At 33.6% G+C, this 72,089-nt stretch overlaps 3 protein-coding genes across 10 annotated transcripts; 1 reads left to right on the top strand and 2 right to left on the bottom strand.

Moving 5' to 3' along the window:
• Positions 1-7,283: 7,283 nt before the first annotated feature.
• Positions 7,284-8,968, bottom strand: LOC108484533 (uncharacterized). 2 transcript variants are annotated; one of them, XM_017788353.2, is made up of 2 exons: positions 8,714-8,968; positions 7,284-7,845 (listed from the first exon to the last, which is right to left on the bottom strand). In XM_017788353.2, the coding sequence occupies exon 2, from the start codon at positions 7,802-7,804 to the stop codon at positions 7,520-7,522; it is 285 nt and encodes a 94-aa protein (XP_017643842.1). In that variant the 5' UTR covers positions 7,805-7,845; positions 8,714-8,968; the 3' UTR covers positions 7,284-7,519. The 2 variants fall into 2 exon arrangements, with proteins under 2 accessions (XP_017643842.1, XP_017643841.1); XM_017788352.2 differs by having other exon boundaries at positions 8,718-8,966.
• A 5,120-nt stretch (positions 8,969-14,088) lies between these two features.
• On the top strand, positions 14,089-17,692 carry LOC108486630 (uncharacterized). Of its 5 annotated transcripts, none has more exons than XM_017790780.2 (7): positions 14,089-14,272; positions 14,438-14,621; positions 15,268-15,507; positions 15,684-15,795; positions 15,877-16,051; positions 16,686-16,926; positions 17,154-17,692. In XM_017790780.2, the coding sequence occupies exons 2-7, from the start codon at positions 14,438-14,440 to the stop codon at positions 17,441-17,443; spliced, it is 1,242 nt and encodes a 413-aa protein (XP_017646269.1). In that variant the 5' UTR covers positions 14,089-14,272; the 3' UTR covers positions 17,444-17,692. The 5 variants fall into 5 exon arrangements, with proteins under 5 accessions (XP_017646269.1, XP_017646270.1, XP_052885705.1 ...); XM_017790781.2 differs by having other exon boundaries at positions 14,403-14,621; XM_053029745.1 differs by having other exon boundaries at positions 14,396-14,621.
• Positions 17,693-34,789: 17,097 nt separating this feature from the next.
• On the bottom strand, positions 34,790-38,703 carry LOC108484229 (ubiquitin receptor RAD23b-like). 3 transcript variants are annotated; one of them, XM_017787941.2, is made up of 12 exons: positions 38,358-38,703; positions 38,083-38,244; positions 37,476-37,514; positions 37,290-37,366; positions 37,148-37,192; positions 36,060-36,237; positions 35,829-35,963; positions 35,650-35,715; positions 35,482-35,529; positions 35,296-35,405; positions 35,148-35,226; positions 34,790-35,068 (listed from the first exon to the last, which is right to left on the bottom strand). In XM_017787941.2, exons 1-12 carry the CDS (start codon positions 38,421-38,423, stop codon positions 34,952-34,954), a joined length of 1,122 nt encoding a protein of 373 aa, XP_017643430.1. In that variant the 5' UTR covers positions 38,424-38,703; the 3' UTR covers positions 34,790-34,951. The 3 variants fall into 3 exon arrangements, with proteins under 3 accessions (XP_017643430.1, XP_052886122.1, XP_017643432.1); XM_053030162.1 differs by lacking the exons at positions 38,083-38,244; positions 38,358-38,703 and adding an exon at positions 37,888-37,940; XM_017787943.2 differs by lacking the exons at positions 38,083-38,244; positions 38,358-38,703 and adding an exon at positions 37,626-37,713.
• Positions 38,704-72,089: the final 33,386 nt, after the last annotated feature.

Genomic DNA, 72,089 nt, shown 5'->3' with positions numbered 1-72,089 from the left:
ACTATAGCTGGGCTATGGCATCATTATATGAATATGTGTAAGACCATAGTTGAACTATGGCATCGAGAAAACGAAGTACTCAATTCCGTAAGACGTTCACTAATTTGACAAAGTTTGGTAAGTGTTACATGGAACTATGTGATATAAAGAAGTACGAGTTGATATGACATAAGTATAGAACTTGGTCGATGAATGAATTCATTTGTGATTATATAATTGTTCATCTTGAGTGTACTGTCCATATGTATTGATATTTCAAATGATTTAATGAATAAAGTTCCGACATAGAATAAACTAAACACGAGACAAATAATTATGAAATTGAACTCAAAATTCATGAAAATGACGGTTATTGATATATGGATACATGAGACATTGATATATGAATATGGAATATGTTTGATAAATGTGTTCATTCATAATTATGGAATTATGTATCTCATGTGTACTATTTGAATAAAGATGATATTTCAAATACTTTGGTTATTTAAGCTCAAATATGAAATAGTATGAAATCAAGATAAGTTGTTATGAAAATATATTTAAATTACAAAGATATGACTAATATATATTAATTGATTAGTCAATGTTGGCTTATGTGTAACACCCCCTACCCGTATTCCGAGCCTAGAATAGGGTACGAGGCATTACCAAACTTAATATGATCAATCATGTAAAAAAATCAGCCATAAAATTTTTTCTAAATTAAAAACTTTCATACATATGTTTAACGTCCCTTATATGGGCCTACGAGCCCAAAACATACATTCAGGGTGGTTCGGGACCAAACCGTAAACATATGAAACTTTTGCAACACTTAGAAAATTTTCACACTTTGGAGAGTCACACGCTTGTGTTTTCAACCCATGTAACTCTCTGTTTATAACTTCATCACCCTTGTCAGTCGTACACTTCATATAAATAACAAGAAACGTGTATGGGCTTAATTCTCATTCAATTTCTCATATATATATATACACAATTTCACGTTATGTAATCATAGAACATATATCAGCCATATCTCTGTAATCTAAATATATTTTCATAACAACTTATCTTGATTTCAGACTATTTCATATTTAAGCTTAAATAACCAAAGTATTTGAAATATCATCTTTATGCAAATAGTACACATGCGGTATATAATTCTATAATTATGAATAACACATTTATCAAACATTTTCCATATTCATATATCAATGTCTCATGTCTCCATAAATCAATAACCGTCATTTTCATGAATTCCGAGTTCAATTTCATAATTATTTGTCTCATGTTCAATTTATTCCATATCGGAATTTTATTCATTAAAATATTTGAATTATCAATACATATGGACAGTACATTCAATATGAACAATTATATAATCACAAATGAATTTATTTATCAACCAAGTTCTATACTCGTATCTTATCAATTCGTACTTCCTTGTATCACATAATTCCATGTACCAAACTTTGTCAAATTAGTGAACGTCTTACGGAATTGAGTACTTCGTTTTCTCGATGCCATAGTTCAACTATGGTCTTACACATCTTCACATAATGATGCCATAGCCCAGCTATGGTCTTACACATATTCATATATCGATGCCATAGCCTAGCTATGGTCTTACACGAATCACATATCTCACTGATGCCATATCCCAGATATGGTCTTATACAGTAGCATATATCACACCGATGCCATATCCCAGATATGGTCTTATACAAAAATCACTTGTCACTTGTCACTTGTAGCCCAAGCTACCACTATTCACTGATCAGGTAGCCAGAGCTACCATTTTTCACTGATCAGGTAGCCGTAACTACCACTTTTCACTGATCAGGTAGCAGAAGCTACCACTTTTCACTGATTAGGTAGCTGAAGCTACCACTTTTCACTTGTCATTTGTCATTGATCAGATAAGTGTAGCCGAAGCTATCACTTATCACTTTCACTTTTCCTTGATCAAATAAGTGCAGCCGAAGCTATCACTTATCACTTGTTGCCATAGTCCAACCACGGTCTTTTCCTTCAATTCATCTTGTCACTGAACTGAAATGCTCAATTTGATCATTTATTCAATTTTTATGCTTTTACATTATTCACGATTTTATCATCAATACATATGAAATAACACATCATGAAATTCATAAAATTCATAAAATTAACAAATAATCACTAAAACTTAGCCATATAAACTCACAAGTTCAATTTTGGTATTATAACGATAATCATAATTTCATAATAAATATACCAAATAAAACATTATATCATTTCTAATCCAACACTTATCGATTATAATCGGGCATGTGATCAATTTATACACGAGTCATTCATATATTTTTGGATATTTTCCTCCTCCTCCTCTCCATCCACATCCTTAGTATAAACAACACACTTGTAGGTAACATTATCCATAATTTTCACTATCTACTTATGTGAATATTCAAGCTGTCCATCTGTGTCATAGTCACTAAATTATTTTTATCTTGAGCTTCAGAACTCCAAATTAAGATCCATAAATTTTCCCAGAAACTAGACTCATATATCTTCTTACCATAAAAATTTCATAATTTTTGGTTAGGCCAATTAATACAGTTTATTCATTGAAGTCTCCCCTATTCTGCTGTCTAACAGTTCCGACCCTTATTCACTAAAAATTAATTATCTTCTCGTACATGAGGAATGATGTCCTCGTTTGTTTCTCTTGAAAATATACTCATTCAGGATTCTAAACACATAAATTTAAGCCTCTAATTATTTTTATTCAATTTTTGATGATTTTCCAAATTCAGAACAGGGGAACCGGAAATTATTCTGACCTTGTCTCACAAAAGTTATTGTATCTCATGATTTATAATTCCATTGCTTACATAATTCTTTTATAAGAAACTAGATTCAATAAGCTTTAATTTCATATTTTATTCATCCTCTAATTCGATTTCTAAAATTTTTGGTGATTTTTAAAATTTAAACTACTGCTGCTGCCCAAAACAGTTTTAGTGCAAAATGTTGATTTCCATTTTACCTCAAATTTCACAATTCATACAATTCACTCCTTTCTCAATTAACCCCTAAATTAAGATAATTTTCTCAATTAATACTTTTTCTAGACATTATAAGTTATTTCATTTCCACATAAAACTCTAACTTCAAACTCTTTTACAATTAGGTCCCAAACATTCACTTTCTATTCAATTCTTTCAATAAAATCAGAATATAAACAATTTAAAGCTCTAATTCCATGCCAAATCATCATATACTGCCAGCACTCATCCATAACAACTTCAAAAATTAGACATGGAATCAAAAACTAATGAAATAGTAAGTTGGACCCAATTGTAAAAGTCCAAAAACATAAAAATTTCAAGGAGAAAGCAAGAATTAAACTTACATGAAGCTAGAGTATGAAAACCAGCTTGAACCCTCCTCCATGGCTGTTTTTCACCTGATGAATATGAAGAGAAATGAAGAGAATTCTAGATATTCCAATTTAGTCCCATTTTTATTTAGCCAATTTTGTCAATTTTTCAATTTTGCCCTTATTTCACCCATTTCCTGATTTTTCTCAGCTATTGCTGCCCAAAATATCTCTTTTGGGCTTATTTGCACTTTAGGTCCTTACTCATTTGACAATTGAGCTATTTAATCCTTTTAGCAACTTTTACACCCTTTTCAATTTAGTCCTTTTTATTTAATTAACCACCTAAACGTCAAAATTTTCTGACTAAATTTTATTACTACCTCACCGACACTCCATAAATATTTCTAAAAATATTTATGGCTCGATTTATGAAGTTGAGGTCTCGATACCTCATTCTCGACCCAATTTACCTAATTAATTCTTTTAAATCACCAAATTCACTAATTCAAAAATGCTTTTATATTCACATTTGACTCATAGGTATTAATTTATTAAATTTTCAACTCACCCGTCGGATTTAGTGATCTCAAATCTCTATTCCCGATACTACTGAAAACTAGACTGTTACATTATGAATGATATAATTGTAACTAGCCATTGGTATAGCTTGTATTTAGTAAGTTTGAGATTCAAATTATTATGATTTTATCATGATTGATATGGCTACGAAATGAACAAACGATGATAATTATAAGGCTTGGTTGAATACCTTAAATTGATTCATAAATGTATTAAAATGTTGGTGAAGATAAATGATTAAATGGGTGAGAAATATGGCTTGGAAAATAGCCTAAGTGTTAGCCACACGGGCTGAGACACGGTCGTGTGTCTCAACCGTGTGAGGGACACGGCTTAGAGACACAGGCATGTGGCCCAGCCGTGTGGTTCGAATTGCATGCTAACGTCATAAACAGAAAGTCACACGTTCTGAGGACACGGGCGTGTCCCTATGTCCACACAGGCGTGTGACCCTGTTTCTTGGGAAAATTTTCTAAGTTTTCCCGAATCTTCTCAGAGCTCTCAGTTTAGTCCCAAATTAATCCTGATGTATGTTTTGGGCTTCGCAGACCCAATTAAGGGACGATATGCATGTGTTGAAAAGTTTGAATTAAAAGAAATTTTTTGGCCCGGTTTTTACATGTATGTGTATGTTTAGGTTCAGTAATGCCTCGTACCTTGTCCCAGCATCGGATACGGGTAAGGGGTGTTACAAGTTAAATGATGGAAATCATATAGGCTTATTATTAATTGATTTGAATTTGTATAATTGGTAAAATATGCATATATGTGATAAGAGTAGGTGAAATTGAATAATTGGACATATGGAGTGTTATAAAATGTATTAAACTTGGTTTTGGCTTGATTGGAATGATTGGAATTGGCTTGTGAATATGTTAAAGCATTGAAGTAGGTGGAAGACAAATGGGTGAGAAAAGTGGCATTAGAAATGGCCTATTTTCGTCCACACGGGCAAAGACATGAGCGTGTATCTCAGATGTGTGTGACACATGGCCTAGCACACGGGCATGTGACCTGGCTGTGTGACCCTGCACCTATTTAATGCAAGCCAGTATGCTCACACAGCCTAATATACAGGCGTGTGACCCAAGTCAGAGAGTTAAACTGGTATGGACACGGGCTAGGACACGGTCGTGTGTCCCTATTTCAAATACCTACACGGCCTGAGACCGGACGTGCCTCTTGATCGTGTAAACCACACGACTTGGCCACAAGGGCATGTGTCCCCTACACCTAGGAAAAATTTTAACATTTTGCGAAAATTGTCTGAATACCAAATTTAATCCCGACTTATTTCCAATGCATATTTTGGGCCTCGATGGCTCTTATAAGGGATATTTATGATTGATTATGATTAGTTTCTTATATGAATTAGAAATCGTATGAAATGTCTATATTTGATTAGTAAATTATGGTAATACTCCATAACCTTGTTCCGGCGACGAATATGGGTTAGGGGTGTTATAGGCTGATCTACAAAAATCAAATTAGCTCTGATACCACTTATTAGGGATCGACCTGATTAAGTAATGAACAAGTAAAAATAGAGAAAAAAATTGAGAAATTGAACACAGAAATTTAACATGAAAAAACCCCTCCAAAGAGGATAAAAATCACAAGCAAAATAATTTTACTATAATGGCAAAAGAACAAAGAGTATAAAAGATAGAGATAAAAATTAAACCCCAAAAAACCCAAAAACAAAGAACCCTCAAAATATAAACACAAAATTTTCTTAAAGTGTTACGAGTTTTAATCTTTATGGGTGTATTTTTTTTAAGGTTGTAAAAGAACCTATTTATAAGTTAAATTCATAGGTCAAATAATAATAAAATAATCTAGACTAATCAAATTTTGATTGAAATAAATAAACGAGTTTAAATAGAAGATTATTTATCAAATTTGATTGAAATAGAAGTCATACTTAACACTTGAATAATTTAAATTTGAAATGATATGAATCTAACATAAATTAAATTACATATCATTCGATTTAGTCTTAACTCAAAATGATTTAAATATATATATATATATATATATTCAACCCTCTCTATAACACCTCATTGGTTTGTGAAAATTGTGCTTGTTATAGAGAAATGGTTGTTATACACCTATAACAACTTGTTATAAAGAGATGGTTATTATAAATTTACTATAAAATTCATATCGTGAATTTTCATCAAATGAAGAAAGTGAAAATTATGTTTAAAAAAAGGAAAGTGGAAATTAAAATACATACGAGGTGCATACATTATTACTTTTATTTTACATTATGAAATTCATAAATCTAACAAGTTCAATTAATCCGTCTAAGTTATCAAATTAAATTAATTAATTAATCATGAATTATTAAATTCAAGTAATCAATTTACAAATTTGATGAAATTCATACTATAAAATGTAATTAGAAATTTTATTGAATTAATATCTTTAATTCCATTCATTAAAAATTAATTCATTTAATAAAATATAACTAATAGATTTTTCATATGAAATTTAAACATTTTATGAAATAATATTTTAATTAACATCTTTTTATTTAATAAATTACAATTAATGATTTTACTTGTATGAAATAACTATAATTTTATTTTAAATTTCTACAAATATACTATTATAAGAGAAAAATTATTATAAAATTTAAAATAAAACATAAAATTTCAATTCAATTAAATACTTTACCATTATAACGATAAGGTATATAGAAGGGCTCACCCGCATGAATGGTCAAGGAGATTCACTATAGCAATCAGTTGAATTCTCTGACTGGCTGATTTTAGCCTCCTTAATCCTTCTCATGAAAGACAAACCACTCCACTCATGAATTTGACAAATATTCTATGGTTATCCAAACTTTTCATTTTGTTTAAAATTTTTCGTGTATCAATTACTAGACCCATAATGTTGATAAAAATATTTATATAATAAACTTATAAAACAAATATTAAAATTATATGCAACTTTAATTGAAATAGTAGCAACACCAATTATTCTTATGTATATGTAAATTTTTTAAAAATATCAGAAATTAAAAAAAAACATTAATATCCTAAGAATAATGTTTATTCCTTTATAATAAACAAGTAAATAGATAAATCAGATTCGAAATTCATCCGAATTTGTGCCAAGTGAAACAAAATTATCCTTTTATACGCTTTGATTCAGTGTTAAAGCAAAACCAAATTGCCAGTATTGCAACTTAAAACATTGTAATACAAGAAATTTGAAAATAGGTAAGTGTTAACATATTAAATATCACAGCTTCAAAATGGTTTGCATCTCAGAGATGATAATGCATTGAAGACAAAAGCTGTTGCATCATACCAACTTCAGAAGTTAAAATACAATGGCAACATGGACAAAATTAGCTTCTTCATAACATTAATTCATTACAAATAAGGTTTGCAGAACAATTTCCACTGCACATATTAAACCCTTTATATAAACACCCACAAGCATACCAACACTAGCTAATCTACTATAAATGAATTGTGTTTATTTTTCTTTCTCAAGTTTAAAAACCCTCAAATTGCCTAAAAAAATGATAAATAGAATGTCAAAAGCAACCAGTGATTTTTCCATAAAAACATGCTAAAATAATTTGAGTTTTCCGTGGGATAGAGTCGACCTTGCGTGCTGCAGTTTACACGTTGCTCTCTGTGTTCCTTCCAAGCCAGAACATGTGTCTGTAGCTCCTAGAGTAACAGCAAAGTAAAGGTAGATAGTACATAAGAATGCTAAGAGTCCCAAAGCTGTTAAGAGGAATCTATGCCTCTGAACAAGTGTTGACCAGCTCCCCAACTCATCTTTTGGGAATTGTTTCCTCATTGATCCTGATCTCCGATGGGGAGAAGATACAATGGCATCAAGGACCATAATTTAGAATTTAGATACTAATAGTCCTTAGCCGATGTGACCTGAAATCATGTAGCCAATTCGATACATCACTACATGTAAGAGAGAATAACCCAGACTCAAAAACAAAGAAAGTTTTAAATCACAATACGTCAAAATTATCTAATTTCTCAAGGGAATAACCCATGTAAATCCCTGCTTTAATGCAGCAGCCCGGGCCTCACTCAAAATGCTTTTTTACGACAGCCTCATTTCAAATGCAATAAACTATTGGAAAGAATACACAAAAGACTGAATCGAACACATCTAGTTAAACACATATGCGAATATCTAAATGATTGAACAACCCTAACAGGAAAATCTTATATATATATATATATCAGTATCAGCTAGAAGCAGGGTGCAAATTTCCCTTATCAACAGCACTACAAACTTTTGTAAAATATTTTTCTACAGATTCCGTCCGAGCTTGAAGGCCAATAACGCTTTAAACCATAATTGCCAAACAAATACATATAGCAACTCATGAATTAGCTTCATCAATGTTCAATTGTTATATCACAAAGCATAAATCCTTTATTTCCCTTTCACCTGAAAGCTATTTATACTTTAACTATTTGAGACAGATTTTTAACCTAAAATGTTATTGTTTCAGCTAGATCATGATAGATCTTTTTCTAGTCCTTAATCGCGCTCATGAAAACATGCTATCAACTCAGATCTTCAAAAACCCAAAAACAGAAAAGCCAGAATAACATGTTAAATCTACATTTAAAAAAAAAACAAATCTTATCAGAAACAATTAACAAGCTGGATAATCAATACATATTTCTATCAAACAAACATAAAATTCAAAACCCATATCTATCCTAGAAAATTAAACAAAACCCAGATCTGCAATAAATCAAATAGTTTAAAAAGGAAACATACTTACAGTAGAGAAAACCAAGGTTAGATGAAAGGGAAGCAAATAAAGGGCGTACGTCTTGATGTTTTCTCTTTATAATCCCTCGTCTTCCCTTCTTTGTGTCACGACTCAAGGAAAGATATTAAAGAAACAAAATTCAAAAGAAAAGGCAAATCAAGGAAATAAAATGGTGTTTTTTATTGGGTGAGGAAGGAAGCGTCGAAGGTATTTTGAACTAATGTCTTCTCTATTGGGCCAATATTGACGTTTGGAGACGTTCAAAGGTCGTTTAGTGATAGGTTTAATTTATATTTTAGTCCTTAAATTCTATTTTTTTCACTTTGATCCTTATTTCTTTTCCACTTTAGTCCCTAACCATATTAAAAGTTCACTGGTTGAATCTTTTGAACATTACAAAAAATTGGTTAAGATATCTGGCTAATTATAAATTACAACGCGTCAAATAATGACATTATTATTTGAAAAAAGTATTTTTTTTAAAATAAAAAGGTTACAAAAAATTATATAAGAAAAACTAAAAGATATTATAATATTATAAAAACTTGTTAAAATTTGTAAAAATTATAATAAAAAAATTTGCAAGAGAAAGATAACATTGATGGGCAACACAAAATTTATCAGAAGTTTGGTTGTGATGGTGAGAGTTGTATCAGTGGAAGTATGGAACATGATGTGAAATTTGGCATGTATGAATGAATTGCTTTTATTTAAAAACTTTAAATTTATTGCATTTTGGTTTATTTTTGAAAATACGTTAGTTTGTTATGAATATCACTTAACTGTTTGATACTATACTCTGTCATAGAATCAATAAAATAGAAATAGAAATAACAAAAGTAGAGAGAGATTTGAACACGGTTATCAATTTGTTTACGTAATTCGAAAATAATTTTACTTTACATATCCTTACTTAGTGGATGGTCTCTTATTCCTCAATTGATCCAACCACCTATTAGTGTAAGCCTAAACTACCTTTCTACAAGATGTATTTGCAAGCCTAATAGCTAGTCCCAACTAGTTACAACCACTTACCCAAATATCACTTACAAAAGTTTAAATTGACTCACAAATAACGCCTAAAGTAGAGTGCGGAAATAAACAAAGAGAATAAATAACCAAAATAACAGTTTTCAACTCTCTATCCTATTAATAGGCATCCTAAGCAACTGCAATAAGTACCAAGTAACCTAGATAAACTTGACTTCTTATATATTTCATATTCAATCAGCGAAGTCCTAAGTCAATAAGAAAAGCCCTCCTTGAAATAAGCCATCAATGACGTCTATGAGAAGAGAAAAATTCTCTCTCAAATCCCAAGTCAGATTCAACTTTTTTTTTTCATAAATCCAATTTATTCACGTAATGCTCCTGTTGATAATTTTGTTTCTGAGAACAAGAATAAAGCTTTCCATAAGGCCCATGTCAAAAAAGTCATCACATAAAAATGCCTAGGTTGTCTTCTAACGTAGCTGTCCAAGTCCATGACTGATTAGGTTACTAAACAAACATTGTTGAACAAACTTGGTCCTAAAAACATCTCTCTTAAGCTTTTTGACAAAACTTAAGCAAATGATTCTACTTTACTCCCTATATCTGCATGAACTCCCCCCAAAAAGTAAAACAATAGCCAATAATTAATCAAGGCATAGTGCAACATCTTATACCTAACCCGATCGTCGAGTTCGGGTACCGAGTGTCACAATTAAACTGGATTACTTAACAAAATATCTAACCTAATTTATTTACGCACTTAGACTTTGTCAAATTACACATGCATTACTACTACTTGATCTTACTCAATTATAGAGACCATATAAATTTTTAGAATTTAAATTCTACTATAACTCATATCATACGAGCATTAAATTCTTACAAACTTCTTACCTTACTAAATTCTTACAAATTTTAAATTAAGACTTTAATGTAGAAGTGTGTGGGGCCTCTAAGGATGCCCTTCTATACGTATGATACAGTTACCAATCCCTTTGCACGAATCTGGTAGAGTCTGTCTTAGTCCCCTCCCACAACGACTCCTTAAATTTTGATCCTACAACTAGTGTAGTACAATCGTAAGTTTAGATGAACTTAACGAGATTCTGTACAACAATAAACAAAAGGTACTAAATCTTCCAAAATAAGAATAAACATAGAATTTAAAACCCCTTAAGCATCTTAGGAAGTTTTGTCATTTTACTAGCGTAACTAGTGCCTTGAAGTCTCCGAGCTAATCATTTAGCGAGCTAAACCCCTGGTTTAGACATAGATGTGCTCTTTCACATGACAATTTCTTCTAGGATTTATCTTTGTACAACATTTTTACAAACATTCATATCACCTTTCCCGACTTGACTTTATAAAGTTAGTCATATACACTAATTAATCAGACTATCGACTTCTACTAGTGGGCTTGCAATTTTCGCCACCTAAATGGCGGATCCTTGCCCTGATCTATTCATTCCACACTGATCTCAACATATGATTACCTTATTTCCCTGACAACTATCTCTCTTTGACTTAGCCCTTACATAGATCCTTCCTTAAGGAAGACCCAATTCCAACATCTTCAATTGTAGTCTCAAATATAACATTTGGCTGATTAAAAAAACCACCCCATCCCTTGCAGCCTTGTACTACGCAAGGTAGTTCTATATGATCTTCAAACTGAAAATAGATATGCTTATTAAGTTCGTTGGTTGGCTCCTCTACAACAACGATTAGAAAGTGTGTTGGCTCCTCCACACCTTCACCTAGTTCTGGTTTAAGCTCATCCTTAATATCTAACTAGAAATAGAAATGCTCATTTAGATATGAAATCAATGGCACCTAAAAGATTAATCCATCTCTGTTTACAAAAGTCTTTAACAAGAAAGAAGAAATAAAATAACAGAAAATAAAATTTATTCTAAAAAGAAAGGGAAAGCCTAATTTAAAAAATAAGAAGAAAAGAAAAGAAACCTAATCTAAAAATATGAAAAGTAAAAAAAATGTTCAGCATAAAAAAAAATCGACTCCCAAAAGCTTATAAAGTAGTATTTATAGTTCAAAATGCACTCACTTAAAGTCTAACTTAAGTCTTGTTGGATTGAAAAATACCCTTTAGAATTTTGGCCTCGTTAGAGTCAGTGTCATGACACCCATATACTGGTGTCGGGACATCAGCAACAGGTTACTCTAGGATGTTTTTGGGCTTCAATGTCACAACAATAGCTCGTTGGTATCGTGACATCATCTTTAAACAACTTGACTTCTTTATTTACAAGGGTTGTGGCTAGTGTTGCGACCTTACCAGGTCACAGTTGCGACCTTAGGGGCTGGTGTCACGACACCAACACCTTGATGTCGGGATTTCAAAGACAGTCTATTCAGATGTGCAATTTGGTGAAGTCCAAATTATTGGTTGATAGCAAAGGCATTGGTGTCATCATATCAGCATCTTGGTGTCACAACTTTGGCTTTAGTTTAGGCTCTTCTCCTTATTTTTTGTATTAACCAAGTGCCTAAAACAAACTTAAAGATTAAGTTTCTAATGGCATAAACTTGTCATTTTATTCCAAAAAGCATAAAACATAATAAAACTAAAGTTAAACATAAAATTTAATAGTCACAAGAAAGTAATGAAATATTGTATAAAATACTCAATAATAAGCCTTTTAAGTGTTCAAAGAGCTTAATTTGACGTATATAAATATGGAAGATCAACTATAGGTACCCTTCTTTCCTGATCTGGTGCAATTAGTATTAGATCTTTTCTTTCTCCTTCTAATATCTATCTTTTTTTTTCTAAATTCTTCTTTTATCAATTTTCTTATTTTCTTCATTGTTGCAATTATAAAAAAAAAAAATCTCTTTGTTGCAAATTGCTCCAAATTACAAGCCATTGATGATTGTTAAACACCCCTCTTAAGAAGAATTAGTAACGACAATTGCAATATACGTGTTTGGATCCTGATTTGATGGTGCACAATAGTCGTAGTCGTTGCAATTGCCATAACCACCATTACATTGCCCTCAATGATGTCCTCTATTCCATTGCTAAAACCAGTTTCAAGTTGATTTAGTTGTTGCTAATTCTTTTAATGCTTTTGTTTTGCGTTTTACCATCATCTTAGTGGCAGTGCGAATGATGGTAGTGGCAGTGGGGAAGGGAAAGAGAAAGGTAAATTTTGAAGATCAAATTGAGATCATTTGTAAATTGGGTTAATTTTTTTAAATTATGACTAAATTGATATAATATGTAAAAGTTGAGGCCTAAATTTGTTATTATACTGCTTTTTTAATTGTCACATCACTCTCCCGTAAAAGATTTAACACATTTAACATAAAATGGACAAAAAAAAACAACAATCTCAATTAGTTGGGTGACCAAATTAAAAAAAAATGGTAGTTGGTGACCAAAAAATAAAAAGGGCAATAGTTGGGGACTAAATTAAAAAAATTGATAGTTGTATGACCAACAAAGAAAATAGGCAATAGTTGAGTGACCTATTGTATAGTTTACCCTGCCATTTTATAGGAAAGTAACTTGAAGGAATGAAATTCAAAAGAAAGTAAATAAATATTGACAAACTAAAAGTTAAAATCACTTTCCAACTAATTAAATTTCTAAACATTACCTAATTTTAACCACAACACCAAATATAAAATTTTTTAGTGTAAATTAACTAGTAGTCGCCCAACTATTAGTAAATTTTTTTGGCCACCAAAGCACAAAAAGTTAATTTTTACCCAACTATTAATAAATTTCTTTTTTTTGGTCACCTAACTATGAAAAGTTACATAAAATGGTCAGCTAACTAGTCAATCTTGTCTTCTTCTTTTTTTTTTGTCAACGGCTAACTAATGGTGGCACCTTTTAAAATTAACATAATAGCAACTTTAACCTTTAACATTCATATTGTGTAATTTAGTCTAATTTTTTGCAGTTTTTATTTTCTTTTTGACATTAAAGGTTAATTTTAAAAGGACGAGAAAAGATAGAAATTATTGTCTTAGATTTTTGGGTGTTTTCATTTTAATATATTTTCAATAAAATTTAGTTGATAATTTTTTTTTATCTTTTTAGGTGAAATGGTCACAAAGAAAAGTTGAATTGAAAAAATGTTGAAGGTTAGATTTTCTAGAGTTAAGACTAAATTGATATAATATATAAATATTGAGGGTTAAAGTTACTATTATATCAATTTTACAAACTGCTTAGTCATGTGGTGACCAAAAAAGACAAAATTGAATGGTTGGATTGATATTTTGTAACTTTTCATATTATTAATAGTTGAGTGGTTATTTTATAACTTTTTATAATTGGGTATTAAAAATGAATTTACTAATAGTTGAGTGACTACTAGTGCAGATTACCCAAATTATTAACAAAAGACAATCTAAGTCGTCATCAAGGTAAACAAACGGTTGTGATAAGGAAATTAGGAGAAGTGCAATATCTAACAGCCGTATATGATTTTAGGAATTTAAGAGTCTGACTGAGAAAGCAATTCCGATTCCTCTTTTGGGTTTGTTGTGTTTCGAATCATCGCCTTCGCCTAACTTTTTCTCCTTCAATTTCTCAGGTAACACATATTTGCTCAATTATTATTTTTCCTTTTTGAGGGCTCTTCCGATTCAATTCTCAACAGTTAGGGTCTTGTACAGAATCTATTCATTTAATTTTAGTTTTGATCAAAGTAATAAAGGTTTTAGGGTTCGGCGGGTTAATCTATCTTGTTGTGGTGAAGATGTGGGCTGCTTCATGCCTTGCATCGTGCTGTGCGGCGTGCGCCTGCGATGCGTGCCGCACGGTGGTTTCGGGGATAAGCCGGAGGTCTGCAAGGATAGCCTATTGTGGACTATTTGCCCTTTCTCTGTTTGTTTCGTGGATCCTACGTGAGGTTGCCGCCCCTCTCATGGAGCAGCTGCCTTGTAAGTTTCGTTCGGTTTTGCCTCTTTTATTTTATTTTATTTTGGTTATTGCTGAGTGTGTTCTAGATCTTTATATTATTAATTATTCGGAGCATAATTTGTTTGTTTTAAGATTCCATTACACATATCTTGGTAACTGTTGCACTGAGTGAATGTTGCTGCAATATGGTAAATAGTATCCAATCAATAACCTCTTCAATGGGCGGATAAGTCAAATTCTTTAGGCTTTGTTGCATTAGCATTGTCTTACACGGAGCTAAATGCATTTTAAACATGCTCTCTTAATTAACTATTCACCACATGAATCTGAAGAAAGCTCTGATTTCCATATGAATCTGGGTATATTTCTATTCACCATGTTCAGTATATTGAATCAAAACTGTTTCCTGGATGAACTGTATATATATATTTATTTTGAGTGTTGGATAACTGGTACTTGCACCTCATTTCTCCTGGACCGTGCTGCCCCATGTTATTTTGCCATTAGTTATTTGTATGTGGCACACATTTCATGTTTATAATGTTTTACATATTTCTTGATGGGGAAAAGTAAACTTGGTCTTGAGAGGTATAACTGAACTTGTTGTCTATGTCCTGATATACTTGATTTGCTGATTTAGTGAATATAATATTGTTATTTATACAGGGATCAATCAATTTCACAAAACACCCAACAGGGAATGGTTTGAAACAGATGCGGTGCTGAGGGTCAGCTTGGGAAATTTTCTCTTTTTCACTATCCTATCATTTTTAATGATTGGTGTTAAAAATCAGAGAGATCCTCGTGATGGTTTGCACCATGGTGGATGGATGATGAAAATTATCTGCTGGTTCATTTTAGTTATTTTGATGTTTTTTGTTCCTAATGAGATTATCAGCTTTTATGGTAAGCAACACTGCTTGTGTATCGTTCTACTAAATTAAGAATGCCATATTTTGAAAGTCGTTACATGCTTTAGGAGATTTCTTATGGAGCATTTTCCAATGATTAGAGGAAATAATAAATTGTCTAAAATCACTTCTAGTTTGACTTCGTCTGAAACTTAAATCTTGCATTTGCAGAGACGATATCAAAGTTCGGCTCAGGACTGTTTCTTTTGATTCAAGTTGTGCTTTTACTTGACTTTGTTCATGGATGGAATGACAAATGGGTTGGATACGATGAGCAATTCTGGTTAGTTTTGCCTTTTGATGTCTTTATGGTATCTGTTCATTGTATTCTTCTGATTCCTGACCTGCTTGTTTTTATTTATAGGTATGTTGCTCTTTTTATTGTTTCACTTGTTTGCTATTTGGCGACATTTGGCTTTTCGGGACTTCTCTTTCACTGGTTCACTCCATCTGGACAGGATTGTGGACTCAATACCTTCTTTATCGTGATGACCTTGATTCTTGTCATTTTGTTTGCCATAGTTGCATTGCATCCTGAAGTAAGTCTCTCCTTTCGTTTTTCGTAATCATAATTACCTGTCAACTATAAACTCAATTAGTTGTGTTTTTGTTAGTTGCTGAAGAGCCAATACATTAATTGGAGTAAAGTTGATGCCACCATTTGCAAAATTTCTCATCTCTTGCATTGGAAACAACTAGCTCTCTTGTGGATTATATACCCTTAATGTAAAGTGGACCAGCCTAAACCTGAGTTGGTAATCCCAGTTAGAATATTGATACTGTTCCCATAATTGATCAGATAGGTATACCTTTTCAAACATAGGACAATGATTAGAATGTGGAAATGAACATGCTTTTGTGTCCACAGTTCCACCCATTGCAAATAAAGGATTTACAACCAAAATATAGATGAATTGAGTGCAAAGATGGCTTAACCATTTAAATATTAAACCTTATAATCATGCTCTTTCTTTTGTTCCATAAAATTGAAATATTGAAGGATCATCTCTCACTCTTATCACCAGTCACTTGCATTTGAAATGAAAAAAGTAATGACTATGATTTAACGCTGTTGTTTATTTCAATCTATGGAGATGCTTCTTTTCTATTCCTAGTAGGCTAATATACATATATATTGATGATTTCTTGTCTAATTATCTTGTCATGTAACAGGTTGGTAGTAGCATTTTACCAGCATCAGTTATATCACTGTATTGCATGTACCTCTGCTACAGTGGGCTTGCAAGTGAACCAAGAGATTATGAATGCAATGGTCTCCACAAGCATTCTAAAGCAATTTCTACTGGCACTGTGACTGTTGGCCTGCTTACCACTATCCTTTCTGTTGTCTATTCTGCTGTTCGAGCTGGGTCTTCTACAACTCTACTATCCCCACCAAGTTCACCTCGTGCAGGTATTCTTGACAAAATATTCATTCATCATACATTATATACCAAACTGTTAATGTTTATATGGTTTTCCATTCTAAAGATTAGGATCGAGAGTTGTCTGTAAATTTCATGGTTTTGCATCCCTTTTGTTTGTATCCCATTTTTTGAATCTATTCTGAGGGTAAAATAAGAAAAGAAAAGATGAGATATGTTAAGAGTAGAGTTTAACATTGAGTTTGAATGCGTAAAGGTGGTGGAAAGCCATTACTTCCATTGGACAAGGCTGATGAGGAGGAGGAGGAGGAGAAGAATAAGGCAGTGACATACTCGTACGCCTTCTTCCATATCATTTTTTCCCTGGCAAGTATGTACTCAGCGATGCTTCTGACGGGATGGTCTACCTCAGTTGGGGAGAGCGGGAAGTTAGTAGATGTAGGGTGGCCATCTGTGTGGGTACGGATTCTAACAGCCTGGGTGACTGCAGCTCTCTATATGTGGTCTCTCCTTGCTCCTATTCTCTTCCCAGACAGGGACTTCTAAGTCTCTCTAAAACATATGTTGTCGGATATCTTTGCAATAAATTTGCTCTGTATATGTATGGTTGTATGTGTGTGGGTGATCTGAGATGGATTTGCAGTCAACAAATTGATGTCGGATATTTATTGTTGCAGTAAAGTTACTGTATGTCTGATGGTCTGTGACAGATTTGATTACATCCCCCACTGAGATACTAAGAACCTTCTTGATTGAATTATCTTTATGTAATTATTGCAAGTTTAAGAAGAAAAAGCTTGATATTCATTTAGTATCTCGATTTAAGATTAAATCTGTTCTTATATTACAGCTTATGAAAAACTGGTGGTTTTCCAAAGCTCAAAATGCGTAATTCGTCTACTTATTTCGTCCTTTTCATGATGATGTGAGTTAGATGCTTATATTGGAAAAAACCTCTTCTAAAAAAGTGGTTTTGAAATGTGTGGTAAAAAAAGTGTATTGTGTTAATTTTTAGTGATTTCTATTGTGATTATGGTTGAAATACTCAGGGTAACTATTAGAGTGAACGAAATTAGTAATATTATCTGTGAACGTATAATAGAGAAGTAAAGGTTAAAATATTTCACATAGAACTATAAATTTTAAATAGTAATTAATATAAATTATTTGTTTAATTAATGATACATAAAATATTTTTAAAACTTAAATATAATAATAAATTATATTTAAATAATTTAATATAATGATAATGATATTTAAGTAATTTAATATAATGATACATAAGATATAATTTAATTTAATTTTTATATATCTTTTAAATAATTAATATAAATAAAGATATTTTGATAATTTTTATTTTTAGATGCAGTTTTTTGCGTTTGGGTGGAAAAATACTTTTTTCATCGTAATTTCGACCCAAAAACCATGACAGGGAAAAAATAATTTTGAAAAAATAAGCCCAAACATCTAAGTTTTGAGTATTATCAAGACAAAAATCATAAAACTAAAATAACATAATTAAAAAATACTTAATACTATTATTAAAATAACTAGTTGTATAGGTGATTATCCAAAATAATTTAAAACACTAATATACATAAATACATAAATAAAGATATAAAAGCAAAATAAAACTCTTAGGGCTCACATCCATTTGCCTTTTGCTCAGGGTGAAATTTGGTTGCTTCAATTGTTTCTTTTCATTTTCAATATTTTTAAATATTCATTATATTAATTTTAGGTTTTGAGTTTTTATCTTTTATTTTGATAAAATAACATTTTATGAATTTTAAAATAAAATTTCAAAATCAGTTTTCATAATTCTTTTTAAAAAATAAATTTTGAAATAAATAAAAACAATCAATAATTCTTATACTGTATTTCTTTGAAAAATAATAAATAATAATTTAAAGTTATTTTTACTATTTTAAATATAAAATATTTATGTTTACATCGTAACATCATAAAATAATTGAAGTTAATCATTGTTGATATTGTGGTAAAACAAGGAAGGAATATGGAGTGGAGGTGGTTGTTGTGGAAGCCGATTCACTCAGCCGAGTGGAAAGTCAGAGGATACAAAGAGTGAAGATAAGGAGAGTATGAAGGTTGAGAGCTAAAGGTAAGTTAGCAAAGTGTAGGCATTGTTTCTTGGAAAGTCGATCTCTTTTTTTTTCATTCTTGGGGGTATTTATAGACTAGGGTTCTATGTAAGATTATATTAACGTGTTAGACTTGATATTAAGTCATCATTATAGAACGCGTGGGGTGGATACCTTCAATGGGATGAGGATATTTGTTATGGGACATATCTTATTATTTATTTTGACTTGATGGTATGAAATAGTTGAACTCGTGTAGTATTTGATGACCAACAATTTATATTCCTAATGAAACTAAAGGCCCTAATGGTAGATGGTACATGCTTGTTTGAATGATCATATTGGAAAGGGGTTTGCAGATAACCTTTAGACTTATTGATTGTCTTACTATTTAGGTGTTTTCTTCCATTGTCACGTGTCTTGACGTGAATAAGAGTATAACAAATATAAATTAAATAAAAAATAAAATTCAATTTGAATAACCACTAGAATTTTAATTTGTATTTCAAATCCATTCAACCACTACGACTAGATCGATTTTCTCTATTTCTCAAAATTTTTACTCAATTATTCAAAGCAATTTGTTATCAAATATAGGAAATCGAAATAAAATGATTATCAAATATAGGAAAATCGTATATATATACTTTTGCTTTTTAAAAATATAGGAAATTCATATATATATATTTTAAAAAATAAAATAAGTTATCAAAGCAAAATAAGAATAATGCTGATTTATTTTATTTTCCCTTAATTTGTTTAATTAAAATAGTAGAAAACTAAAATTCTCGAAGAAATTTGAACGAGAACAAGAAAAAAATCAACACAGTAAAGAAACATTTGAAGAAATTAGAAATTAATTCAGTTTATTTATCAAATGCATTTGTATAGTATGAATATAAAAAATTAGTATATTAATAGTTTCTTTAATAAAATCTGAATAATAATATAAAGAGATGACACATAGTATAAACAATAAATGAATTACTACAAATTAATGTATAATAGTAACTACAACATTGGAATATTCAAAGCTAAAATTTACATCCTAACCCTACCATCATTAAATCAACTTGACAATCAACACTGGTCGACCAAGAAACAACTGCCAATAGCCCCAAGAGACCCACCGCATTACTGATGCATAAAAAGTCAAGTCTCAAATGACCTATCCTTCTCATCATTATCTTGAATCTATCACCAACACTATGATATATCATAATAAAGTTTTTTGAGAATGGTTTCTAATAAATCTTACATGTAACACCCCTTATTTGGCTCGGTCGCCGGACCCGGGTAGTAAGGTGCTACCACCAAATTTAACAATCATTATATATATACACTTTACAAAACAAAATCTCCATGATTAGACATCACGTCGTGCATAATCAAACATAATGAAAATTTGAAATTTGTATGGACCTAATTGAGAAATTCAAGCATGAAAAAGAATTGAAATGAAAATTTTCAAAGTTTTTAGGTTAATTTCAAAAATCCACAATTGGTATCGATACCAAATCGATACCAAATTTCAATCATGTTTTCTTTGACAAGGATATCAATATTAATTTCCTAATATCGATACTCAAATGAAAATCGATATCATTTTTGGTATTCTGTTTGTTTAAAACTATTCATTTAGTTAAGTATCGATACTAGATGTAAAAATATTGATACTTGAGTTCAGGAATAGTAAAAACTTCTCTTTAAAAGATCCACTTATGCTCAAAATTTACCTAAACTCAAATAACATACCTAAACACAATAAAAACATACAAATCAACATCTAAACAAAATATATATACTTAAGATCAATCAACATAAACAATCTACCATTGAGGTACTTAGACATGAACAACTAAGCATCCAATTTTATTTATAAGCATACTGTAACAGCCCGTTTTTAGTCAAATCGGAACAGTGGTTTTGGGACCACAAATCCAAATTCAAAACATTTATTTTATTATTATTTTAATGTTTACAGCATGATAATATGCTTGTGTGAAAATTTTGTTAAGAAATTTTATCGTTTGATTAGTCAATTTGATAAAAAGGATTAAATCGCATAAAGTGTAAAACTTGTGTGCTATTAGTTAAATGTGTCTAATAGCTATGGTTTATTAAAGTGAAGGTCCTTAAGTGGTATAACCCATTAGTATGTTAGTGGACTTGTATGATGATTGGTATTGTTGAAATTTAATTTATATTAAAAGGGTAATTAGGTAAATTAACAAATAAGTGATGAATAATTAAAACAACACATAAAATTTTGTTTTCATTCATCTTCCTTAGCCAAATGAAGCATGAAGAAAGCATTTTTAGGGCTTGAAGCTTTCGGTCATTTGCAAGTTCAATTGTAAGTTCGTTTTTGTCCTGTTTTTAATGATTTCTAAGTTTTTGAGATCGTTGCAACTAGGTCTAGCTAGCCCAGGGACTAATTTCCAAAAATGTTAAAGATTTTGAATGTTTCCATTGATGAATAAGCATGTATTTTGAAGTTTCTTGATATATTATGAATGCTTGTTGATAGATATACAAGTTTTGTTAAGTGATTTTTGAGAAAATGCAAAATAAGGATTAAATTGAGAAATGTTAAAAATTTGTAGTTAAAATGTGAAGTAAATGAAAAATATGGCTGTTAAGGTATAATAGTAATTTTTCTAGCATGGGTTAATATTGAATTTCATTAATTTGTGATTTTATGAAATAAGGACTAAATTGTGAAAAATGTGAAATATTGGGGGCAAAAGTGTAAATGTGCTTTAAAGTGTGTTTTGGACTAAATTGAATAGAGGGATAATTAAATGAGCTGAATTTGATATTATATAGATCAAGAGAAGTGAAATTTGGAAGTAGATCAAGGGAAAAATAAAGTTTCAGATTAATCGATCTATTTTATCGTTTTTGAACCCGAGGTAAGTTTGTATATTATAAGTTTTAATAAAAATGTATTTCATTTGGTTTGATATTGTATAAATTGTGAATACAAGACTATGGATATGATCGATAGTGATTTGACGACGATTCGACATTCAAAATTTCGGTTGAACCTTAGGAATAGTTTAGGATACTAGTGAAATGTCATTAGGGGATACATTGAGTTGGCTTCGGGCAATGATATTAGCACTTCAGTTGTGAGTTATACCGATTTGGCTTCGAGCCTGAATATCGGATGATTTGGCTTCGGGCCATGATATCAGTATTTCAAATATAAGCTACCTTGATTTGGCTTCGGGCCTTGGTATAGGTACTTAGTGTGCAAGACTCTTGAGTATTCGACTTCTATTCTGAATGGTTTAATGGGTAAATGAAAGATGTAATCGAGTTGAAAATAATATGAGATGGTACAGTTACGTACGTGACATGTATAAGTTTTGGTTCGAAGAAACTTGAAAAGATTGTGATTAATATCATAATTGCGTATTTGTTAGCTAATATATGCCAAATGTTGATATATATATATTCAAATTGTTGAATTGTAATCTTGAAATTGAGTTGAGTTTATTTTATACGAGTATACGAACTTACTAAGCTTTATAGCTTACTTTGTTTATTTTCCTGTGTTTTATAGTGTTATCAAGCTAGCTTGGATTCGGGGATCGTCGGAGATCGCTTCACACTATCCACCTATCACTTGGTACCTATTGTAATAGTCCAGTTTAGACCCTAGTCGGAATAGTAGATTCGGGACCACAAACCCGAGTCAAAAAATATTTTTATATTATTTTTCGTGCTTATAATATGTGAATTGACATGTGTGAAAGTTTCGTATGAAAATTAGATCATTTGTGTGTTTAATTTGTGAAAAGGACCTAATCGCGTAAAATGTAAAAGTGGCCTTCTAATTGTTAAAGTACTTAATTGCTATGTTTCTTTAATTGTGGGGTTCTTATGATGAAATTAGACCATTGAAGTAATGGATGGACATATATGTCTATAGTTAGTGGAATTTTGATATTAATTCATTAAGGGTAATAATGTCATTTTGTAATTTAAGTTAAATTAAATAAAAACAAAGGTTAAAATTCATTTAGTTCATTTATCTTCCATTGAAAATAGAAAGAAAAGATAGGGTTTAAGTGTTTGAAGCATTTGGCCATGGTCCAAGCTTGATTCAAGGTTCGTTTTTGTTCGGTTTTTGATAATTTCTACGTTTTTGTGATCGTTGCTCTTATACTATCAAGCCCATGTATTAATTTCTGATTTTGTTGATAATTTTGAAATATTCCATTGATGAATTTGTGAGCTTTGTGATGTTAGTTGTTGGAAAATAAAAGATATGTGTTGGGTTGATATATTTTATCTTTGAATTTTTGATGAATTTGAGTAAAATGGGCTAAATTGTGAAAATTGTAAATTGAGGGACTAAAATGAGAAATAAAAGAAATATGTGGACTTGTATGAGCTATAGGAATATTCTGCCAAGCATGTCTAAAGAAATTTTGTGTATTTTGTGATTTTATGAATTAGGGACTAAATTGTTAAAATTATGAAAATGTGAGGGCTAATTTTTAAATTTCCCTAAATGTGTGTTGTGGATTGATTTGAATGATTTGGTGAATAAAAGAGTTAAATTTGAATTTATATAGATCAAGAACAAAAGAAAATGAAATTAGATCGGGGGAAATCGAAAGTCGTCGAGTAGTCGACTCCATTTGTCCGAATCCGTACGAAGTAAGTCTATATACAAATAAATGCATTTGAAATGATTTAATTGTGCTTATATGCTATTGAATAATGATGAATAGCTTAATGCATTGAATATGAGATACCCGAGAGAGAGTATCGACAAGGTTCCGATGTCCGAAAAGCCCCATACGAACTATAGGAATAGTTAGGATACATATGTCATGACATAGGATCCGATATATATTTTCGTGTAAGACTACGTTTGGGACATTGGCATCGACTTTTGATTTATGTGTAAGACCACGTCTGGGATGTTGGCATCGTATTTGATTTCGTGTAAGACCCTGTCTGGGACAGTGACATCGATATTTGATTACATGTAAGACCACGTCTGGGACGTTGGCATTGTATGAGCTTTCTGAGCTATCCGTGTATCCTTATGATTCCGAATGGTTCAACGGACATTCCGAGAAATGGATAATTATATGAGATGTGTATCCAATTCAGGTACTTTCAAAATGTATACTATGTTTGAAAATAAAAAAGTAAATATAAGTACAAGTGATGATATGTGTTATAAGTATGAGAAAATATGCTATATGTGTAAATGAATTGGATTATGTGAAATATATATGAACTATGTGGTTTCTGATAGTATTTGGCCATGGAGTATATGTATGCTTTCATGTTTTGAATGTTAAGTTTATTTGTATATGGCTTACTAAGCTTTTGAAAGCTTACTTTGTGTGTGTTTGCATTATTTTATAGATATCGTAGCTACCGAGAGCTCTGGAATCATCGAGGATCATCACCACACTATCGAACTTCTTTTTGGTACTTTTGAAAATGTATATATTGAAGTATGGCATGTATAGGCTAGAAGTGTGTGAATATGTTTGGTAATATATATATTTAGCCATGTGATTTGGCTTGGTTTTGGTTGTGTATATGAATGTGTTTTTGGTATGAATTATGTGATGTAATTTTGCTAATATGATATGTTCTTGAATGGCTAAGAGAATAGGTCATTTTGGGTAAGTTTGTGGTAAGTGTTTATTTTGGAGTTGGGTAAGTTTTGGCTTGAGATTGAATGAAGTAAATTTAAGATTGTGAATCATATGTTTTTGCATGATTTTGGCTTATGATTTGGTATGATTTGGAATGGTGAATAAGCATGAATTTGGTTGGTAATTATATGACATTATTGGTGTATGTATTGGTTGTGAAATGGCTGAGCATTTGGTATGCAATTGATGTTTATTTGTTGCTTGCAAGGAGGACCCTTAATGGGTGGCAAATTGGCCTTGCAAATGGCCTATTTTTGCCCATACGGGCATGTGTCTCAGCTGTGTTGCTCAATGGCCATTTCAAAATGAGCCTAAGCAGACCACACGGTTGCACACACGGGCATGTGCTAGGCCGTGTGGCCAAGTCAGTTTCGAGCACGGGCTAGACACACGGGCGTGTGACTGGCCGTGTGACTCAAGTAAGTAGCCTCCCTAATTTTCACACGGCCTGGTACACGGGTGTGTCTTGTGGTCGTGTGGACAAGTTAGTATGTATTCCCTGTTTTGACACGGCCTAGACACACGGGCATGTTTAAAGCCGTGTGAGGCACACAACCTGTTCACATGGGCGTGTGACCTGTACAACTTTGAAAAACTATTTAAGTTTCAAAATTTTTTGAATAAATTCAGTTTAGTCCCTGTAACACCCCACACCAGTACCCTTTGTCGGGATGGAATACGAGGCATTATCTAACCTTAAACTCATTCTTTCAAACATTTCAGAGTCACCAAAACTCTGTTCAATTTGAAACTTTTTCAATTTCTACTTTAAACTTCTTATCATGGGCCTACGGGCCCCAAATCAACCATTGAAAACTATTCGGGATTAACCCCGACCCTTAAGCCATCTATAGAAATTTTTTCTTAGAAACAAAGCACACGCCCTTGTGGAAGGGCAACACGCCTATGTGGCCAATTCGACATGGTCATGCTGATGGCCTGTGCACGCCCGTGTCCTCCACCCATGTGGAATTAATTCTAAATGCACACTTACAGAGGTTTTCACACGGCCTAGCACACGCCCGTGCCGTGGCCCGTGTCCTTCATACGGCCATGTAACGCTAGTGTCCTAGGCCGTGTGCAAAAACTTGGACATTCCGTTTCTGACGTCAGCAACCCTAAAATGTCATACGGCCAAGGCACACGCTCGTGTGCTAGGCCGTGTCCTTTACACGGCTGAGACACACGACCGTGTCTTTGCCTGTGTGTTTACTACCATGCATACTGACTTGAAAATTTTACGTGCAGGGGACATACGGTCGGACCACACGCCCATAAGGAAGACCGTGTGTCACACACGGCCTAGACACACGCCCGTGTGTCTACCTGTGTGGACAACATAAGGCTATTTACCAAGCCTCTTAGCCACCCTTATTTACACAACCTGCACAATGGCAACCAAAACCAATATAAGGCTATCTCATGCAACCAAATCAGCCACAATAAATAACATTACATTTGTGCATTTTACTCATCCATGAAAATAACATCTTTGCATATAAATCAAAATGAATATTAGCCATCATTCAAGGATTAATACAAAATGAGGGATTTATCCCAAGCCAACACATTTGGCCAAATTAATAATAACACAAAACACAAGTCTAATTCCCTATACAAGCCATATTCAAAAATATAAATCAAACAATATCGAATACTTCGATTGATACTGTGATCAATATCTCTGATTTCTGTTGGTCTTTGAGCTAGATAAGCGGCATTATAAGGAAATGGAAAATGAGAGGGAGTTAGCTTAAAGCTTAGTAAGTTGCACATAAATAAATATACAACACAACTTTACCATTCATCAACAAGCTCATAACTTACAAGTGGGCATAAGCAAAACTTACTCATCAATATCCAATACACATCATATAGTACATATTGGGTTCACATTTTATACATACCAAATAGGTACCTATATTACTCACAACACAGTTATACTTTCCTCATTAACTAGAAATCATAACTTTCATCGTTGAACCATTTGGAACATTATCGGATATTCCATAAGCCTCAAACATGGGGTAAGGTGCTAATGCCATGTCCCAAACATGGTCTTACACTGACACATTTCATGGCCGATGCATGTCCTAGACATGTCTTACACTGGCTTACATCTTGAGGCCGATGCATGTCCCATACATATCTTACACTAGCGCTCGTCTCAATGTTGATGCTATGTTCCAGACATGGTCTTACACTGGCTCTTATAATGTGGCTGATGCATGTCCCAGACATGTCTTACACTAGCCCACAATAACCCATTTGTCATGGCAAAAATATTCGATTTATTTCCTAGGTTCAAACAGGAATTCTACTATCTCTATTATCATCGTACTTTCTCAATTCCAAAATCAAGCAATTCATGCTATATTAATTCAAATACAATTCAACACATACATAAGCAATGTAGTTGTATTATTTACATACAACTTACCTCGAATTACAAAATGTGTCGACTAGTCGTGTAACATCCCGAAATAGGGCCTAAACAGAACAGTGGTTGCGAAACCATAAATTCGAGGTAGAAAAATTTATTTTATTATCATTTTAAGGTCTATGGCTTGATTGCATGATTGTGTGAAAATTTCATTTAGAAATTTTATCGATAGAGGGCCTAATTTGATATTTAGGACTATATTGTAAAAGTTGTAAAATGTGTGTTCTAGTTCACAAAGGTATTAAGTACTTGTGAGTAATGGGTTTTTAAAGTGGATGTCCTTGGATAGTAATTAGACCATTATAGTAGTTTGGACAAAAATACCTAATGGAAAATAAAACACCATAGTTTTTAATTAAGGGCATTTTGGTTATTTAGTTATGAAAATGAATTAAAAACAAAATTAAAAGCCAATTTTTGTCCATCTTCTTCATTAGGCCGAAATTTCAAGGTTTCTCCATAGCTAGGGTTTGTTCCAAGCTTCCAAGCTCCATAATCAAGAAGAACAAAATCCGGAGTTAGACCGTGGAAAGAAAAAGATAGTGAACTAAATCGATATAGTTGATCGTATTTTGTTTCGAGGTAAGTTTGCAGTAAATAAATGCAATATTCTATTATTTTATGTTAATTTTGTTAATTTCCAGCATGTGTATATTTATTTTATGAAATTATTCAAAGGAGACTCAAGCATGAATTGACGGAGAAGTAATTTCAGAAAGTCCCGGTTGAACCTTAGGAATGTGTAGGATACAAATGTCATGACATTAGGGTTTAAGGATACCATGTAAGACCATGCCAAGGCATGACAATTGGTAAGGTTTCTAAGGCAAGGAAATCATGTAAGACCATGTCAAGACATGGCATTGATAAGTTACCATAAGGCAAAGGTCCCATGTAAGAACATGCCAAGGCATGGCATTGGTGAGTTCATAAGGCAAGGATACCATGTAAGACCATGTCAAGACATGGAAATGATAAGTTTCAAAAGGATACCACGTAAGACCATGACAAGTCATGGCAATAGTAAGGTACCCGCGTATCCTTAGTATTCCAAGTGGTTCAACGAGAAAATTTAAAGAGAATATCAAGGTAAGGTAAGGTAAGACGAGTTATACTAAAAAGGTAAGATAAGTTCATGCTAGAAGAGTAAAGGTAAGTACATAATGTTCATGTATGCTTGATAAAGAAAAATGTAAGTAAAATGTATTAATAAATTTGATTAGGTAAGTAAGTATTTAAGTAAGTGAGTAAGTGAAGAAGTTTAAAATATGTCTATGACAATTAATGAAGTTGCATTAAGTAGTATCATGCCAAGTAGTAAGATAATTCTTATGAATGTTGTTATTTATTTGCATGCAAACTTACTAAGCTTAATGCTTACCCCTTTATTTTCCTTCTTTTTATAGTTTTGTCAAGCTAACTCGGGATTGTAAAATGCGTCGGAGGTCCGGCACACTATCACGAGGATTATTTTGGTATAGCTAGTCGTTTCATTTTGAGTATGGCATGTATAGCATCGTAGCCATTTTGTGTGTATGATCTTATGATATGGCTGATGAATGGTATGTAAATGCTTGATAATGATTAGCTGTTGGAATGGCTAATCAAGGACATGTTTGGTGTTATGTATGCCTAAATCCTAGTTATTCCATGGAAATCATGAAAAGGTGAAATTAGCTTTAAAACAAGATGTCGACAAAGCAATAATGACGTGAATTTGGAAAATCACTAAAATAGTAGAAATGGATTTAGATAGTGAATGAGATATATAATTAAAGCTTGATGAGTCTATTTTCATATGGATGGAACAAAACAGGTATATGAGTTATATTTTATGAGATATTTAAATTTTTGTGAAACAGGGCCAGAGCAATTTCTGGATCCCCTGTTTTCACTTTGGAAATTCACCAAAAATTGTACAGAGATAATTAGAAGCCATGCTTTACATGTAAAGATTATTGAGTCTAGTTTTATAAGAAACAAACATCATAATAATTGAAACTCATGACAGGAGATATTTAATTAAGTAATACGAGGGGTCGAGTAGTCGAACTCGAAATAGGGAGACTTTAACTAATAAACTGTACTAGTTGGCCTGACCAAAAATTCTAGAAAAAATTTAGTTGATAGATATATGAGTCTAGTTTCAAGAAAAATTTACGGAATTGGATTTTGAGTTTCGTAACTCGAGATATGAATTTTTAAGAGACTGTGACGCAGTTATCCAGCTTGTCTAGAAGTTCTAAAATAAATTGTTTGAGTTGTTTAATTAATGAATTAAGTCCGTTAACACCTCGTACTCGACTCTGGCGAAGGTCTCGGGTTCGGGGCGTTACAAGTCGATTTAGTCGGTTTGCTTAGCTTTCCCCCAGTCTAGGTTCAGATTCGGTATTTCTTGATATATAATAACAAAATGCACTTATTTAATCACTTTATCAACATAGGCACTCTACAATTCATAGTTGGGCAAAATGACCAATTTGCCCTTAGACTTTTGCAAAATGAACATTTTACCTCTAAGCCCAAAAATTGATTTTTATTGAATTTCTTCACATCTTAAGCCTAGCCGAACCCTTTCTACTCTTATAGCAACTTTAAATTCCCACTATTTCACATACTTATCATCTATTTTACAACTTATGCAAAATAGTCCTTTTAGGTGTTTTCATGCTAACACCTTTCACAAAAGTTGTTTATAAGACACCCAAGACTCATTTTCTTCCATAAAAAATCAGAAAACTTTAAAAATCATTTCATGAAAAAACCCTAAACGCTTAATCATTTTGCAAAATAGTACCCTCATTTGAAAGCTTATGTTTCAAGGGTCTCAAAAATGCAAAAATCATCAACAAAGGGTATGGAAATCACTTACTTCTAGAGATGATAAGTTGCTGAAAATTTCAAGCTTCAAAACTCTTCTCTTGGCTGATATTTTTGGTTAAAAAGAAAGAATAGGTGAAAAAGATGAAGGCTAGGCACTTAGGGTATTATTTTATCACATAAAATGTCATCACTTACCTAACATTTTGACCATTTACTCTTTTTTGTCTCATGGCCGGCCAAAATCTCTTAAAAAGGGTCTAGTTACCCTTTAAAGACCCCAAAATTTTATTCTCTGGCTATTTGACACCTTTAGCTATCAATTTAGGACTTTTGCACTTTATGCGATTTAGTTATTTTACGCAATTAAACTCACAAACGCTAAAATTACTTCACCAAATTTTTCATGCACTTTTAAAAACATGCTATAATATCAAAATAATAATAAAATAATTTCTCTGACTTCGGATTTGTGATCCTGAGACCACTATTCTGACTAGGCCCAAAATCGGGCTGTTAAAGTCCTGACCCCTTTGTAATGCATGTTTAAGGTCTCGATGACCTATATAAGAGACTCTATACTCTATGGTAATGTTTGACTATGATTGTGAATGATGTATATGAATTGTTCGTAAAATATTTTGATTTGTCTAGTAACGCCTTTAACCTTAGTCCGGTGACGGATACGGGTTAGGGGTGTTACACCTATAAACTATGGTATTTTAAGTATATGGAATGTATAAATGATTTTGGTCATTTGAAATGACTTGTAAATGTATATGTTTTGGTTTGTAAATATAACCATGAGATTTGTCTTAATTTGGTTGTTTCGGCTATGTATATATATGTGCATATATGGTTTGTATTGTAAGTTCATGATAGATATGTGTATGGCTTATATTATGAAGCTTTTGCATATGGATATGGTAGATACTAAATGGTTGATATTGAGAATTGGTTTGCTTGTGAAATTAGGCTAAATAATGCATATTTGAATTTAGCCATTTTGATGTTTAAGTAAGTAAAGTTTGGTATGAATTTTGATGCCAAATTGTGGTAGTTATGTTTTGGATTGGTTAGTGTTGGAAAAAGGTTTGAAATATACTTGAGTAAGGATGTTGGAATGCCTTTTATATGATATGTTTGCTACCAATTGTTTTGATGTAGGTGTGCACAAATTTGGGTGGAAAATTGACTTGGTAAATAGCCTATTTTTGTCCACACGGACAGAGACACGAGTGTGTGTCTCAGCCGTGTGTGACACACGGTCATGTTACATGGCCATGTGTCCCATTGTGTTGAAATTAAAATCAAGTTAGTAAGCTCCACATGGCCTCACACACGGGCGTGTGACATGGCCGTGTGACATAAGTCAGTATTCCCTACAGGTTTGGCATGGCCTAGCACACGGCCTGGCACACGAGAGTGTATGGCCATTTTTAGGGCACATGAGCTAGCCATATGGGCGTGTGTGTTGGCCGTGTGACCCAAGTCAGAGAGTTACATGGGGTCGGACACGGGCTGGGACACGACCATGTGCTCTCATTTCAAATGTCCACACGGCCGGTGACACGAGCGTGTCTATAGCCGTGTGAGAGACACGCGGGCCACACGAATGTGTGCCCCTATTTTGAGAAAATTTTTTAAGATTTTGTGAAAGTTTCCTAAGTTATCGGTTTAGTCCCGAACTACTCCCAAAGCATGTTTAGGGCCTTGTAGGCTCATTATAGGGACAATGTGCTTGAGTTTGAATAATGTTTTCATGAAATGTGAAATTATATGTGAATTGAATGTTTAAATGTTTTATAAGTCCGGTAATGCTCCATAACCTTATTCCGGTGTTGAATACAGGTGAGGGGTGTTACAAATACACCAAAGCATTACCATCTATTGAGATCAAATCATATGTTAACTATTACTCTCACAACTATGCATTAGCCACAACTACCTTAACATATCAACTACTCATCTATTTAATCATTATACATATAAACATCTTTAAGATAATCATCCCTATCAACCACACATACACACACATATATATATACAATACTTATAAATTAGAAACTTAAATGCCATCAAGATACAAAATGAGCATTACACACATATATATACATGGAACATCCTAGGCACATGCCAAAATCAAAAGAACATTTCACCAATAGTTGAATTCGGGATTCTCATTAAATGCTGAATCGACTTACGAACTGAATAATATCTAACCTACACACGAACAAATGATAACGTACACTAAGTATAACTCAATGGTATTTCTATATCTAATATTAAATTATAATATAAATTATGTAATGCATGACTTAACAAGAAGATCTAGTACAAATTAATATTGAAAAACTACATGTCATAATGTACCATTTAATATTCTAATTGATTTACTTATAATAATTCAACCTAACATAATTGTAACATATATACATTTCTCCGTATAACAATCAAAATATTTTTATCACATCAATATTATATACACATTTTCGGACTTAACTTTGGTATCCTTTATTCAATTTCATTTATAATCGTGTCCCAAATCCATATCATTATTTCATCCATCATACCTATATACATATACGCAATTATATTTATATATATCACATCTCAAAACAAACTTAATTTCATATTTATATTATTATACGATATTACCAAAACTATTCACTTTAATCCTCATCACAAATAATAAATTTGAATCGGATCAATTCATCTCTTTTTATCATTTATAGCTTACCGCATGATCTTCTCATGCAAAACAGTTCATAAATGTAACAATTGAAGTTGTTTGGGTTATAGAAACACAAACCGTGAACTTCGAGCTATTTGTCGATGATCTTGTCTTTTCCTTTCTTTCTCAAGGATTTAGGGTCAACGTTAACTACGTATTGAAACAAATATAATAAATCAACACTACACATCCCAATTCGAATTCAATTGTTAAATTATACAACTCGCATATTATTCAATTTAGTCAAAAAATCGAGACTGTAAAAATTTTCACATTTAATCCCCAAAACCTAATGTCGAATTTTCTAGAGTCCTTATAGGACTTCCTATATCTCAATTACACCCCAAATTTTGAATTTTGCACAATTTAGTTCTTATTATACAAAATCATCTGTTGACTTTACAAATTAGTTCTATTTCACATCTAACCTTAAAATCTATCAAAATAACACCTTAAACTTCAACCATTCAGCTAAGGTAACATACTCAAATTTTAACAATCAGCTAACTTGTAGCATTGAGATTCTAAAAACATAAAAATTATTAAAAAAATAGACTAAATTAACTAACAAATTAAAGCTTAAAAAAGCCTACATCCTTTAATGCCGTGCGTCTCTTCTTCTTTCTTGTTTCGAAATGCAGAGAATGAGAAGAGAATAGCTACAGTCTCTTTCAATCCACTTAGCACATTTTGTTGTTATATAATTTTATTACATATATTAATGTTAATAATAACATATCTAACTTATGTATATAATACTTTATCCCATGACCGTCCACTACAATAATCACAAAGGTGTATTTGCCTTTTAAATCCTTTAATCATTAATTCAACTTAATATCAATTCATACTTCTATCATTTATGCAATTTAGTCCTTATACTCAAATTACATATTAATTCAACGAAATTATCTAACTGAAATTCAATTCTTTTCTAAAATAACTCCATAAATATTTAATAAAAATATTTACAAGTCTGATTTACGAAAATGAGATCCCGATATCTCAATTTCTAAAACTATCGACTTTAGAACCAGTACACTTATACCTTGTCTAACTTTTCAAATAACCAAAATTATTAAACCAAACTTCAATATAATACTGTAATATATTAGATAATATTCACTGATCATATCATCAAAAAATAACATTCCAAAACCATCATTTTTTATTTCACGACTTTCGAGTCGTTACATTACAACACTCTTAAATTAGCAAATTTCATATATACACTAAAACTTGATTAGAAACTAAAATAAACCACATATGCTTTAAAAAAAAACAGAATGAATACAATAAAAATCATGAAACTGTAAATAAAATCACGATAATGTAAACTGAAATTAAAAATAAAATAAATACTAGGAAAATAATGTTGAAGAAGTCATAACTAGCGAACAATTTAAAGGTTGGCGCCACCGAATCAAAACAAAGATATAGTTTGAAAAAGTGGAGGAGCTGAAATTTTTCGTATGAATTTTAATATATTAATAGTTTAATGCTTAAGAAATTTCATATGATTAATTATCATGTATTATATGTTGGTGTTATATTTTAAATGCTTTTTGTACGTGTTAGTTGCTAGGTTTGTTTATAGGAGGTTCAAGAAAGCTGATTAGAAGTTATTCTTGATTTTTAACTCAAAATTTTCTTTCCTCATTTTACTACTTCAAGTATTCATCCGTTGTAACTTTTTTTCCCAGTTTTTAACACAATTAAAACAAACAAACAAACCAACCCAGCAACGGATCGTTTTAGCTAATAAATAGTGTCACATACCTTTCTTTTATAAAAATATATATAGACATTTTAAAAGTTATAAAATAGAAAATTTTAATTTTAAAAAATTACCCAAAACTTCTAATTTCTTTGGGAAAAATGTTTAATTATTTCATATATATTTAAAGTTGATATGTTCTTTAGATTATACATACATTTATTGATTTTTATTTTTATTTTTAAAGTTATATATATGAAAAATGAAAAATTGTATGTTTTATAAGAAAAAACAATAGCGCTAATTTAAATGCTAAAACAACCAACAATTTTTTTTTTGATTAATCCAGAAACAATAATATTTTAAGTAGCAAAATGAGGTAAAAAAATAGAAAATGAATTAATCGTATGAAAAGCCTATGGATCATAAACAATTTTTTATATAGCACTCAATTAATACCAATGCTTGGTCCAAACAGTAATACCCCAAGTAAACATATCTAACAGATACATCCAAAACTATGAACCAAATAAGGTAATCAATCAATCCTCAAAATCTCCGGCGTTCTCCAATAAGTAATTTGCTGCCAATTCCTCGTTCCGGTCACATGCCAGGAAGGCTTCAATGACCAGGGCTCTCTCAAATCCCATTTCTTCAAGCTTCAAAAACCAGATTAAAAGAAAAAATTTTAGACGTTAGAGAAGATCCAAACAAAATAATAGCAACAGATTCGCATACTCGTTGGATTGCCTCCTGTTCTGCTGGGGTAACACTGATAGCATGAGGCATTTCTTGTTCAGCTTGATCAAATACATCCCTGAAACACAAAATATTACTACCGATGCTATGCTAAGTCAACAATTCCATCCATAGCATAAGCACTAACCCTTCAGAACCTTCGAGAGGCTCATTTATTAGCTGAAGAAATTCTGCATGATGCTCTTGAATTTGTCTTAAAAGCAGGGGGTTTTGCTTCCCAAGCTCCTGTAGCATGGGCTGTAACCAAAGAAGATCAATTCCAGAACAATAAACTGCTGCTATGTTTAGATAGTGAAAACATAGAAATGTGAACCTGTAGAATTTGCGGGTTTGATTGTACCATTGAACGCAACACTTGGAACTAAAATGCAAACAAAGGTGCACTTAGCATTTCATACTTAGCATTTCATATGTCAGAATGAGAGATCTTCATGGTTACAAGAGAAAGCAAATGAGCAAAAATGTTTTAACAGGACTACACCTGTTGGTTGTTTCTGAGGAAATCCAAGGATTCAAGCCCACCAGCAGCAGCCCCAGAGAGTGTTTCCTAGTATCATTTCAGCATGTTGGGAATGAGAAATAAAATCCAGCGCACACGATAACTAACAACAATTGCGTTATGATTGAAGTACTTCACAGTCCAAGCCTCTAAGGTTTTACCTGAGGAAACATATTCAAAGGAGATGAATTAGGAGCCCCTGAAACAGGAGCAATAGGAGCTGCACCAGTTTCAGTCGTTTGGTTTGTGGGAAAATGAGCCACTGACACAGCGACTTCTGCTGATTCAGGAATCCCCTGAAGATAAAATAGCATCAGAACCGCATCCAAACAAATATGGTAGTTTAATGTTAGAATTCTAGCTTTGATACAATCATAAAGTTCCAGTCATACGGAATATAGATAATCGACTGCTCTCTCTGGATTGTTATAAGCAGCCTGAAGTGCACGAGTTACTGTTTCTTTGTCCCAGTTGCCACCACCCATATCCATCAATTGTTGGATAGTTTGTTCAAGAGTACTTCCAGCGACTAAATTGGAAGCAGCTTGACTATGGGTATTGGTATTTGGACTGCATCAAGATAATCTTTTCCCCATTACTTTCACAAAATTAAAAAAATACAAGAGGTGCAGTAGAGGGAGAGCACTGCAATATACATTCTTTTCAAGAAACAAATTACAAAAGAAGGAATTAATCAGATAACACCTGGAAGTTTTGTCTCAATGTCGAGAGAAAGAAGAAAATATTCCTAGCATTATTTTTCAACAGATGCAATGTCAGATGAGACATAGAACTACTTACTACAGCAACAAAGCAACTGATTAAACAATTCCAATCAGTAAAGCAAACTGAAAATGAAGTGATTATCTTTCTGTTGACAGTTGTACTGCTTAGTTCTGTAAAAAGTAGGTTAGTATTTGGTTTATCAAAACTGCTCTTACAGAGCCAGCCTGGTTGAAATATATGTGACCTTCACAGCAAAAAGTATGCATAGGGAAGTAACAAATAACTGAATCCTCTTAGGTAAGTGTTAAGCATGTTCAATACAGACAAAAAGGATAAGAAACAGCAGTGCATAGTGTAAATAATAAGTGCTATTCTGCTTTCTAACCAGCCAAGTTAATAAAAAAAAAGAGGGGGAGGGTTCCCTCCAGTCATTGGAAATATCAACCAAAAGGAAATCAAAGTACTAACTAGCATCTCCTATTTTATTATCTTCTTTCTTCGATACAAACTAACCATAGGTGGTTCTTTTTTTTATACAAATAATAGGGGTGGGGACGGGGTAACACAGTTCGAACCTGTGTCAAACAAGTGTCTAACAAGAACTTTAACCACCGCTCCATACAAGTCAAGCCTAATCACAGGTGGTTCTAAATACTTGCCTATCATGACAATTTAGTGGTGTGAGATCCAAGAACATAATTTCAAGCATCTATTGACCTAATAAACAGGTACTTAGGAGATAGACACCACATACTTAGCTGTTGCAGCATCGGAAGCGGATGTGGTGCCCATTGAAGCCCTACAATAAAAGAATTTATGATAAACATAAGATAAATGTGGCTGAACCTAAAAGAGGGCATGTTTTGTGGGAGGAAGAAATAGTAGAATGAAATTACGGTGCTTGTGTAGGAGCTTCAGGGGTAGGGGTAGGATTAGAGACAGGTGCAATTGTAGATGGAGTTGAAGAAGCAGGCTGTCAGGTAAGACAAGGATAAAGTTGTTTATATACTGATATGAAACTAGAAGTGGAACTAAAATACAATGCTCAACCTAACAAAAAAGAATCAAAAAGAGTAAGACACCTGAGCAGATGATGCCCCAGCTGAACCCGAGGACTTGCTCTGTAAGAACATCCAGATAAAAGAGTGTAAGTAATACTACAAGTGCATGTATCATGCTAAACCAGAAATTTCAAAAACCATTCGAAGATATCAAACTACCGTAGAACGTACAGGAAAGTAGCTAAAAGAAGAAATCATGAAACTCTCCACACTGCTTGTCAAAATTTCCCTTTTTTTCTTTGAAACACGTCAAGGCTTTTAATGAAAGCCTCTCCAGACTACTATATAAATCCACATTAGTATAAGATTCAAACAATCAAGACAGCTTGATACAAGGAAGTGCAAGCAGGCAAACTTAACCAAAAAAAAAAAAAAAAAAAACTATCCTAGGATCAAATCCCACCTTCAATTAGGAAAATTTATCACAACTAACCTTCCACATGCAGCTGCCAACAGATTATCTAAAAATTACAATGGTCCAAACACCTACTAATCTAATTTCCATCTTGTAGAAATATAAGTACAAAATACACAACCAAAAAAAAAAATAATAAATACATTAATTAAGAGATTAGCCAACATAGTATTATAGTAACCATTTTCTTTTTAAAAAAAGAGAAAATTATACCTTGCTAAGCATGACGACAAGAAAACCATCCTCGGAGACTTTATTATCAGCTAAAGTAGTTTCATCTTTCAAAACCTTCCCATTATGAATCAAAAGCTGTTGGCCGCATGGATAATTGTCTTTCCCTTGTATACCTTCTATGTTTTTCTTCACAGCCATAACCTAATAAAAAGCAAAGAAGAAGAAGAAGAAGAAGATTGAAATTTCAATCCCAATTTTTAACCAGACAAAAAAAGAAGGAAAAGAAATGAAGATAGCAATAGAAAGAGGAGAACCGTGTCGTTGGGGTTAACAGTAATTTGAAAGTGGGTACCCTTGAGGGTTTTAACGGTGAGCTTCATTTCGGTGAATTGAGAAACAGCGGCGTTTCAGATTGGGAATTTGACTAACAATTCAGAGAGAGGGAGGGAGAGAGAGAGAGAGAATCCTAATAAAAATGTTTTTTTTATAGGGATCCACAGAGAATCAGAATAAAAGCGAAAGAGACACAAAGAAGCCTTCTCTTTTTCTTCTTTAAATTAATTTGTTAGAAGCAGCCCTTAGATTTTGCCTGCCCTCTTCCTCACCCAGATTGAATATTATTAAGTCTTGATACTCGATTTAAGCTAAATTAAATATATATTTTATTTTTAAGTTTAAACTTAATTTTGAGATATAATTGAATTAGTTGTCGCGTGTAAAATGATCTGTGATTTTGTCCAACTTTACTAGTTAGTTTAAGTAATAAAGTGAGAGTGAATATCGTTCTCACAAGGATCAGATTGAAGCATAAAATATTTGCTTATTTCATTTAATTTTAATCCAACTAATTTGACCCTTTTGGAATCAGAATCAGTTTATAAGTATGCAAATAGTTTCTATGTTTAGAGATCGTTTGCATTTTCATTGAGAAATAAGAGCAATCAAATGAAGCAGTAAAGTAAATTAGATATATACTGCATCTATAAAAATAATTTAAGGTTCATCAAAAGTAACCTCAACCCTATGAGATTTAGCTCATGGGCTGGGAAATAAAATTCCAAACCAAAATAATATTCAACATTGTGTTCAACTACTTCAATTCAGTCTTTCGAAGGAACACTAATGAAAATAACGGAAGAACTTTGGGAAGTAACTTTCGCTTGCCTAGTCCACACTTCGGCAGCACAGCGTCCTATGATGGCTAAGAATGACTGCCTTCAACTTCCTTTCCTTTGCACAGCCAAATCCTTATTCACGCCTAAGGATCTCTCCCACTTTTTTTTTCGCCGTTTAGGGTTTCCTCCTTTGGCTTTTATAGATAGATTAGGCTAGGGTCGACTAATAGCTCATGATTATCTTCTCCTCTTTTAGGGCGATTTATCTGGTACAAGTTTGAACTTGAGCTAGAACTGTTGCGTGAAAAATGTTGACTTGGTCTTCCCGGCATTGCCATAGCATCTGTGCTGGCAACCTGTCTGTACGTTGCCCTGACAAAACTTCACTCATTTATTTCCTCGTTCCAAAACCTGTTCCTGCCACACCAACACATAAAAAACTCCACCGCAAGCGATTAAAAGCACCTAATTCCAACACAGTCCAAGTCCTAATGCAATATTAAAAATGCTAACTAAAATTTCCTAAAAGGTAGCAAAATGTACTTAAGTACAAACAATTAGCTAGGTCTAAAGGCATGAAATATAACATTTTTCAAAAGTTATCACACCCCCAAACCTGAGTTGTTGCTTGTCCTCAAGCAAAATACACCTTAATGCATGAGTGCACCCATTTTGCCTTGGCAAAAAAAAAAAAAACTTATTATACTACCTAGCTATTCAAAAAACAATTTATACCTTTATTCTCAGCAATATTCTCTTTTCCTAAAACTAATTCGAATGTCAAATGTTTGTTTAGCAAAGGCAGTGCAAAAATTTCTCCCTAGAAACAAAATTTCCTAAGTACCCATGCATTCTTTCTTTTGTCCTATAGCAAATATCTTTTATTCACTTAGTTCATTCGTTGCTTAAACAGAAGTCACTTGCTTTAAGCCCATATGAAAATATATTATTCATATTATTCATATATTTATTCTTCTTTTTCCTCTTCTTTATTTTTTTTCTTTTTTTAATGGAAACCATATTAGGGGATTTAGTCATGTCACAAAAATGTTTTTGTCTTGATAGCCACGATGGAGCATACACTGAATTGCCGAGTACCTCATCATGCCACAATTTAAACCAAAAGTCACTCATGAATCTAAGGCCTTTAACTAAAAAGATGGATAGAGTATACAACTACCTCTTTATCTACTCAGTTCTTTGCTACAGTGGAATACCCCTAAAATTATATCACAAACTCTTACTTAAACCCTCTTTTCTAATCAACAACACGATGGAGCAAACAGAGTAATGATGACCTACTTAGCATTTCTAAGCATTGGAGTGCATACTTATTTTTTTTTTTAAAATGCCATAACAATTTAACTAATGTATAGTTTCAAAAATCCCTAAAGACATTAAAAGATACTACTATATTTCAAAAAACCAAAAAAAAAAAAAGAGTGTATAAGATATCCCATTTTTAGAAATCAATTTCCAAGCAACTTAGCCTAAGCTAACTTTACCCAATCTATTGTTACCTGTTCTAGGTATATTGAAAATTTAAGCTCATCATCGAACATCATAAAGAAAAGTTGTACTTCTTATAGATAAAGCAATATTTCAATAGTTATTATGGCATGAAAAAATAAACTATATACCAAAATGAACATACTAAATATAAAATGCAACCTAGATGCACAATACACCCCTAAATCTAAGGAATGCATTGTCCTCAATGCATGTAAACTCATGAATAGTATATAACAAGTATGAATATGCGCACAAATGATAAAAAAATTATGCAATGCATGTGAGAAAAACAAAACAAAAACTGTACTTTCTTGGACTGGAACGTTGGCACTTTATTTAATTCTTTTTTGTGGACTTGCGAGCACTAACTTTGTATCGCATCTTCCTTTTCCGTAGGTTAAATTTCTTACATTCTTTGTCGGTCTCTGTTAGTTCATCAATCAGTTGATCGATTGTCATGGAGGTGGGTGAAGATGTTGGTACAAGAGTTTTACCTTTTTTAGTAGTAGTACTGGTGCAGTGGTAGGGACATTTGTTTCTTCCTTTCCTTCTTTTACATCCTTCTCTAGTTCGGTAGAGATTGGCTTTTCTAACTCCTCTTTAGTAGCTTTTCCTTTATTTGCAGTAACTCTTTTAGTCACGGAGTCAGTTCTGGCAACGGATGGATCTGGCTCTTCTTTGCACTCATTAGATGAGAGCAAAGTAGCTGGAAAAGTAGGAAATTCTGGCATGGGTCTCGAAATTTTTTTGGAGGGATCTTCTTAATGCCAAATCCCTATTTTTCATATACAACCAGTATTGAAACTAGCATTCGTTGCTTTGTTCCAACTCTTTAATCATCTGGTATCGCTACACCTTAAACAGAGACAAGCTTTGTTCTAATTGCTTTAGAGAAGTCAAGATTTTCTGGTCATGAGAGGAGGGAGATGTTGCTATGAGAACACGAATAGTAGGGGAAGGGTGATTATGTTGAGATGTTGTGGCAAACTCAATTCATCGTAGCTTGGTAAAAAATGCTCGTGTTACCCCACCCTTAATGGGGATAACGTCCTCAGCATCCACTAAAGGCACATTTTCCGTCTTACATAAGGTAGAAATGAGTGAAGGAAAATTCAAACTCTCGACATTCTTATCAGCACACCTATGGACCTTTTGGAAGATAATCTACACCTATGGACCTTTTGGAAGATAATCTTTCCTACATTTATTTGTCTTTCTTGTAAAATAGAATGCAACAACAACATTCTTTCTTTTGAAACAATTGTGTTATGCATAGACGGTATAAGACGAATCCTTAAAAAATGGTACCATACCTTCCCAATTGGTTTTAATGTAGCTCTTTCAATTGTGTAACACCCCTGGCTTGAAATAGTCCACTACGTTCCTTCAACACATAAATCTTCCAATACTTTTACTAACCCCTCTAGTGTAATATTCTCGACAAATTCAGAATGCTCATCTCTAACCTCCTCGATGCCGAACTGGGCATTAATATGGTCTTCGTCGAATAGCACAGATTTACCCTTCACATAAATGAAACGAGAATCCGAGGAATCTATATAAGTGTAAAACTCTTTTACCACTTTACCTACAACATCCCCTGGGTATAGAAAAAATCTACTCCAGTTGTGCTTTTCTACAATCAAGGATACCAATTCATCGCACCCCATGTGGGGTTCATCCTTCAATAAAAATCTCTATTTAAAGAAAAAATGGCCACTTTTTGTGGCAGCAGCAACATTGAAGAATAGCTACGGCTGCGAGGCACCAGTGCGCAAAGATTCTGTTGTTTTAGAAGTACTCTTTACACAAGCCATGAAGAGAAAGTTAGGGAAATAGAAAAGAGAATAATGAAGTATACAACAAATAGCAGAGAGGTTGAAGACGAGAAAATCATAAAAATGTGAACTTTGTAAGAAGTGGGAAATGTGAACAGTTTGAAGAAAGTAAAAAAGGATAATAATGACAGTTTTTAGGGAATAAAAAATGTAAGGAAGAAGGGTTATGACGTGCAGGAAAAGTTAAAAATAGAAAAGACTTTGGGGGGGGGGGGAATGAAATAAACAAGCCCTACATTATGGGCTTCATACTTAGGATTTCCCAATATTCACTAAATGCAACTGCCTAAAACTCTTTCCTTTGGAATTTTCTAACCAATCAACTCTTTTTTAACCCCTCATCATTTAGTTTGTCACGGTATAATGTTTTTCTATAATGCTGTGGCAAATTGGTGCTCAATACATACTAACAAATCCTACTTTTTTTATTCTGCTTCTGTTCATAAAAAAAACATAAATGAAAAATAAAGAGAATAAAAATAAAAATAACAATGAAAAAAATAAAAAACTAATTACTAACAAAAACAAAAAATTCAAACGTTATGAAGGCTAACGCTTTACTTGTCATGCTCTATAGGAGCATCCCAGTAATGCTTCAAATGCTGTCCATTAACCTTGAATGTAGCCCCTGTTCTTAGGTCTTTAACAATAACAAGACCATGCGATACACTTGAATTACTTCAAAAGATCCTAACCATCAAGATTTTAACTTACCAGGAAATAATTTCAGCCTGGAATTGAACAATAATACATGTTGTCCAGGTTCAAATTGCCTTGGCAAAATTCTAACATCATGCCATTGCTTGGTCTTTTCCTTATACAAATGAGCATTATCATATGCTTGTGTTTGAAACTCTTCCATCTTATTTAATTCTAGCAATCTCTTGTCGCTAGCAGTAGCCTAATCCATGTTCAGCCTTCTAATTGCCCAATACACTTTATGCTCAAGTTTAAAAGGTAAATGACATAGCTTACTGTAAACAAGTTTAAAAGATGGCATCCCTAATGGTGTTTTAAATACAGTTCAGTATGCCTATAGAGCTTCAACCAATCTAGTAGACCGGTCTTTTCGAGATGGATTCACCACTTTTTTCCAGAATTTGTTTAATTTGTCTATTAGAGATTTTAGCTTGGCCATTCGTCTAAGGGTGATATGCCGTAGCAATTCTATGTTTCATCCTATACCTATGCAAGATATTGGCCATCAGTTTGCAATCAAAATGGGATCCCTCGTCACTGATAATGGCTCTCGGTATATCAAATCGTGTGAAAATATTCTTATGTAAAAATTTTAATATCGACTTAGCATCATTAGAGGCTAAGGTTACTTCTTCTACCCACTTAGCAACATATTCTACTGCCAAAAGTATGTATATCTTGCCCACGAATGGTGGAAACGGACCCATAAAGTCTATTCCCCATATTGTCTCCTAGACACATTTCTTATTCTCTGACAATGGTCACATGACCTATGAAATTCATGAGCATCTTTAAATAAACTTGGCTAATAGAATCCTAGCTAGAGTACCTTAGCAATTATTTTCATTCCTCCAAAATGTCCTCCATATGGGGCTAAGTGACAATGTTGTAAGATACTATGCATCTTATCGTTAGGGGCACACTTTTGAATTATTTGATCTTCACAATACTTGAATAGGAATGGTTCATCCCAATAGTACAGTTTGGCATCGTGAAGAAATTTTTATCTTTTATGAGCATTGAAGTTAGGTGGCATTACACCACTTACTAAGAAGTTTACTATGTCGACATACCAAAGTAATGCCTTGGCAATGAGCAACTGTTCATTTGGGAATTCTTCTTTAATAAGTTTCTTGCTTTCATCTTCATTTCTCGATTCTATTCTTGACAAATGGTTAGCCACTTAATTTTTGGTTCCCTTCCAATCTCTAATTTCTGAATCAAACTTTTGTAACAAGAGTATCCACCTAATCAATCTCGGCTCAGCATCTTTCTTCTATACCAAGCACTTGATAGTCGAGTGATCTGTGTAGACTGTGACCTTTTTTCCTACTAAAAAAGAATGGAATTTGTCGAATTCAAAGACCATTGCCAATAGTTCATTCTCCGTAGTGGTATAATTAAGCTGAGCCTTTCAATATTCTACTAGCATAATATATTGCATGTAGTACATTGTTTCTCTTTTGACCCAACACAGCTTCCACAGCATAATCACTGATGTCGCATATGAGTTCAAAGGGCAATGTTTATTCTGGAGCAACCACAATCGGTGCTGCTACAAGTTACTTCTTGAGTTCTTCGAAAGCTTGCAAAATTGATCTTCAAAATGAAAAGGTTTATTCTTTTCAAGTAAAGTACATAAGGGTTTAGAGATTTTCAAAAAAATCCTTGACAAATCTTCTGTAAAATCATGCATGTCTTAGAAAATTTCTAATACCCTTAACACTGGTTGGCGCTAGTAATTTTTTGATCACTTATATTTTCACTCTGTCTACTTCAATTCCTCGCTGTGACACATTATGTCCCAGGATAATACCTTCACGGACCATGAAATGACATTTCTCCCAGTTTAATAATAGATTCATTTCTTCACAGTAGCATAAAACCATCCCCAAATTCCTTAAGCAATCTTTAAAATCATTTCTGAACACAAAGAAGTCATTCATAAAAATTTAAGAAAGTTTTCCATAATGTCTGAGAATATGAATATCATGCAATGCTGGAAAGTTACCAGGGCATTGCATAACCCAAACGACATATGCCTAAATGCAAAAGTACCTTATACACACATAAAAGTTGTCTTCTCTTGATCTTCAAGTGCTATGGAAATTTGATTATATCCTGAATAACTATCTAGGAAGCAATAAAAAGCCTTACTTACTAATCTGTCCAACATTTGATTGTTGAATGGCAAAGGGAAATGATCTTTCCTGGTTGCCTTGTTAAGCCTGTGATACTCCTTACACACTCTCCATCCTGTAACAGTACGAGTCGGTAAAAGCTCATTATTGTCATTAATTACTACTGTGACACCCCCTTTTTTGGGTACACATTGCACAGGACTTACCTACGAGTTGTTTAAAATTGGGTAAATAATGTCAGCATCAATCCACTTAATAATTTCTTTCTGGACAACTTCCTTCATAATTGGATTCAGTCGCCTCAGCTGTTCAATGGATTCGCTATGACATTTTTCCAACAATTTTTTGTGCATATAAAATGTAGGGCTAATTCCTTTTTGATCGGCACGGGTCTAACCTAGTGCTCTTTTAGATCACAATAACACTTCTAACAACCTGTCTTATTGCTCAGGTGTTAGCTTAGCAGAAATTAAAACTAGTAAAGTACTGTTATTTCCCAAATACACATATTTCAAATATTGTGGCAGAGACTTTAACTCTAGTACTGGAGATTCCTCTATAGATGGTTTAGGAGGCTTAAAAGATCAATTTGATAAATCTAGTGATTCAAATTTCTTCCCTGGCCCATCCACTATTTGTTGGGCTTCCATAGATTCGCCAATCTTTTTAAAACTTATTGTGCCAACTTGCTCCATCAAATAGTTTTCATTTTCAAAATTGCCGTAGCAAAATTTTGCAAATTCGTCCATTGCTATTTCTATCAAGTCAATGGGTGACATTCCTCATTCTCATACGAGCATTTTAACCCATCAAACACATTAAAAGTAACCTGCTGATCATTCACTCTCATGGTTAGCTCACCTTTCTACACATCAATTAGGGTTCTGTTAGTAGCAAGAAACGATCTTCCATGAATAATTGGTACATCATGGTCAGCTTCACATTATAAAATAAGAAAATCTGCAGTAAAGATAAAATTGTCCAGCCTTACCAATACATCTTCAATTTTATCTTCTGGATGGGCGTAAGATCTATCAGCTAATTGCAACGTCACTGTGGTAGGTCTCACTTTCCCGATTCCTAGTTTCTTCAAAATAGACAGAGGCATTAGATTTATACTTGCGCCTAGATCAAAAAATACTTTTCCTACATTATGATTTCTGATTAAACATGAGATAGTGAAACTCCCTAGGTCCTTTAACTTTGGAGGCAGCTTATTCATTAACATTACTGTGCACCCTTCAGTGAGAGCAACGGTCTCAAATTCTCCTAATCTGTGCTTCTTTAACAATATATCTTTTATGAATTTCATATAATTGGGCATTTTCTTCAAAGCTTTGACTAGCGGTATGTTAATATGAAGTTGCTTCAAAACCTCCAAAAATCTTTTAAACTGAATATGCTGCTTAAAATTATGGAATTGCTGTGGAAAAGGTAGAGACGGTCATCTTTCTAGTTGCTGATATTGTTTTACTATGACATTTTTGTTGGTAACCTGATTTGGTTTTGCCACAACATTCTTCTACTTACCCTTCTTAGATGCAATATGTTTTTCAGATGGTTCTGAGATCTTTACCTGGCTGTTACTTGCATTATCCTCTACTTCCGCAGCATCGTGGACAACATCACTCAACTAAGTCCTACTTCTAAGGGTGATAGCCTTGCACTTCTCTATACTTTGTGCTCTTGAATTCTCGGTATCATTTGGCAATACTCCTTGTGGCATTGAATTTAGAGCATTCACTATTTGCCCTACTTGATTTTCAAGCGCTCAGAGAGATGCATCCTAACTCTGAATGACAACATCATTCTTGGCGATCCTTTAACAAAACTTCAATGGAAGTAGAAGACGATGCTTGACCGTATTGAGTATTTTGCCTCAGCATAGGTTGAACATAACTAGGCGGTGCACTGTTGACATTCTGTCTTGTAACATTGTTGAAATTTCTTGCACCTTGATTACTTCAACTAAAATTCAAATGCTGCTTCCACACTGAATTGTAGGTATTGGAATATGGATTGATATTTCGATTGAAATTACCCATGTAGTATACTGATGTTGGGTTTGACGGGCATTCGTCAAACACAAGATTTTTCCGCAATAAACACTTGACAATTCTGTTGATTTCATCTTATGGACTACAATTGGATTTTTTATAGTTTTAATCATATTAGCTAAAGAAGATACCTGGGCTATTAACGAAGTGATTGCATCAAGCTCTATGGTATCAGTAGCTCTCTTACCCATTTTAACTCTCGTGGTCCGATACTGACATTGTTGGAAATCATTTCCCAGATCTCGTATGCTTCATTATAAGTTTTATCCAACAAAATACCATTGGTAGAAGCATCAACTACAATTCTTGTATGCGTATTCAACCCATTATGAAACATCTCCATTTGAGTCCAATGCTAGAAGCTATACATCGACATTTCCGAATCAACTCCTTAAATCTTTCCCAAGCTTCATATAGTGTCTTATCCTCCATCTACCGAAAAGATGTAATATCATTTCTCAACTTGGCATTCATAGTAGACGGGTTATATCGTAACAAGAATCTCTAACAAAGATCATTCAATGATGCCACCGTTCCTGATGACAAAGTATTTAGTCATGCTCTCACACGATCTTTTAAAGAATACGAGAATAACTTAAGTCTCAATGCATCTTCAAGAATACCCTGCTGTTTGAATTAATCATATACTTCTAGAAAGAGTCTTAAATTTAATTGTGGGTCTTCAATGGGGAGTCCACCAAACTGTTCTATGATTTGTAACATCTAAGTTAAAGTAGTTATCTTGTTAATATAGTTGTTGCTGTTATTTTTAGTACAGTTACATTGCTATGTTAAATAGTCATAGCCTTTTGTTCTATATACATTCTGAAATCAAAAGGAAAGGTTCTTCTTCTTGCTATTTTGTTATCTAACATGGTATCAAAGCTAGTTTTTTTATGGTATAACGAGTATCATGTTTTGTGATTTAATGGCTACGAAAGAAGTTCCAACAACTGATACTCCTCGCCATTCATCAAACACTGGGGAGGCAGTTCGTTCCCAAGATACTGATGGTTTGATTTTGCACTAGGTTCAGTATTTTTCCAAATATGACATGATAAAACTTGGTGAGAACAATTTTCTTTTATGGAAACATTAAGTTTTATTGATTCTTGAAGGATATGATCTTGAAGTATATGTGTTAGGCACTGTTAATGTTCTTGCACAATTTCTAACTAGCAATGAGGGGTAGCTGGTTGCCAATCCAGCTTTTCTTGTTCAGTAGAAATATGATAAGTTTCTCGCCTCTTGGTAGTTATCTATAGTCACAGATAAGGTCTTGGTGTATCTCACAATAGCCAAGAAATTTCAAGTATTGACAAAAATCTAGTGCTAAGTCAAATGTGAAAATTTCAAGCATGCGTCATGCTTTATATTCTTTAAAGAAAGCAAATCTTACTATCAAAGAATACCTGTTCAAAGTAAAAAGTATGAGGGATAGCTTGATTGCAGCTGTAGTATGGTGACTGATCAAGAACAAGTGAGCATTATTTTAGTAGGGCTTTTGATGGAATAGGAGTCTATTCGTGTGTTAGCATTAGCAACTTCACTGTCCCTTGATTTGCTAAAAGAGATGCTTCTTGATTGCAAGGCAAGGCAGGTGGCCTTAGTCACTGAAGTCCCTCTATAGGCCAATTTGGCATCTTACAAAAAATAAGATGATCGATCAAAATAAGTTGCAAATTCCAAGAGCTATTCTCACGAGTTCAAGCATGGACATAGAGGCTATGTAAGAGGTTGATCTCGAGGTAGCTCTGGTAGTGCTGGGCGTAGTTGGTCTCGTTCTCAGCTACTATGTCAGTTATGTGGAAAAGTAGGTCATGTGGTTCAAACCTGCTTTTACTGATTTGATGAGAATTTTTCTAGTACCGGTCAAGGCTCCTCTATGTCAGTCAATTATCATCATTTTTGTAGCTCATCTATTTCTTCTCCACGACCTTATTTTCAGTCCTCTCAAAATAATCTTTGAGACTCTTCTTCTGTCAACACAGATCAAACCTGGTACCTTGATTCAGGAGCAACTAATCACATTACCCCTGACATGGTCAATCTCGCCAATACATCGACCTATATAGGTACAAGTAAAGTGTATATGGGAAATGATGAATCTGTATCTATAGTTAATGTAAGGTCTCTGCTCTATTGGCTAGTGCTAGGATTTTGCAACTCAAGAATGGACTTCATGTTCCAGCTGTCTATAAGAATTTATTATCAGTAGGACAGTTTGCAAAAGACAATGGTGTTTATTTTGAGTTTCATCATTTTCTTTGTTTTATGAAGGATATTCAGACAGGGAGAACACTTCTAGTGGGCCACATGCATGATGGACTCTATAGATTTGATATTTCTGGAGTAGCTTCCAGGCCGATTACTAATGTGGCTACTAGGATATGAGCGTCAGCACTATAGCTAGCATACAATGTTCAACAAAGACCTCCTATTAAGTTGTGGCATAAACGACTCGGTTATCTGTGTGATAACACACATGGTCGAGTTTTACATGATTGTAATATTGTTTTCAGTAATAATGAGTTACCTTACGTGTGTTCAACTTGTCAACTAGGCAAAGCTCATAAGTTACCTTTTGACTCTTCCAAAACAATGTACACTTTACCTTTTGAGTTAGTTGTGTCCGATGTTTGGGGACCAGCACATAACCAATCAGATGGTTTTCTCTATTATGTTTCTTTTGTTGATATGTATAACAGATGTACCTAGCTGTATTTCCTAAAGAATGAATATGAATTCTAAAGCTATTTTCTTCACTTTCAGAAGTTTGTTCAAGTTTAATTTGGTTGTTCAAACAAAATGCTTCAAAGCGACTGGGATGGGGAGTATCATTCTCTCTCGAATAAACTCTCTCGATTAGGAATTCAACACAGGGTCATATGTCTGCATACTTTTGAGAAGAATAGAGTAGTTGAGAAGAAACATAGACATGTTGTTGACATGGGACTGACTCTTTTGGCTCAGGCATCCATACCTCTGGAATTTCGGTCACATGCCTTTTCTCATGCAGTACATCTGATAAACAGGTTACCTACCATTGTTCTACAAGGATGTACCCTTTATGAGAAGCTTTACAAAGTCAAAGTTGTTCACTCACACCTTTGAGTGTTTGGATATGCTTGTTTCCCTTATTTACGATCGTTCAATCAACATAAATTTTAGTTTCAATCTAAACAGTGTGTTTTTCTTGGTTTTGCTACAAATAAAAAAAGGTTATAAGTGTCTTGATGAAGCAGGTCGTGTATTTGTTTCTCGGCATATTATCTTTAATGTTATAAGCTCCCTTTTCAGTGGGATTTTTTTTCACCATCTCGATCGGGCTCCAAAGTGAATTTGCATCAACAGTCTTTTGTTCTTGTAGTTGTGACTCCTACACCTCGGCATTGTAATCGTGCCTTTACTCCCTAATCAGTTTTACCACAGGTCTCTTCTATAGCAAGTCCTTCTTCAACAACAAGGGTTATTGTGTCTGAATATTCTACTAAGGGAAAAATTCAAATTAAAGATTTATCAGTAGTTGCTTGTGTTAGTGATAATGACCTTCCTCCACTTGAACCACCGTTTATAGGTCTGACAAGTCTGTTTCACCTTTACACACCAATTTGAATTTGCATCCCATGCAAAATCGGTAAAAAAATGAAATCTATAAGCCTCGTGTGTTCTCGACAATTTTTACTGAATAGAAGCCTGTCTCTATTGCAGAAGCATTCAAAAGTGCTGCTTGGACAGAAGCTGCATAGAAAGAATATGATACCTTGATCAGTAATTAGACTTGGGAGCTAATGCCTTTACCTGAGGAACGTAAGGCAGTAGGTTGTAAGTGGATTTTTAAAGTCAAAAGGAATGTTAGTGGCTCGGTGGCTAGATTCAAAGGCAAGTTAATGGTTAAGGGTTACCTTCAAGAAGCAGGTGTTGATTTTCGGGAGACCTTTAGTCCTGTGGTTAAACCAACAACAATTAAGGTGGTTCTTGCACTAGATATCTTGATGGGGTGGTCTCTCAGAGAAGTGGACATAAACAATGCTTTCCTAAACGGTGATCTGCATGAAGAAATTTGCAACCACCAGGTTTTGAGCAATAAGGGAGTAAGGAACAACAGCTGGTATGCAAGCTAAAAAAGGTATTATACGGTCTCAAGCAAGCACCTTGAGCTTGGTTACACAAACTAAAGGAGTTTTATGTAGCTACTAAGTTTGAGGTGTCAAAGGCTGATAATTCTCTCTTTATTCATCGTGAGGGGTCTCGGCTACTTTATGTTATGGTGTATGTAGATGACATCATTGTGACTGGGAATGACTATCATGCGATACATCAATTTATTAAGGAACTCGATGATGAATTTTATTTGAAGGACTTAGGACAGCTAAGCTATTTTCTGGGCATTGAAGTTACTTACACTTCAAATGGTCTTTTCCTCAATCAGAAAATATATATTCTTGATCTACTTCGCAGAGCATCCATGGACAAGTTTAATGGATCTCCCATGCCAATAGTGACTACATGCAGTTTGTCTGCACAAGTTGGAAGTCCTATTGAAGATGAATCTCTATATAGGAGTATAGTAGGTGTTCTACAATCCGTTGTGATCACAAGGCCAAATATTGGCTTCTTGGTGAATAAAGTATGTCAGTTCATGCACAAACCATTGGATTCTCATTTTAAAGTTGTCAAGAGGATCTTGCGTTATTTGTAAGACATTTTGGATGACAGGTTACGTTTTAGTTGAGCTTCGAAGCTCTTACTTGAAGGCTTCTCAGATACGAGTTGGGGTTCAGATGTTGATGACCGAAGGTCTACTTCAGCGTATTGTGTATTCCTTGGAAGGAACCCAGTTTCCTGGAGTTCAATGAAACAACAAGTAGTCTAAAGGTCCGTAGCTGAGGCTGAGTACAGAAGCTTTGCACATGTCACAATAGAAATAATTTGGATCCAGACACTGTTACCTGAATTAAATGTACCAATTAAGAACAAAACCTTGGTATGGTGTGACAGTTCAGCAGCTATTGCAGTTACAGGGAATCCTATTTTACATTCCAAATTTAAGTATGTAGAGTTAGATCTATTTTTTGTTAGAGAAAGAGTTGCAGATGGTTCACTTCAGGTTGGTCATGTTCCAATTCAAGATATCAGATTGCATACATCTTTACTAAACCGTTATCAGTAGGATTGTTCACTAAGTTCAGAAGTAAACTTAAAGTACTTACCAGCAGTCATAAAGTTACAAGGAGGGAAAGAAGTCACTAAGCACGGGGAATGTTATGAATACTCTAACGTTTACTATTGTTGATTCAGTTAGTTAAAGTAGTTATCTTGTTAATATAGTTGTTGCTGTTATTTCTGGTACAATTACATTGCTATGTTAAATAGTCATAGCGTTCTGTTCTATGCACATTCTGAAATCAAATGGAAAGTTTCTTCTTCTTGTTATTTTGTTATCTAACAATCTTATATATATATATATATTCTTCATTACTTAGCCAACCATGCATTTGAGGGAGTATGCGTACCAGCTAGAGTGGCTGTTACCGAGAAATCTTTGGTAAGTCGTTGAGGGCTCTCTACCATTAAAAGTCTTCCTAGTAAGATAGTCTCTAATAATTGTACGTCATACCATGAATGTTGTGAGTGTTCATGAATTGAAATAAGTGATTTTGGCACCTATGTTAAATCTTTAGGTAGAATAAAAGATAGATAAATTAGTTGAGTGGTTGGCAACTTGCGGATACATGATAAAAATGGAACAGAAAAATATTTTGGTGATGGTGGAAGGTGAAGGTCTGACAAATTGCTCAAGACAAAAAAAAATATTATTTTTTACTTCTAAATTTTCTTGCTTTTTTCTCTCTATATTATATCAAATGCTTAGAAACTATTATAGGCTATTGTCCTTAAAAAAAAACTGAAAATATTAAAATCTAATAATAGCCATAAACCAATGACTCTTGACCTTTCATTTTTCTAAAAATAAACTTCTAAATTAAACCCATTAAAATCACATTTAATGTTTAATCAACAAAACTCCCTCGTAAACTTAAATGCTTTTGCCATCCTTCATGCCTATTAATTTCTTACAATTGTCAAGAAGTACCATCAATAACAGTTTGGTGAAGATATCTGCAACTTGGTTCCGGCCTGTCATGTGCACTAATTTCACACTTCCTTCCTTTACATGATCTCGGATGAAGTGAAAATGAATGTCAATATTTTTGCTTCTCTCATGATTCACTGGGTTCTTTGCTAACTCAATTGCTGATTTATTGCCAATTCGTATCTCAGTCGCACCGAGTTGTTGTTGCTCTAACTCGTCCAACAAATTTTTGAGCCATATAGCATGACACACACACCAAGACGCTGCCACATATTCTGCTTTTGGTTACTTCTTTGAAAGCCAAATAAACGCCATGTTACCCAAAAAGAACACATATCCCTATGTACTTTCCCGATCATCTAAGTCTTTGCACCAATCACTGTCAGAGTACCCAATCAACTTGTAATCTTCCACATTTGAATAAAATAATCCGAGTGATACCGTTCCTTGGATATACCATAGGATTCACTTCAACTCCTTCCAATGTGAATAAACCAGCTCCTCTATGAACTGACTTACAATGCCAACACTTAGAGAAAGATCAGGCCTTGTGCAAGTGAGATAGTGAAGACTTCCCACCAAACTCTGGTATTTTCTCGCTTTGACTCATTCTCCTCCATCAAATTTTGAGAGTTTTACACCTGGTTCCATTGGTGTTGATACCGGTTTACAATATGCCATCTTGTACTTCTTTAAAATTTCCTTTGCATATGTCTCCTATGACACAAAAACACCTGTCTCTTCTTGTCTTACCTCCAAACCAAGGAAAAACTTCACTAAACCTAAATCTGTCATCTCGAATTCCTGTGTCATTTTGCTCTTAAAATCTTGTATCATCTCACCATTGTTCCCCATAAAAATGAGGTCATCAACATAAAGAGCAACAAATAACATATTACCTCCATTCTTCTTTACGTAAAGGGCATGTTCATAGGGACATTGTTTGAACCCGTTCTCCTTGAAATATGTATCAATACTTATTTGAACTCGTTCTCCTTGAAATATGTATCAATACTTATTTGAACCCGTTCTCCTTGAAATATGTGTCAATACTTATTTGAACCCGTTCTCCTTGAAATATGTATCAATACGAGTATTCCATGCCCGCGATGCTTGTTTCAACCCGTAAAGTGCCTTCTTCAATTTCAGTACCTTCTTCTCTTCTCCACTTTTCATGTATCCAGGTGGTTGTTCGATGTAGATTTCTTCTTCGAGCACACCATTCAAGAATGCCAACTTGACATCCATTTGAAATATTGACCATTTGAATTGAGCTGCTTATGAAAAGAGCAATCGAATTGTCTCTATTCTTGCAACGGGAGCAAACACCTCATCATAATCAATTCCCTCGTTTTGTTTGTATCCCTTTACAACAAGTCATGCCTTGTACCGTTCTATCTTGCCTCCTTGAGCATTCATCTTTCTTTTGAACACCCACTTCACACCAATGGGCTGACTTCCTTTCGGCAACTCTGTTAACTCCCATGTGTTGTTGCGGTCAATTGCTTTAATCTCCTCGACCATGGTAGTTTGCCACTTCTTGTCTCATGCAACACCTTCGCCAAAATGTCCTATGCTTCTTTTGAAGTTGTCGCACTCACAATCTTCTCAAAGCCCGACTGTCAATAGCTCGGAACAACATGTACAATGCCACCTTATCTTTTGATCGCATCTCTTTCAACATCTTATTTTGAGCCACCGTATATCCCGAGGTAGTTGTCGGTTCTACAAAACCTTCTTGGACCACCTCCCAACCATCTTGAGACCCGAGGAGAGCTTTCATTTGGATGCTCCAATTCTCGTAGTTCGCCTTCATTAGTCGAGGCAGCGGCACATTATTGGTCACACTCTCCATGGCTCGGATACCAAATTGACAAATAGCTCAAGATAGAAATTTTTATTTTTATTTTTTACTTCTAAATTTTCTTGCTTTTTTCTCTCTATATTATATCAAATGCTTACAAACTATTTATAGGCTATTGTCCTTAAAAAAAACTGAAAATATTAAAATATAATAATAGCCATAAACCAATGACTCTTGACCTTTCATTTTCCTAAAAATAAACTTCTAAATTAAACCTATTAAAATCACATTTAACATTTAATCAACAAGGTCGATATTAGAGTTGGGTTAAATGCATGGTAGAGAACTGGAAAAGTAGTAGTTTGCATGTGTGTTTTCAACAGGTTGAGCCTACTGTATGAAAGCTCTCTATGCATACATGAGAATTCCCATCTCTTGGAATTCCAGGACTTAAAGCTTTGCATGAATGGTCCTGAACTTTGCACTTTACACAAATTATTGAAGAAACATATTTCTTGAATTGCAGTTGGAAGAAGCTCATGATCGGGAGAAAGAGTTACGTCATGGAATAACTGAGTTACAGTGGAGGTAGTTCGATGTCATGTGCATGGGATTTGTTTTTTCCATCTAAAACTAAATAAGAAAAAAATCTTATGCTTGGTGTGTGATATACATAGGCTCATTTGTGCCCAAGAAGAACTGCAAAAATATAAAACAGAGAATGCTGAGGTTAGTTTTTTGAATACTTTGCTCATCTGTTTCCATTCTTCTTACTTCAAATTATAGCTGCCAATTAACCATCAAATTCCAGGTGTAAAGAAGCTGGGATGGAAACGGTATGATTCTAAGTACAAATATAGATTGTTTCACTTTGCATTAGTTGAAAAGAAAATTTATTTTTAAGCCCCTATATTTCAATTTCTAGATGTGACCCGCTTATAAGTTGTAAATAGTAAATGTAGCTTGCTCTTCGTACTTTATTTTACCTTCAATGTAATTGTTATTTTCAGAGTTGTAAAATCATATCAGATTGGCTAATTATACTGATTGAACTAGTTTTTTTCAATATCGTCCAACCTTGTAAAAAATAGTAAAAGACCACTTGAATTGGAATTTTAGATTTTAAAAAATCTGCTTGGAGCATCGTCCCGTTGCCATTATCCAAAAGCTTGCGAGGACAGGTAAAAAAGGTTAGACTTAACAAAGTAAAATGAAAAAAAAGGATTTACAGTAGAAACTATGTTTATTCATCAAGGACAATGAAACCTATGATTATAAACCATGAATTACACTGAAGCTACACCCAACGATAAAGGAGTCGAGAAGGAACCTAACTTTAGACGATTTAAACAAAGAGGTCTCCTCTACAGGGACTTTGAGTCATCGCCTCGTCATAATCTAGTTTCTTAGGGGAATAATCGGTAGGAAACCTAAAAATATGACAAATACGAGGAATCCAATGAGGAGGAATCGAATAGCATCACTTTCCCCCGCAACTTACGTATGGACTTGGCCACTTGTTAACTTCCAAAAGGGACGACAATCATATTCAGATTAGAGTATTTCGATCAAACGAGGCTTCATCAACAAAACACAACCCCAAAGGAGTTGCGACATAAAGGAAGCCTCCTTCTAGGCTCGTTGCATCCTCCACGAGTAACTCTGGAAGAGAGACTTCATCATGAGTGGTATACGTAGAGTCAAGTCGAAGGGATCATATCAAGCGATGTTGTTGAAACCATGACGTTCAAATCCTCTATGGTGGCGATGACCTCTTCTCGATTTCTCCCATTGCTAATATAAGAGTGAGCAAAATTTGATTTAATTCGAAAAAATTGAATTTTTTTTCAAATTTTGAGTTAATCGAATTAAGTTATTCGAATTATTCGAGTAAATTGGAATAAGAAATTTCGGATTTCGAGTTCGAGTCGAGTTAAATTTTTACAATTCGAATAACTCAAATAATTCGAATAACAGATTAGTATAAATACCGTTTTAGCCCCTAACAACTTTGAAAACGAGCAAATTGGTCTCTCTTAACAAAAATTACAAAAAATCAAAGTAATTTTCAAAATTTGAAAATAACTTTTAAAATTTAAAATATTTATAAAATTCCAAAATTTATATTTTTAAAAGATTATAAAATTTTAAAAAATCTAAAAAATATATCAAAATTAAAAATTTAATAAAATAATAATTTTAGAATCTAAATAAGTGATTAATGATTCAAGTTTATCATACAAAATATCTTTTATTATTATTATTTTTCTTTAAAATGATTTTAAATATATTTTGTTTCAAATTTATGTGTTCTAACATGGAAATAGTTATATTGTACAAGATTTTAATTTAACATTATTACTTTTTCTAATTTAACTCGAACGATTTCACTCGATTCGATCGAACGCTCACCCTTAATTTGAGCTATCCGAAAATCCAAATAAGAAAAGATAAAGCTACGTCGTTTTGATAAATGTTTACCTTTTTTAAAGTTAAAAGTAAAAAATATCAAGTTGCAAAACTACGCTATTTTGATAAATGTTTACTCATTAGTCTTATTTTTCTTCCCGAATCATCCTGCTCTTCTTTTCTCCTTTATTCAAAATTAATCTAAAAGCTTGTACTTCATCTACTAGTAAAATAATCGGTCCATATAAACGGAACATTGAGTATAAATAATAAGATTCGTGAATTCGACTCGACTCAACTTGAAATTTTTTGACTTGATTCGAAAAGAATTCAAATTGAGTTCGGTTGCTAAAATAAGATTCGTAAACTCAACTAACTCGAAAATTTTTTACTCAATTTAACTTCACTCGGTCGAATACTCACCCTTAGCTAGAAGAAGACATGGTGATGTTGTTGATTTATGATATGAAATTTGAAAAGAATGAGACATTGTATATGACATGAGAAGCCGAAAAGAGCCCATAGGCAAAAACAATAAACGCCGAGTACCAAAAATGGGGAACATTGAGAACAAGTAAAAAACACCAAGAAGCAATGATTTGCATAATAAGGAGATCACAAGAGCACACAAGACACGAACCGTGGGCGTTATAATGATAATTTATACGTGTTGGAGTATGACCAATGCACAACCATAAGATGATTGTAACATGTTTATTTATTTTGTTTATTGAAAAAGGCATTGTGATTATTATTTTTAGGTTTATTTGTGTATTAAATAAACTGATTAATAATAGAATTGTGATAATAATATGATTATTCCTAAACGATCATTAGCCAAGAATTATTGTGGGTTGGATAATAATAATATGTTGAGACTAATGTGTGGTTTATTAATGACAAGATATTATCGTAGATATAAGACATCAAGTCAACATATGGGTACACATCAACAAAATAGTGTGTACTATCGTCACAGACTTAGAGTTTTTACAAGCAATTCGTGCGGCCTTAAGCAGTTTCTTCGCTCACAAACGCCTAAGTCAGCCTAACTCGCAACAATTGAGGATTCAACTGAATTCCTCTAAGGCACCCACAAAGAACAGCATAAGAACAAAGTAAGAACGATCTTGAAAGATGAACAAAAGCCACAGAGAAATAAGAACACTTGAGAGAAAAGTTTGAGTGAATGCTCTCAAAATTCTATTAACAACTGAATGAATTACAATAGAGGGGAGAGGCCTCTATTTATAGTTGAGCCTTCCCAATATCAACGGTACAGATCAAAATACATCAATGGCTAAGATTCAAAGCTAACTAGATATCAAATCTCTAAGATTACAGAATCGTATCTTTTAAAGATTACATTAAAATCTAGGATCACATATCTTTGAAGATCCCCTTCCATTTTTTCCAAGCATATCTTTGAAGATTACTTTCTATATTGCCAAGCTTCGAAGATGGGCTTTCAATCTCTCCAAACGCTGGACTTGTCTGATTGGGCCAAATGACCTCCCTCAAATTCAATGGATCGCACAAGTCCGTCATGATTGCTGCTTGCCCTTCGCAACCCATGACATTGTCCCCCACTTGTTCTAGGGATGCCCTCATCGCGTCCCCCTCATGGAACTGGGCTATCTTCTCTTGGAACTGTCATAATGCCTCGGTAGGTTCCCAACTTGCTTCGCTGTCGGAAAGTCCTTTCTATCAAATCAAATATTCATGTCGCGGCCGATGATACCTTCATCTCACCACACAATCTGCCTCAATGTTTTCAATTTCTCGGTCATAAGAGACCTTTACCTCTATTGGTACGTGATCTAATTTGCCTCGACTCGAATCTTCTTGATCCCCATGGTATGGCTTAAGCATGCTTACATGGAACACTGGGTGGACCTTGAGCTTGGCTGGCAACTCAAGTTTTTAGGCCACCTTGCTTACTCTCTTTAAGACTTTAAATGGTCCCTCATACCTTCGCACAAGCCCCCTATGCAAACCCGTATATCGCAACATCAAGTGTAGTTTGACAATGACTAAGTCACCCACCTGAAACTGCACATCCCTTCGATTTTGGTCGGCCCACTTCTTGTTACGCTTACTTGCTTTGTGTAAACAAGCTCTAGCCAAGTCATTCTTCTCTTGCCAATCCTTCGCAAATCGGTACGCAGCAGGATTTGGTCCTGTATAATGGGTCGCAACAGTATTGGGTGTAAGTGGCTGTTGGCCCGTCACTATCTCGAATGGACTTTGATCCGTAGTCCCACTTCGCTGCAAGTTGTATTAAAATTGGGCGACATCAAACAACTTGGGCTAATCCCTTTCCATGGCACTCACATAGTGTCAAAAATATGTTTCCAACAATGCATTCACTCGTTCGGTTTGCCTATCAGTTTGCGGATGCATGCTTGTGGAAAAGTTCAAGTCCTAACCCATTGACTTGAACAGCTCCATCCAGAACCAGCCTGTAAATCGCCCATCTCGATCACTGATAATAGACAGTGGCACTCCCCAATATTTCACCACATGTCTAAGAAATAAATGAGCTGCCTCCTCAGCATAGCACTTCTTGGTAGTAGGAATAAATGTCGCATAATTTGAAAACCTGTCTACCACAACAAGAATACTTGCAAATCCGTCAGACTTAGGCAAACCCACAATAAAATCCATGGATACACTCTCCCATGGTCTTTTTGGAATGGGCAAGAGTTGTAGCAAGCCGGCGGGACTCTTTAACTCGACCTTGTCTTGTTGGCATACTAGACAAGTCTTCACATAGGTCTCCACATCTTCACCCATATGGGGCCAATAATACAGATCCTCCAAAAGGGCCAAGGTACGGTGCATTCTCGGATGGCCCGCCTATCGTGAGTCATGACATTCTTTCATGACTTCCTTGCGCAATTTCCCATAGTGAAGCATATAGAGGAGGTGCCCATGGGTGTATAATAATTCCCCATCAAGCCAAAATCTCCTCGTTTTCCCCTCCTTAGCCAGCTCAATCAAGCTTTTGGCTGTGGGATCATAGGACAACCCTTCTCGAATGTGCTCCAATAAGGGCCCGTCGGGTTGACTGATGGCTGCAAATTCCATCTTTCGGCTAAGTGCATCAGCCACCATGTTGGCACTCCCTGGCTTATATTCCATTGTGAAATCGAACTCCTCTAGAAAAACTTACCAACGAGCTTGTTTGGGAGACAACTTTTTCTGGGTTAGAAAATAACTGTTGGCAATGTTATCGGTAAGGACCACGAATCTAGAAGCCAGTAAATAATGCCTCCATGTGTGCAAGCAATGCACCACAGTGGTCATTTCCTTTTCTTGAACTGTATATCTCCACTCCATCTCATTAAGCTTCCGACTTTCGAAAGCATTTGGATGGCCCTCTTGCATCAGTACTCCTTACCAACGAGCTTGTTTGGGAGACAACTTTTTCTGGGTTAGAAAATAACTGTTGGCAATGTTATCGGTAAGGACCACGAATCTAGAAGCCAGTAAATAATGCCTCCATGTGTGCAAGCAATGCACCACAGTGGTCATTTCCTTTTCTTGAACTGTATATCTCCACTCCATCTCATTAAGCTTCTGACTTTCGAAAGCATTTGGATGGCCCTCTTGCATCAGTACTCCCCCAATGACATAATCTGACGCATCCGTGTGTACTTTATAAGGCTTCGAGTAATCCGGCAATGCAAGTACGGGCTTACTTCTCATTACTTGCTTCAATTGATTGAAGGCCCTCTCACATGTGGGTTCCAATCCCATACCTTACCCTTTTTCAACATGTCAGTCAAAGGTGCGATAATTCTAGAGTAGCCCTCGATAAAAAGTCGATACTAGTTTGCCAACCCAAGGAAAGATCTCAACTCTGTCACCTTGGTTGGAGCCTCCCACTCGGCAATGGCTCGAACCTTGCTTTCATCCATCCGGATCTTGCCACCTCCCACAATGTGGCCTAAAAATGGCGCCTCTCGTTAAGCAAAGGTGCATTTCTCTTCTTTGACGAATAGCTCATTTTCCCTCAATGTTTGGAACACTTCCCTCAAATGTTCCACATGTTCGTCGAGTGACTTACTGTACACCACAATATCGTTAAGGTAAACAACCATGAAATGATCAAGGAAAGGTTGAAGTACCTTATTCATGAAGGTGAAAGAATGTAGCTGGGGCATTCGTGAGTCCGAAGGGCATCACCAAAAACTCATACGAGCCATACCGCGTCACACAAGCTGTCTTTGGCTTGTCCCATTCGGCTATCCGAACTTGATGGTACCCCGATCTCAAGTCCAACTTGGTAAACCATCTCGCACTACCAAGCTGGTCGAACAAGTCTGCAATGAGGGGAATATGGTACCTATTCCTTACGGTGATCTTGTTTAGGGCCCGATAATCGATATACATCCGTAATAACCCATCATGTTTCTTTTGAAATAGCACCGGTGCACCATACAGAGATTTAGATGGCCTAATGAATCCCGTATCTAAAAGTTCCTTTAACTGTTTCCGTAATTCCTTCAATTTCGGTGGGGACATACGATATGGGGCCCTTGCTGGCGGCACCATGTTGGACATCAATTCAATCCTATGATCCACCTCCCTCTTAGGTGGCAAACTCTTTGGCAACTTTGCAAGCATCACATCCCGAAAGGATTGTAGTACTTGGCCCACTTCTTTAGGGATCTCACCAATGGTCTTATCGGTTTCCTCTATCTTCAAAGTGGCTAAGTATGAGACTTCATCTCTACGTACTCCCTTAGCAAATTGGATTGCGGACAATGTTTTCCTTTCCAGGCTCCCATTTCTTGTCAATCTTACCATGCATTGATGGTTCGAATCCGAAATCACCATGAAATTACTGGAAGGAAAAATCGTCATATTAACCTGATCAAGGAAAATCAATCCAACTACAAAATCATAGTCATCAAGTGGTACTACCTTGATGGATGCCTTACCGGTCCAATCGCCAAATTAGAGATTTACTCCCTTTGTAACCCCCTTGATTGGAACACTTTCTAAATTCACCGTCTTAATCCGACCCGGCTCATTTTTAATCTTGAGGTTAAGTTTATGAGCAGCCCCTTTGGACATGAATAAATTAGACGTACTTGTGTCGACAAGTGCATTCAACTTTCTACCAGCCACTATGATGTCTGCAAACATCAGCCCATGACTCGTCTTGTCTTTGACACCCCCTAGTATCGAACCAAGATTATTATCCTCCACATCAGACTCTACTTTTGCTTCCTTAACAGAGAGCGGGGCCTTCTTTGGACAGTCTTTAATCATGTGCAGGCCATCACAATAGAAGCAACTTATAGGCCCTCCCTTCTTTTTGTCCCACAACTTTTTACCGTTGCCATTTCTAGTGGGCCTTTCTTTGTCTCCCCCACTATTTCCTTTCGGATTGAATCTGGGCTTAGAAGACTCAGGCCTGTCTTTCTTTCCCCCAAATTCGGCCAACGATTCTGCTACAAACATGGCCTTGGTAAGCTCTTGTACTCCTCGGCGTTGCAACTCTTGCTTCGCCCATGGTTTCAACCCATCCATGAAGGAAAAGAATGCCTCTTTCTCACCCATATCTGATATCTGAAGCATGAGTTCGCTAAACTCCTGCACGTACTTCCTTACAGTGCCTTATTGCAAAAGTCGACGCAACTTTGCCCGAGCTTCATCCACGACATACTCTGGGTAAAACTGTGCCTTGAACTCGTATTGGAGCTCCTTCCAAGTTCCAATTTCTGTCCCACCCCGTCTCACATCGGTGGACCTACGAAGCCACCACAACAAGGCAACGTCAATAAGATACATAGCAGCCGTAATTACCTTAGTGGCATCATCCGTGATGCCTTTGGCATGGAAGTATTACTCGACTCCCCATAGGAAGTTGTCCAAATCTCTCGCGGACCTGGTTCCCTTAAATTCCTTGGGCTTGGGAACATCAACACTAGACTTAGGCACGATAGTAGCTAACTCTCCATTGCCCAAAGCAGCCTTGTAGATTGTGAGTTCACCCTTAAGCTCCGCAATCTCCTCCTTCAAGGCCGTCATCATAGCCTTAATGGCATCATTCCTGCCACTAAGCTTTTCCTCAATTGCATTATCCATAGCAGTCAGCTTCTCAACATGGTCCCACACATAATCTCTAAGTTGCTCCTTCATGGTAACAACCCGTCGTTGACCCTATCATCGATATCATCAACCCTCTTCTTGACATCCTCTACGAATTCCTCGAGAGTGACGACTCGATCTTCCAAAGCCGACAGTATGTCTCTTAAAGCTAGCCCTCCCACGGGTCTCCATTCCATCAACATTCTCAGTAACTTCTTTCGACATCTTTCAACGATGCCTTCGAACGCTAGCTCGGATACCAACTATCACGGACTTAGTGTTTTCACAAGCAATCCGTGTGGCCTTGGGCAATTTCTTCGCTCACAAATGCCTAAGTCAGCCTAACTCGCAACAATTGAGGATTCAACTGAATTCCTCTAAGGCACCCACGAAGAACAGCACAAGAACGAAGTAAGAACGATTTTGAAAGATGAACAAAAGCCACAGAGAAATAAGAACACTTGAGAGAAAATTTTGAGTGAATGCTCTCAAAATTCTATTAACAACTGAATGAATTATAATAAAGGGGAGAGGCCTCTATTTATAGTTGAGCCTTCCCAATATCAACGGTACAGATTGAAATACATCAATGGCTAAGATTCAAAGCTAACTAGATATCAAATCTCTAAGATTACAGAATCATATCTTCTAAAGATTACATTAAAGTCTAGGATCACATATCTTTGAAGATCCCCTTCCATATTTTCCAAGCATATCTTTGAAGATTACTTTCCATATTTGCCAAGCTCTGAAAATGGGCTTTCAATCTCTCCAAACGTTGGACCTGTCCGATTGGGCCAAATGACCTCCCTCAAATTCAATGGATCGCACAAGTCCGTCATGGTTGCTGCTTGCCCTTCGCAACCCATGACACTATGGAATGCTTATTGGATTAATATGTAATAATCACAACAATTCTCATAATGATAATGGTGTATATAGTAGTTAGACTTGAGGTTATTATAGTTCCAACATTGGGAGTTATATATTTGATACAGTTAAACATATTCTATAACTACTAACGAGATATGAGTGACCAAAATAGGATTTTTCTCTTTTAAATAATAAGAGAGATGTCTTAGCCCCCTGATCAAGGGAGACTAGAAATGTATGTTTGTGTTCAAATGAGTTAATATGACATATTAGACTATACGAGTGTGATTGTTCTATGACTTGTGTTCAATTTGAATATCAAGAACAAAGGGATATATTGTACAATAACATTATTGCAAAAAGGTTTGTTAGACCATGACTTCCTTCAACTTGAGTAAAAGTGATGCATTGTTAGATATCACTCACTATTTGTAATATTAAAAGTATTTTATTATTACTATCAAGATTATAATATCATACAGTGATTGGAATGATTGGACTCCAAAACAATTTGAGATTATATTTAATCTTGAATTAATATTGATATAATTAATTTAATTTTTTTGTGTAAAACAAATTAAATTAAAGAAAAATAAAACCTAAATCTATATTTTATTCAACAACTCAAGAATCTTTCCCTACAAACAAAGCAATTGCTTTCTCTCTTTCCGTAGAATGAGAAGTTAAATTGCGAAAATGGATGGGAAAAATATACAGTGAAGATTTCTTTTATAATTAGTCCTCATCAACTATAACAATATTTTCTCATAATAATCAAATTTTATTAGAATTAATTTTTTATTTTATTTTAATAATTTATAACAATTTTTATTTATAAAACAATAATAATCATAGTTACAAAATATATTCTTCATTAAATTAATTATTTATAACAACATATTGTAATTTTTAAAGTAAAATTAAAAATCTTATCCGATGCATACCACAATTTAGAATAAAAATGTGTGTTTAATAATAATATACAATAAAAAATGAAACATATGGTTTGAAACTAATTAATAATAACACATGAAATATGTTATAAATAGTTGCCCTACTCTATAATATATTTCATGTGTTAATTTTCAATCAATTAAACCTTTTCACCGTTAAAATTATTGGTCAATTGTTAAAGGGTAGGGCAACTATTTTTTTAACACGAGGAAAAAGTTGTATTTTATATTTAAAATTATTAAAAAATATAAAATTATAGAAAATCATAAAAATCATAAAATTATTAATTTTAAAAATTATAAAAATTAAAGTAAAAATATAAAATATATAAAATATAAAGAAATTGCATACAAATATTAAAATTATTAACATAATATTTTTAAAAATTTTATATAAATTATGAAAAAGTGGTAAAAATTATGAAAATGTTTAAAATATTTTAAAAATATATAGAAAAGTTCAAGAAATTATAAAAATATATAGAAAATTGAAAAAAATTACAAGTTATTCAAAAATATAAAATTACAAAAATAAAAATGATATAAAATTACAATATAAATATAAATAAAATACAAAATAAAATGCAAATATGTTTACACTATTTTATGCACACAACCTTAATTATGACTTGCCTTCTCAACCCATTTCCCCACCTTAGTTTGCATCTAAAAACACTTTCTTGTCATCAACGATGGACAAAAGGATGCAAGGTTTAGGGAGGTTTGCGGTGGATGAGCAAAACATATAGTTTTAGGGATCAAATAAATATTTTCCATTGTATCCGTTATTCTTTGAGCAAAAGAATAAATTGAGAGCATTCACTAAAACACCTTGTGTATTCCTTTTCCATGGCTATTCTACTCTTTCGATCTTCTTTTGCCTTTGAGTTTACTTCCTCTATATTTTGGTACCTTAGAGGAATTCTGCGAGAATCCTCACTTTACGAGAGTTAAGCCGACTTAGGCGCATTTAAAGCAAAGGAGTCACTTAAGCCCGCACGATTTGCTTTCTTGGATTTTCATCTCTAGTACAAATTTTCCTTTCATAAAAATTCTTTATTTACCCATATTTTAACTTTCTCACTAGTTCACTATATTTGATTCTAAAATAGTGCAATGTGTCTTATAAAAAATTTTGGGGTGTTACATCAAGTCATGATCACTCGTATTCTAATACATATAATTCTTTTAACCATTTATCATGCTAATTATCAAATATCATAACTATATTATTAAAGGGAAGCTAACAAATCAAAGGGTAATTACCTCTTGGATGAAATTAAACCCAAAAACTAAGCTTTCTAACACTTGAATCCTTTTTACTCAAGCTTGGAAGCTCAATTTCCATCATTTCCTATTTTCTTAAAAATAAAAAATATAATGAAAATATTAATACTCAAGCTTACGTAGCTTTCTCATAACAAAAATCTCAAATACTAAAGATAGGAATGATGGAAACATCTTTTCTTACCTTATTTGAAGTTTTCTGTCTCTAGCTTTAGCTTTCTCCCATTAAACCCATAAAACACTAAGCTTGGATGAAGAAGATTATGGTGGAAATTGATGCGGTCGTTGAGAGCACCAAAAATATCCTATTCCCTGTAAAATAGTAAAAATAATAGTAAAGGAGAAGTAGGGTCGAATCCTTAGGGACCAGATTGTACGAATTCTCGTTTCTTGAAATCCTGGAAAATTTCTTGGCCAAGAAAACCTGCGTTCCTGAAAAATAAAAAAATAGAATTAAGAATCTGAAAAAAAATAAAAACATAATTTAAAGTGAATTGAAATTGCGAAATTAAATAAATTGTAGAAATTAAAATGAGTAATATAAAAATAAATAGAGTTGGGAAAAGAGAAAGTTTCTTATGTGGCGAGATTCCAGCCTCCGGTTGTCTCGTTCCGCCTTGGGTTCAATCCTTGGCTTTTAAGTAACCCTTCTCGAGCAGGATAAGTCAGTTATAGTGGAAGAGGACGCCTACGACCATCAGCTCTAAAGATTTAGACTTAAGATTTGGCGGAACCTGACTCTAGTCAATAATCGCTTTTATGAGACTATCTTCTGCTAGATCACTACTTCCCAACGGCGAATACCACACCGTTTTGTTTCTTGGATTCGCCAACCTTTGACGTAGAAAGCCAATGAACTGACTGTGTAATCTTCCCAAAATGTACAAAGCGGCTGTTCCTTACACAAGTTGAAAAGATCACCTATTAAGGGACATGGACGGAAGCGTCAGCCTCGTAGTGCGGAGAAGCAATGAATACCCTGTTGAGAAGGCTAAGCGCGGATTCTAAGCCTCATTAACCCTTTTGGGAAATTTTGATAACCTTCGGCTAGATTGGTTTAGTGGCTCATGATTTTTGGGAAAGAAATAAATAAAATAGATATGATATTTTTATTGAAGAAAAGATGGAGGGAATAAAAGACAGAGTTTTTGGGAGAGGGAGTGATTACAGAAAAAGAGATGTCAAATATGTGCCACTCCATCCCCTATTTATAGTACTAGAAAACCTAGTCTATTCCTAATTAAATTCTAAAAGATAAATACAAATAAATAAAGATAATTAAAAATAAATGAAAATAATTCCTAAAATTAAATCTAATAAAAATCCTCAATAATTATCCTAATATAATTGAAATTAAAATAGAGTCTTGTGCTATAAAATCTCTTCTTTTGCATTTTTGTCCTTGGGTCTTCTATGTTTGCATTTTTAGCACCACCTTTTTTCCTCTATCGCATGTTGGCCCAGTTCATCTTTAATTTCACATTTTTCACCCTTAAATTTACTTTTGCCTTCAATTTAGTCCCTAAAAGATAAAAGACCATAAATAGCCCAAATTAGTAGAATCATACTCAAAATAAATATGCAATTAGCACATAAAAATATGACGTTCTAGAGTATTATCAGAAATGAGTATAGGAGGTAATTTTTTAAGTGATTTTATTGAGAAATCAAAGTGGAGTTAGGAAATTTGAGGTTGATTTTGAGAAATTAGCAATAAAATGAAAAAGAGAGAACTCTTAAATTGTCAATGAGGGGTCAACTGAGTGGATGAGAAAATTAACAAGATTATTTAATTTTTTATTATTTTTTATTACAAAAAATAAGACCAAGTCAAGCTTAATCAAAGTCTCAATTTAAAATTTTATGGTCCACATCTAATCACCATGTAAAAACATATCTCGTTGTTCAAATTTACTCCCAATCATATAATATCTCATAAATTAATATTTATAATATAAATTAACGTAAAATGAAAAAATATATATAATTTTCCTATTGTGAACAAAATTACATTTTTTCCCTTGTATGATGAAAATAAAAAAAAATTACAATTTGATCCTTGTGTTTTGAATTTTATCCAACTTAGTCCAAATGTGATCCTCATCACACCAATTTATTTTCCACATCATTCTTTTCCAAATAATAATCATTAGCTATCATTTTCTCTACTTGGTCAAATTACACTTTAGTCTTCATATTTTTCAGAATTTACGATTTGGCCTTTTTTTTTTGCCACATTTTCACATTCATGATTCTTTTCATAGATTTCTATCTCTAATATCAAATTAATTTCTTATGATCTCTCCTTGACCTAATCATTTCTAATTTTTTTCAATAATTCATTGTACCCATTCCCAAAACAATGTCAATTATTATTCCAAAGATTTTGGGACTACAAAGCATACAAATCATGATTTTGGAACTATGATGATCTTAAGTACGAGCTTACGAAAGCTCTTTTACTAACCCAAGGCCAAATTAGGAACAAACTGAAAAGTTTTCAAAACATCAAGTTGACGTTGTGATTTCGGGGGTTCCTCGTTACAACACAACACAGTGGCTTGATCTTGTCATGACGTGACCATCTGTTTCTAAAAGGTCCAAATGGTACATAGTCAAATCACCCAAACACATAAGTTAATCCTTCCATTCAGTCATTTAAACAAAAATACCATATTCATATGCTCATTTCTAAGCACTGAACATCACTTATACATATACATTACATCAAACATCATTTCCACTTTGTTATCAATGACATTTTCCACATATAAACTATTTGTCCATTTTGTACCAATTCATTACATTCAACCTAAAAATCACATATACATATCAAATTCATTTCAACTTTGACAAACTCAAAACATAACATATCAAATATCATTTGGCCATATCAAATTAACCATTATTAGCCTAAACATCAATACGATCATGTTATATACAAGACCAAATAAAAACCTAGTTACATGTCATATATTAAAATGAAAAGGGACTATACAAACATGGTTGATATGAAGAATGCTAGTTGGATGTTGAATAATGTCTCCGGACTTTAAGACCTGCCTAAACTTGTGCATGAAATAAAACAAACTGTATGTTGAGAAATAAAATTTAGTGGTACTTTCATGTCATAAAATGAGCATAAACATTATAATAATTCAATCTGTATATGTTATAATTCGACCATATCAATATACATGTTCAATACTCCAATATCATTCTTATTCACCATTTCAATTGATAATCAAACTAATTATTTTATGCCATATATTATTTTGACTAAAACGTAACCATTTCAAATTCAAATTCAAATTCAAATATATATATATATATATGTGTGTGTGCAAGTGTGCATGCATATGCATCAATATGACATTCAATCTCATTTTTATCCATTGTTATTTAATCATTTATTTTACGATTCAATTCTACTTTCTTGAGTCTATTAAGTCGTTCAAATTTGTTTCAGCCACTAGGGATTGTATCAACCTGTTCGTATGATGTCTCTAACCTCAGTTTGCATATATGCACGTATAGTATTAATTCATATAATCATTTGCAATTCAATATCATTTACCAATTTCATATTTTTTAACCCCTATAAACCAAACTCGTGTTGGAAAAAAAAGGGTTTGGAAAACACAGTGAAATTTTTTTGGGGAATACAAAGTTTCAAAATTTTTTTCAAAACAAGATCTTGGCTGTGATATCTAAAACAATAAACACTTAATCAAAATTGTACCTTTTCTATTCATCTAGGATTACTACTTTGAACGAGTAGTCTTCTCCGCTATCCTTAAACTCACGTCTGTCGAGTGTGGGCTCGCTTCGAATTAGAAAATTTTTCACAAGAATTACCAATGATGTAATTTTGCGATTTCTCTAAACTTTTGGGTCAACTTGTAAATTAGAAAAATATCTCTAGAAATTTTCTAAAATAATCTCTTCAGAGAATTTTCTCTTTACAATTTTCTCTTGAATTTAAGTGTGTGAACTAGTGACCAAGGCTCTCTTTATATAGGGAGAGTTTAGAAAGTTCAACTATAATTAAACTTAATCACTTTAATATTAAACTAATATAATATTTATCAAGATAAATATTAGATTAAATTTAATATTAAATCTTACTAAAAAAATAGAATGTTTATATATTAAATTAAATTTAATATTAAGATAATCACTTTAATATTAAATTAATAAATCTTTGTTAAGATAAGTATTAAATTAAATTTAATATTAAATTATTAAAATAAAATTATTTTTGAAATAGTTAATTTGATATCAAATTCTCTGGTAGAGTCCCAGTAGAAGCTGTCGAAACCATTTTTTAAAGGGATGTTTGAAAAATGGGGATCGACTTTTGAAAAAACGAAACGGAGTCGCCACCAACCTTTTTAGGTGTGATTGGATCACCTTATAAAGCGTTTTGGTCTCTGAAAATTAAAAAACAGGTTCGGAGTTGGTTACGTGCGAGGAAGGATTAGCACCTCATAGCGCCCAAAATTGGTACCAAATTGAATAGTTTTCGTCTTAATGTCAAAATTTGAAAGGATTTAAAAATAGGATCCCTTTTTTAAAACCAGAATTATTTAAGTAGAAAAATCGAGATTCCTTAGCTCTGAAAGAATACAAACATCACATCCATCATGATAGGACACGATATTCTTAAACTCTCGTAACTAAAATCATCTCGTGATTTACAAAATCTATTTAGAAGGATACTTTAGGCATTTAGACAAACGGGAAATCGCAACCCAGCATGTTAGGGCACTATTTTCCGAATTCCTAAATACAGAAAACATTGCCTCATTTTAGAAAAACTTTTGGATAAAATATGACAATTAAATGAAATATATTTTTTAAAAATAATGATTTGAATAAAATTTTAAAAATAATTTACTAAGAGTAATACTAAAAAAAATTATTAAAAAATGAAAGAGTTTGATATGATACTAAAATTATTAAAAAATTAAAATATAAAAAAATCAGGAAACATGGATTAAATCAAAATAAAAGGGTTGAAAACGAAGATGAACAAAGAATAAAATAAGAACAAACCGTAGAAAATAAGAACGTAAGAGGAAGAGAAATTTGAGTGAAAGCTCTCAAAAATTTTATTGTTTCCCAAAACTCCAGTGTGTTTACAATGAAGGAGA

Source organism: Gossypium arboreum, chromosome 6 (genome assembly GCF_025698485.1).
Source record: "Gossypium arboreum isolate Shixiya-1 chromosome 6, ASM2569848v2, whole genome shotgun sequence".
Taxonomy (NCBI): Eukaryota; Viridiplantae; Streptophyta; class Magnoliopsida; order Malvales; family Malvaceae; genus Gossypium; species Gossypium arboreum.
The sequence above is the reverse complement of the archived record's forward strand: the minus strand, read 5'-3'. Positions and strand labels throughout refer to the sequence as shown.

What these genes read in the sequence shown, in the direction of transcription:
- LOC108484533 (XM_017788353.2), bottom strand. Translation starts at nt 7,804, where the DNA reads ATGGTCCTTGATGCCATTGTATCTTCTCCCCATCGGAGATCAGGATCA.
- LOC108486630 (XM_017790780.2), top strand. Translation starts at nt 14,438, where the DNA reads ATGTGGGCTGCTTCATGCCTTGCATCGTGCTGTGCGGCGTGCGCCTGC. An exon ending in TCTCATGGAGCAGCTGCCTT is followed by an intron (nt 14,622 to 15,267) that starts GTAAGTTTCGTT and finishes TTATTTATACAG; the next exon opens with GGATCAATCAATTTCACAAA. An exon ending in GGATACGATGAGCAATTCTG is followed by an intron (nt 15,796 to 15,876) that starts GTTAGTTTTGCC and finishes TTTTATTTATAG; the next exon opens with GTATGTTGCTCTTTTTATTG.
- LOC108484229 (XM_017787941.2), bottom strand. Translation starts at nt 38,423, where the DNA reads ATGAAGCTCACCGTTAAAACCCTCAAGGGTACCCACTTTCAAATTACT. An exon ending in CAAACCCGCAAATTCTACAG is followed by an intron (nt 35,406 to 35,481) that starts GTTCACATTTCT and finishes CTTTGGTTACAG; the next exon opens with CCCATGCTACAGGAGCTTGG. An exon ending in AACAGGAGGCAATCCAACGA is followed by an intron (nt 35,069 to 35,147) that starts GTATGCGAATCT and finishes TGGTTTTTGAAG; the next exon opens with CTTGAAGAAATGGGATTTGA.